Source organism: Pectinophora gossypiella, chromosome 14 (assembly GCF_024362695.1).
Source record: "Pectinophora gossypiella chromosome 14, ilPecGoss1.1, whole genome shotgun sequence".
In the NCBI taxonomy this organism is placed as follows: Eukaryota; Metazoa; Arthropoda; class Insecta; order Lepidoptera; family Gelechiidae; genus Pectinophora; species Pectinophora gossypiella.
This window is the reverse complement of record NC_065417.1, coordinates 7,982,159-8,054,247: the sequence shown is the minus strand read 5'-3', so window position 1 is coordinate 8,054,247 and position 72,089 is coordinate 7,982,159. Positions and strand designations below refer to the sequence as shown.

The 72,089-nt window shown below is 36.1% G+C and overlaps 3 protein-coding genes and 3 long non-coding RNA genes across 6 annotated transcripts; 4 read left to right on the top strand and 2 right to left on the bottom strand.

Annotated features, from left to right (window-relative positions):
- Nucleotides 1-8,304: 8,304 nt before the first annotated feature.
- Nucleotides 8,305-9,172, bottom strand: LOC126372347 (uncharacterized). Its single transcript, XM_050018054.1, has one exon. It carries the CDS (start codon nt 9,165-9,167, stop codon nt 8,355-8,357), a length of 813 nt encoding a protein of 270 aa, XP_049874011.1. The 5' UTR covers nt 9,168-9,172; the 3' UTR covers nt 8,305-8,354.
- A 14,212-nt stretch (nt 9,173-23,384) lies between these two features.
- On the top strand, nt 23,385-24,057 carry LOC126372368 (uncharacterized). Its single transcript, XR_007567157.1, has 2 exons — nt 23,385-23,465; nt 23,787-24,057. It is a non-coding gene; the product is annotated as an uncharacterized LOC126372368 (long non-coding RNA).
- Nucleotides 24,058-31,154: 7,097 nt separating this feature from the next.
- LOC126372674 (cuticle protein 18.6-like) lies at nt 31,155-44,320 on the top strand. Its single transcript, XM_050018522.1, has 6 exons — nt 31,155-31,215; nt 31,636-31,832; nt 37,409-37,529; nt 38,656-38,954; nt 39,637-39,688; nt 44,001-44,320. Exons 1-6 carry the CDS (start codon nt 31,204-31,206, stop codon nt 44,196-44,198), a joined length of 879 nt encoding a protein of 292 aa, XP_049874479.1. The 5' UTR covers nt 31,155-31,203; the 3' UTR covers nt 44,199-44,320.
- Nucleotides 44,321-44,841: 521 nt separating this feature from the next.
- LOC126372352 (calphotin-like) lies at nt 44,842-46,110 on the top strand. The gene is made up of 2 exons (XM_050018061.1): nt 44,842-44,999; nt 45,465-46,110. The coding sequence occupies exons 1-2, from the start codon at nt 44,940-44,942 to the stop codon at nt 45,972-45,974; spliced, it is 570 nt and encodes a 189-aa protein (XP_049874018.1). The 5' UTR covers nt 44,842-44,939; the 3' UTR covers nt 45,975-46,110.
- A 316-nt stretch (nt 46,111-46,426) lies between these two features.
- Nucleotides 46,427-48,771, top strand: LOC126372363 (uncharacterized). Its single transcript, XR_007567152.1, has 2 exons — nt 46,427-46,534; nt 47,969-48,771. It is a non-coding gene; the product is annotated as an uncharacterized LOC126372363 (long non-coding RNA).
- Nucleotides 48,772-55,908: 7,137 nt separating this feature from the next.
- On the bottom strand, nt 55,909-58,188 carry LOC126372361 (uncharacterized). Its single transcript, XR_007567150.1, has 2 exons — nt 58,052-58,188; nt 55,909-56,164 (listed from the first exon to the last, which is right to left on the bottom strand). It is a non-coding gene; the product is annotated as an uncharacterized LOC126372361 (long non-coding RNA).
- Between the last annotated feature and the right edge of the window lie 13,901 nt (nt 58,189-72,089).

The window sequence follows — 72,089 nt, the reverse complement described above, 5'->3', positions numbered from 1 at the left end:
AAGTTTTTAGCCACATCTGCGACTTACGGAACATGTCATGGTAATTGGGTAGTTTCCTAGGTCAAAGATAAATTATGAAATGCTGATTACTAAATAAAGATTATTTTCTTTTCGTCTTTTTATTTCTATTTATGAATTTGAATCAAGAAACACGCAAGAATAAGTGCGACGTTTTGTCATTTTTCTATGATGTCACAGGTTGCTATTTCATACAAATTCCATAGTAATTTCGTGTTTTGACATTTAGTAAAAATAACTGATTTGACTAATTGGATACTCTATTGCTTGGGTAGCAAAGACAACATTTTATCGTGATAATAACTTGCAGGACGATTAGGTAGGTACCTTGGTTTTTATTTTTCGTGCTTTAGTTATAAATTTCTTATCTCTCTAGCATTACGTTCTCTGTTTTTTTTTTAATAAAAGCGACTGCCTGTCGGGTCTTCTAACCATAAGAGAAACCAGCTCAATTACAGTTTACAGAGTGGAAGTACCCGATAAATTTTCGGATATGTGAGACCCACATACCACGATGTTTTCCTTCACACACAGTTTCACAGCTGAACAATTCATAAGCATTTAAGATCCTATCCAAAAGATTCACATAAGACTCCGACAGTACGATTAAAAAAAAACGAATACAAGGTATAATACATTATAGTTCTAAACACTTATTTTTTATTATTCTACTGCTATTTAAAGCCGTATGTTGTACAATAATTATTAATAATTTTATTAGTATTTTTTTATCTTTTACATTTTTAATTCTTTATTTTACGTTTTCTTTTTTTAACTTTAAGTATTTGTAATATAACGTGTCTATGGTACTTATAAAAAAAATATTTTAACATTTTATATTCTTATTCCCACTAATTATGGCAGAAATTTTGAGAATTATTATGAACCTCCGAACTGATTGCGCTAGGATGTCATGTTCACATGCCTCTGCTTGCTCATTTATTTAACTTGCGTTTTCTATAAGACGTTGCCAAACGCTTCTAAGGATATCGATCGTCCCATCGACCAAGTAAGGACAATGGAAGCATCGCTTATTATAGACCAATTTTGATTCTAAGGGCCCTATCTACTACACAATGGCGGCGAGACCGTTGCGCAATTGCATACACAAAACATATGTACTTAGTTGTAAATATAAACGCTACCTAAAACGCTACATGGTTGTTCCAGCTTATATAATGTCTTTAAGATTTAGTTTTACTAAGTGCCTACTTACACTGCATTATAGTTCTGTTTATGAGCCCTACTCTATAAGTACCTACGTGTACTTATTACACAATTAAAGTTGATCCTTACAATTTTGTGCTGCTAATAAGTGAAGGAAATTCTTAACAAAGTTTCGAAATCCTTTGTAATTAAAAACAAGAGGTTCAATTAAAACTATGAATGGACCTTTAAAATTTTTCATCACGTTTTTTTACAGGTGCTAAACTTTTTTCATGACCGACGTAAAGTATTCACACTTAGTCATTTATTTTGACATGACTTATTAGTAGATTTGCTGCAAATGGAATTAACTTCTTCACCGGAACACTACCTAGTCACATATCTCCCCGCATTCGACTAAAAGGGACCTGAAATGTACACAGCAGTTTAGCTTTTCGAGATTTCTGAGGTTATAAAAAAAGTTCAACATTCCAGCCCTTGAAAGTTATATTTGTAAATGATCGCCCATACAAAACCCAACAACGCTTGAAATTGGTTAATTTTCACAATATCCATTACTAGTCTTACCTCGGGCGCTTCTAGACGTTCCAACCCACCAATTAGTTCCAGAGTCGTCGTGGCTTACGTAACATGTCCGAGGACAGGACAGTCTATCGTCACGCCTGCAGCCGACACCTGTGAGGGAAGACCCTCCACTCAGGGTACAGCTATTACGCAACTCTCTTTATCTCCTTATTAATGGAACTCTGCGATTGACACCCCAACACATACTGACTCTAGTTTAGAAGTTCGAAGATACTGTTTTCACCTTTATTCTTGTTTTAGTTATGACTTCATGTGTCTGGTTAACCCCGATACCGACCCCGCCGGCGTGGTCGACGATTTCCCTCAATAAGCGCTTATCGCTATCGACCCACTAGGGTCGATTAATTCTTTCAAATATTTGTCCTCAGACGACGCCCTGAGCCGAGGTTTGCGCCCAACTGGGCACCCTCAGGCCTTTTGTATTAAACGTTGTACCGGGTGAGAGCCTTCAGCGCTCCCCATTTGTCTGGACAAGTAGTTAATGCCATCTGCGGCAAAGCGATTTACAATAAGTCACGTAAAAAAAACATGTGTCTGGGGTTCGATCATTTTTACCATCAGTATGTGCTTCTTTTACGAAATTCACAGTCACCGCCAAATTAACTGAACTAGCGAATTTTGGTAAGTATTTTATATCTACGGTGATACACGTGGCCGCTGATGTCATCTGAGTTCAAGTTTGTATGCATGAGTTCACACAGAAACGTCTATTCGGGGACGGGATGCCAATTGTGGCTTCAAAATGCTAAATAATAGTACCATGAATGGAGTAACTAATAAACAACTTATGTAGATTTATAGGCGCTGGAGGCTACTAAATCTAAAACATATCGAAGAAACCAGGCATGATTAGTGATGGGCAGGGAAAGAAAAAATTGGGTGGGAAAGAAAAAATATCGGGAAAATATGGGAAAATAAAATAAACACCCGAAAAATTCCCGAATCATGGGAAAATATTTTTATTTAATTATTTTTAATCTTATTATTATTTGTATGTCGTTTCCATGTCTCGGGTCGGGTCTGTCATGGAGTCCCGGACTTTTGGAAGGCGTGCGTGGGGCCGAAGCCAACACGTAGAGGCCCCTTAAGACAATTTACTCTAAATGTGTTGTGACACCAACCGGCGATTATCCCTGTATGCACTATGGGAGTGCACCCAAAGACAATCCCTGGTTCGTGTAGGACTATTGCAGATTATGGGAACAAAAGGAACTGGGCTATTGGGTTGGGGGTTAGTGAACCTATATACTGGGGCTATGGGGGACTATGACGCCTGCTCGACCAATGTTAATAACAGAGATACATTGGGCAGGCGGTGACTCGTCACTCACTGGTTGGGCCACCTATCTAGCCGACGCGACTGGACGGCAAGGCAGCAACATGGCTGTGAGCATCTCAGGGTGTCAAGAGGTGTACACCGCTTTCTGCGAGGCGGTTTACCCGCCTTACCAACTCGCGACTTATGCATCTTTCACTTCCACTCTGCGAGCGTATAGCTCTAACGCCCCACTCTGGCTGGCCAATGAAGGCAAGCCAGAGGTGAGAGTCCTGCGGCCCCCGCTAAGGTCCACTCCGGCCAGCCAGTACTGTCACCATCTTTGTTGCTCTTCTTTGGACTCTCTCTAGTAGTGCAATGTCCTTCCGATAGTAAAGTCTCCATATTTGAAACCCATGTTCTAACAGCGGTTTGACGTAAGTAAGTTTTGTAAAGCCTAAGAAACAATTCCGTATCTATATGATAAAAAGCTTTTCTAATTATGTACAAGAGGGAGTTATCCTTCTTAGTGATTCCAATAATGTGTTCGTCCCACTTTAGATTATGTGTTATCGTTATGCCAAGGTCCTTCTGTTTTTTAACACACTCGAGAGGTTTTGAGTCAATGGTGTAACTCAACGTGGAGTGGTTACTGCCAACATGCAACACAGTGCATTTGTCTACGTTTAATGTGATTAGCCAATCTCGGGTCCAAGCAATTACTCTATCAAGATGATCTTGGATTATATTATGGCTAATAAGTGGATTCCCCGTTATTTTCGTGTCATCTGCAAAGAGTGATATATCAGACATGATACCATGTTTAGGATCTGTAAGGTAGATACTGAATAAAATAGGTCCTAACACCGATCCCTGTGGCACACTGCTGAGGACTTTTCTGGGAACAGTGTATGATTCTCCGATGCGCACAGAGAATGTGCGATTTGACAGGAAGTCTTCAATCCACTTCACGACATTGCCTCTGATTCCAAAGGGCTCTAATTTAGCAATCAATGGTGTGACAGGAACTCGATCAAAAGCTTTTTCATAGTCCAAGTAAATAATATCTGTAGGTATTCGTGCCTCCCAATTTCTTGCACAAAACCATGTTGCTCCTCGATGATGACATTCTCTCGTGCCAAAAGCATCCTATATATCCTATAATATGTAGACATCTTTGCATGGAATTATTAAAATCGAACATTCCATTCAAAATATATTACAAAGGAGATCATCGGCTTTCCATACTTCGGCCGGCCCAAATTTGTAAGTGCCGGTCAGAGAAAAAAATGTGTCAAACCTTTCGAGTAGATTGTTCTGAACATTTTTTACTATGACACCAGACGTGTATGCCCATTAGTTTGGCTTTAATTGGATTTTAAAAATCTCGACTTTTCATACATTTTGTAAAAAAATAATATTATGTCCGTTGGGAAAAAGAGGTATACAGGCGTATTACAAAGGACCGTTAGAACATTTATTAGTATGGCACCAAACTTCTATGACCATTATTTGGACTTTCAGTTTTGGTTAATATGTTAAAATGCCGGCCAACGAAAAAAATACGTCGAATCTGTGTAATAGTTGCTTCTCAATATTTTTTAATAACACCAAACATCTATGACCATTATTTTGACTTTTATTGGAATTTACGTTTTAGTTTAAATATGAAAAATGCCGACCAGAAAAATATCATGTTGAGAGTATCGAGTAGATGTCTGTTAACATTTTTTCTATAGCGCCAAACTTGTATGACCATTAGTTTGGCATTTAGTGTATTTTAAAAATCTTGATTTCTTATTTATTTTGTATGAAAATAAAGTGCTTTGGGTAAAAAATGCGGTACGGCGGATTACAAAGGACCTTTAGAACATTTAATAATCTGGCGCAAAACATTTTTGACCGTTATCTTGACCTTTTATTCGTCTCTCTTTCCGTTTTGGTTCAAATGGGAAAATGTCAGCCAGCGAAACAAAATAAGTCAAATCTTTTGGTAAACGACTTGAACGACGTATTTTTACTATACTACCAAATGTCGACTTTGGCTTTTATTGGACTTTTTAAAAAAACTTTTTTTTATACATTTTAACAATGACAACAAGCAGAGCTTTCCCAATGACTAGTTATTAGTCAGATAAATACTTTGTGTTTTTGTTTTGTGTGTTGTTAGGTGAACTTCTATATTAATACTATCTGATTTTAGATATGACGTTGGCTGTAGTTTTTGCATTCGACTCAACGTTACGCCTTAGTTTAGGTTGAATTATGGTATTGATTCACCTTGACTGTAAATGGTTACCACCCTCCAAAGATAAGCTTGCCATCTAGTGACGAAACTCGTATATTGGCATGACGTCTGAAGTATCTGTTAAGAAAAACAGGAGTCGGGTAGTTGTACTTTGCAAGTATGCCTATCACAATGTCCTGGTGCTACTCGGCCGATAACATAGTAGGTACCTCTATCACCCCACTGTTTATTCCTTGTATACACTTTTCTTTTAAAAAAAGTAGTTTCTTAAGCGTCATCAGGTAAGGTAGTGGTGAAACGCAAACCTATTTTTCAAAAGACGACCACCATATTACGCCTTTAGCAAGATAGTTCCATTATCACTAGATAAAACTTTTTTTGATTTTTGGAAAATCGAATTAAGTTCAAAATATTGGTCATAGTCGTTTAATGCCATAGTAATAAACATTCTGACGATCTTTTAAATAACGCGCCTGTTATATTTTATTTTTATACAAAATGAATCAAAAATCAAGTTTTTTTTAAATCCAACAAAAGCCAAACTAATTAATGGTCATACACGTTTTTGTCATAGTGAATAATGTTTACAGGTATTTTCTCGATAGCTTTGACATGTGTTTTTTGCTGACCGGCACTTTTCACACAGAAACTATAACGTAAAGTCCAACAAAAGTCAAAATAATGGTCATAGACGTTTGGTGCCCTAATAATAAATGGTCAAATGGATAAGTTCTAACGGGATATACAAATATTGTTTCATGGCCGGCACTTCACATTTTCACCAAAAATGTATGAAAATTCAGTTTTTTTTTAATTCGAATAAAACCGAAAATATTGACCCTACAGCTTTGGTGCCATAGTAATAAATGCTCAGACGGATAAGTTCTAAGGATATATACCATTATTGTTACTTGGCCGGCACTTTACATTTTCACCAAAAATGTATGAAAAATACAGTTTTTTAAAATCGAATAAAACCGAAGATATTGACCCTACAGCTTTGGTGCCATAGTAATAAATGCTCATATGGATAAGATCTAACGGAATATAGCAAAATTATTTTTTGGCTGGCACTTTGACTTCTGGGCCGAAATACGATGATCTCCTTTAAGTTTTTTAAGAGTTCATACGACACTACGACAGAAGATAAATTGGGCATAAGTAGGCATACATTATATTTAAATGGTCTTTGTTGGAAATCCTTACTTTTAATACAAATATATGCGATAAAAAATATTTTCCCTTGAAATGGGAATTTTTCGGGTTTTTTCCCTCAGAATTGGGAAAATTCCCAAAACGCGGGAATTTTCCGGGTAAGAACCCAACACTAGGCATGATAAAACAGAGACCTTCCGGATACACTTTCCTCACCTAGAAAATAATGTATTCTTTTAGATTCTATTTTCGTACTACACGGGTTACTTTTTCTTTGTTGTTCATCAGTTAACGAAGTTCAAGATTACATTTAGGGCTGGGAATGCACGGACCCTGGACAATTTTGCAGTTCCTATGTAGGTAGGTAAAGTTTTAATTCTAATATTTGGATTGGTTTTTAGGTTGTATCGGACATTTGGGCGGAAGGGAAGAGGAAAATCACTGTCCTATTTTTGCCTAAGAAGTAGCATGAGAATGTTATACATAATGCTATGCATATTTATGTTATGTATTGCCCATATAAAGTTTGTATGAAATTGAGAATTAGAGTTGCATCGTGTGCTAAGAACGAATAACAAAGGAAAGCGTGTATCGGTAAACCTTTGTGTTTTAAAAGGAAATTTTATAAGAAATAGTTTTGCTAAAACGAACGCCACGTGGCGACTAAGTAGCCAATGTGTCGATGAAAACGTGAACATGCTTAGTCTATAATATTATATATGAGTGAATTGAAGTTAAAACAGTTTGTGTAAGGTTTCCGTCGCATTACTAAAGATAGGGAAAAGTATTTACTCAAATGATATTCTTAGACTGTTATATATAAATTCAATTTTAAAGCACGTGCAGCAATTACCTTACCTTCTTTAGAGTTGAGTCCATGTAGGCAAGCAAACCCGTTTGTCTGTCCTGTGTTAGTCTGATTGTTTTATACCCTGTTCTGTGTACAATCAACTGTAAAATAAAAAAAATGTTGTTTCTTCTTTTGGGTGTATGTATGGAAAAAAATGATAGTTAGCGTAATTGGTGTTTCCATGTGAAATTTTCACATTTTGTTACATTACTTTTTTGGTTTAAATGGTTAAAATATTACTCCGATAAGATTATTATATTTTCTTTATCTTTAATTACTGCTTACATATCGATATAATATTTTAGGGGAATTATGGTTTATCTAAAATCTAAGCTCATTCTGTATTTCAACCTTCATACGCCTTTCTGTCCAGGTAAACTTATAAACAGGAGTGTTGGTTTCAGGGGACAAAGCCTGCTTCTGACGCAATAAGCCCGCCTCAGGGCCGCGGGCTGTGGAACAACTTTCAGGGACTGGTAGGCCACACAAATACATATGGCTATAAACATTTCCATTACGTCCGCACCTGTATTGTTAGCCGCAGCCTAACAAAGCCTTCTTCCAATAAGTTAGGTAAACCGCAAGTTCCATTTCTGTATCACTACCATACTGCTGAAATTAAGCTATGTATAAATTCCATTGGTCACATAACCACGTGTTTACGTGTACAATAAGCGACCTTTGATTTATTTCTGTGCGTGTGGTAGATATTCTAATTTCATGATTAATAATTACCTACGTTTTCTGACATTTTGTGCAGGAAAAAGATACATGACTTGCAGTTTTTTTACAACTACGTAGTTGCGTTGCAAATCAGCGTAGTAACACAATTGTAAGTAATATTTTATAAATACTGCATTATTCATTCAATTTGTTCTACATTCCTTCATATTATGCAGCAGGATATAAGTAAGCTTGTGATATCAGCTTACACGTGTGGCGATAATGTAGATCTCTGTAGGTTTCTATGTTGTCGTATCTGGTAAGACGGCGCGGTCGTAATTGGGTTTTAATAAGTACGTGATGTGAATGTGGATATCATTTATTTGTCGTGGTATTCATCTTTAGTACACAAATTAGTATATGTGAGAGATGGGAGTGAACGGACTAGAGTAAAATAAGGGATTGGTGTAGGATGTTATAAGGGGAGCAGAGAGGCGCACGTCGGCTCTGGTTTGATAGGAAGTGGCAGCAGGTGCGATATATGCGGCGGTGGGCAGTAGAGGAGCGGAGCGCTTTTTAATGAAATGAGGAAATCCGAAATGAGGGAAGCCGAAGGGAGAGTACGGATACGGGGCCGGGGCCGGGTAGCTTTTATATATTGGCCGGGTGTGGGTCACGTCGATGCTGGTCCGCTGGGTTAAGGTAGCGGGTCTAATGTACTGACGCGGCGCCAGGAGTGGAGCTGAACGTTTCTTGATAAAGTGGGAATAGGTGAGGGGAACAGGTGCGACGATTGGGGAAACGGGCAGAGCAGCGATGGGTTTGGCGTATGCGATGGGCAGCAGCGGTTGGTAGGGGGTGGAGTACGCCGCCGGCAACGCGAAGCTCACAGAACGCTTCTTGATGTAGTGCGGCCTGGCGTAAGAAATCGGCGACGAGTAGAAGCGCGGCAAGAAGGACGTCACTAAACGAGGCACCGTTCCAAAGAAGCGCGACGTAAGCGACGGGGCTGAACGCTTCTTGATGAAGTGCGGGAAGTATCCCGCGTTGTAGTAGTAGGGGGAGGGGTGTACCACGCTGCTGCTCTGCTGGCTGATGCTGGTGGTGGCGGGCGCCACGACGGCCGCCGAGTACGTGAGCGGCGCCACGAGCGGCGCGGCGAGCAGCGCGCCCGGCTCCGCCCTCACCGCTGCCAGCACTAAGCACAACACCACCAGCTTCATCATTATGGTCTGTGTTGCTGAACGAAGAACGACTGGTGTTCGTCAATAACAACGAATGTATTTATAGAAAGTTTTGACAGAGCTAAGGGCTCTGGAGATCTAGTTTGTAAACCGGTGCAAGTCTGTGCCAGGAAGCTGATATTTACAAGAGCAAGGCCGGTGAGAGGCTCGTTTTGTCTGGTCATCATGAAATGAGAGCAAATCATAAAACGATTAAAATTAAAACTAAACTAGTACTTTTTGTGAATCAAGTTTCCTATAGTTACTCAAATTGTAAACAACTGCAACCGGTTTACTTCTGCCTGTTCAGACAACGACGACAAAGGTTCGATAGAATACATAAATTTAAATAAGGTATTAGGAAATGGATCTCTCTCCTAGAGACCTAGAATATTTCCAGTGTAGGTATTTCCATTTTACCTTAAATATGAATATTTTAGTAACCTAGCTGGGAGACTAAACTCGATTAAGACCCTGTTTCTGTCATTTTAGGCTATTTTTTAGATTGCATTTGTAGCGAGCAGTTAAATATATTCTTTTGTGTTTTTCTGAAAAATTTTGTAGTAACTTTAACTTTACGGAACATTTCTGCTATAAATTCCGTGTAAATTCCTCCATGTCTCATGACATGATTATATATAGGTATATATATATATATATATATATATATATATATATATATATATATTTGTAGGTGACGAGGAGCCCCTCGTCAGCCACTATCAAGGGCAAATTCAGGACAGATGGCCTTAAGGGAGTGATGGGCAATCGCAAAAAACTATAGAACCCTTAACCAGATATTGCTGGAAACTGTTTCGCTTCGGCTCGTGTGTGGGAGCTAAGGTATGAACAAAATTTTGGAAAAGCAAGTAAAATCCCTGTTGATTGATTTGTCTAGTGTAATTATAGTTTAGAGGGTTCATGTTTTATATGATGGTGGTGTTAGGTTTTTTAAAAAAGGTAATATTTTTATTTAATATTATTATTAAAGCACGTCTAAGAAGATGATGTGTCTGTTAAGATGTCTGGTGTCGTGTCTTGATTTTTTGAATGTTTGTATGTGGTCATCTCTACGGAAAGAACAGGAGACATGACCAGCTGCTGCTGTCAATATGTGTGAGGATTAAGAAGTGACTATGTCTAATTGGGAAGGGAAGGAGCTCGGTGGCGCAGCGGTAAACGCGCTCGGTCTGCGATTGTTGAAGTTAAGCAACTTTCGCAAAGGCCGATCATAGGATGGGTGACCACAAAAAAAGTTTTCATCTCGAGCTCTTCCGTGCTTCGGAAGGCACGTTAAGCCGTTGGTCCCGGCTGCATTAGCAGTCGTTAATAACCATCAATCCGCAATGGGCCCGCGTGACGGTTTAAGGCCCGTTCTCCCTATCCATCCATAGGGAAGGCCCGTGCCCCAGCAGGGTGGAAATTAATGGGCTGATGATGATGATGTCTAATTATAAATTTTACAGGTTACTGGGAACAGGAAGAGAAAGTTTAACAGAAAGTTGTCATTCTGTCAAGAGAGTGAAGAAAATTACTACGAAACATTTCTCGTCAAATATTGTTTTCAGTATGCTAGATTTTGGTACAGAAAAAGTGCACTGGAATTAAAGACACGCACTCCAAGAAAACGAAGACTTATAAAGAATAAAAAATAAGATCATAAACTATTGGCAAATCTAGAATTAAGTTATGACCACTCTTACCTTTAATACTATGGCCATCAAACCCGGACACCTCGGGAGAGATGACCAAATGCGTTTTTCTATTTAAAGATTTTTTGTAGATGTTCTCGTGAAATTGATAATTTTGTGTTAAATATCTCAAAGTTAATTAATTATAATTTAAATACAAATAAATGTTTTCGTAGTAACCTGTAAGGTTTTTCTTTAATAACGTCTAAGAAAAACTATGGCCAACTATTCCCGAGTTATCCTAACTAAAATGCATCATATTTGTGGATTTACGGCTAAACCCAATTACAAGTAATTAAAGGCATTTTTACCTCAAATGGAAAGTACTTACTGTGCAAAAATTCAACACAAGGTTTAAATTCTTGTTCTATCTATAAAGCTAACTTGTGTGTCTAACGAGCGCTTTTTTGATCCTGGCATAACATCATAGTCATTGACTCCATTAATCCATTAATTTTCCCTTTTATTCCAAGATTTGGTATTTATTAACTAAAATTCCCTTGAAGACCTAGAAGAACGTACATTAACCAAATTGGAGATGTCTTTAGAAAAGGTTTAAGTAGTACGATCTACCCTCTCCGGTTGATTGAGAGGAAGCCTGTGCCCAGCAGTGGGACGTATATAGGCTATTTATATATTATATAGTACGATCTACACTAAACCGGCGTGCGTGTATGAAACTATAGATGAATGCGGCGGAAGCAAGAGAAGCGTGTCAGGATCAAAGCATAATTTAACGATATTAACATACAATAAGTCATATTACTAACAACTATGGAATTTATATTTTCTGAAATAAATTATTCGAATTTGAAAGCAAATGGAATTCCATAGTCTCTGTTTACCCCGGAGGAAATAGGCGTGAGTTTATGTGTTTGTATGTATTTTCCCTGCTCAAACTCCATCACTACAGAAGAACCCATAATTTCCCCAGTGTATATTCAAATTTAAGTTTCCCCTAACTTGTGTAGTCCGTTATGATTTACCTATTAAATTTCCAATAAAGCCGTACGTATACGAGTATGTGTAGGTGAGTCAATAAGGCCAAGTTCAAAATTAATATAATTATCCTCTCCTTAATACATATTTCATTAGCTCCAATTACAATTATATCAATACTTCTGTGTAGGTATACACAAACTTACAGCTGTGGGCGGAAAACAATTTTGTTACAAAACAATTTACTTAAACAGTCTTTATGTATAAATTCCTCATTGTGTCTCCCAACCAGGAGTTTGAAACCTAATCTACCTCACTAATTAGCTTAAAAACTTCTGATCATACAATTAATGTATCCACTAGGCAATCGCTAACTGAATATTACTATGTTCCGCAGCATGGCAGTGCTGTGCACTCCTGAAAATAACTATTTTTAAGGCTAAGTGTTGCTAAATTTCCTAACGGCGAAGTTTTTGACGACTACTAAGGAGTTTTTTTTTATTTAGGGGCTTTTAACAAAGTTTGTTTATAAATATTTGTCGTTATGTCAAATGCATAACGGAAGGGTGTTTCGGAATCACGCGCAATATAGTAGCATCAAGAGCTCTTTTGTTAGAGAACTTTTTATAGAACTATTTATCACGTTTTTTTATGACGTCATAGATTACGTTTTCATATAAAATACATACGTTGGACTTTTAGCAATATAGTTGATTTCACTAATTGGGAACATTCCTATTGCATTATGGTTCTGCATGAAAGAGAGAAACAAATATTTTTACAAGGTAATAAATTATATTAGCCTCTTAATAGAGAAACTAAAAGACTATTTGAGCCTGCAGGAATTTTAGATATCAATTACCAAAGAATATAAATGTACGCTACGCAAACCTTTAAAACAAAAATAGTCTGAAAATAATTGCCCTCTGTTATCTGCTCTAAGAGATATCGTTGCACGAAAAAAAACTCGCTTTAGATGCAGATGACCTACGGACCCTACGTTACATTAGGATAAGATAAAGAGGCTGTTCCCCTGAACGAGAAGGAACGAGAGAACGAGATAAAATAACATGAATTACAATTAGACGCAAGATTAAAGCCAGTAATATTACTAAAACTGGACCTCTAAACAGAATTTTGTTGTCACTGCTTTCGCAAAACAAAAGAACAAGTTTGCTATTGAATTTGAAACAGCCGGTATGTTCTTGAAAATTCGATTCTACCCTCGCACATAATGTTCGTCTCTCGATTTCCATTAAAATGTTTGGAGTGTGCGTGAAGTCACGTGAAGAAGTCGTCACGTGCGCGCTGTCGTAGGTCCCGTCGTTGTGTCAGGGGACGTATTGACACACCTCGCGACAAACAAAATCCATCTCGGGCGTTCGAACCACGCGAAATCTTCACAATCACATGTAAATTTAACCAAATATATACCATCGCTCGCACCTATTCATCAGGTGAACGTTTTCGTAGGCTATCAAAATAGTCACCCTAACAAATCTTAGGAGTTGGACAAAGTGACGTATTTATTAGCTCACAACAATTAACAATTACGAGAGCCGGCTGTAGGTCCATTCATAATCGCGAATGCTTTATTACTAATATAATTATTTACTTAATAATGGCATAATAACTGATTTTAAATAAGACATCGTACAAGTGTAGGTATACCATTCAGTTTAGGTGGAAACGTTCTCAGTTGACCAGTCTTTGTACTTAAATAAATTATTAATTGAATTTTATAGCACGATTATTATGTTGTATGAAACGTCATTGTGACTCAATAATAGTGAAACGACTGTTCGTAAAGTCGTTGATACTAATTGCTTTATAAGTTAATAAAGCGTTTTAAACTTGTAACTTATTCATTAGGTATTAAAATTAGAGAATTAAAACAATTTTTAAGCACTTAAAATAAATTTAATTAATAATTACTGGAAATAATATTTGGCGTTATCGTGGTACCAGGGCATTGATCATTGATGTATGTTTAGGTTCAGCGCACGTAGTAAGCATACGGGGACGCATACGTATATGCGGAGTATGCGAGGGGGGCGGTGTATGCGCTGTAGCCCGAGTAGACGGGGGAGTAGGCCGCAGCCACCGGGGCCGTGTAAGCAGCTGCTACTGGGTACTCCACCAACAGAGGCTTGGCGGCGGCGAAGGCCAGGAGAGCGGTCAGCAACAGCACCTGGGAATATCGAAGTCAATAATTACAAAAATCGTACGAAATTCCTTTTTTCAATTTGCCATAATTCATTAATATAATTCCATCCTACAGTATTTTTGACTGTTTATTACCGGGCTATTAATTACTAAAACCCCATGTGGAACGTACGTTACTATTGCCTGGTAAAAGGTAAAAAGGAGTAAGTAATTCTTTTCTCATAGGTGGTTGGCGTATAGATAGATATAAAATTGTACATAACATTTGCTGATAGAGATGTTCTAAATACTATGACATTAAGAATCAAAATTAAATCACTGGCAATATAATACTTACTCATCTACTAAGATAAGATAAGATTCTTTGCAGTGTGACAGATGTTACAAAAAATATAGTTTACCGTGCATTTTAATTACATAAGTCATGCAAAATTCATAATATTTAAAATATTAAAGTGTCAATTCATACAAAGGTTCTAAAAAATAATATACTTAAAAACACAAAAAGTTTTACTTAAAATTGTCACCGGCTTCGTAACTTAATATTCTATAAAGTTATTTATCGTAACGATTAAAGTTGTATATCTAGCTATAATTTATTAATACCCACTAATTAATTTATCAGAAATTAAACGGATTAGTTTTTATTACTTTTTTATACCTATAAACTGCTTAGAAAAAGAACATTATAAGTTATAAGATTATATCAAATCATTTATTTATTAGTCACTCACATTTATAGCAAAGTATTTGAACATAACAAATATTCACTTACGTATTTGAACATTTTGTTTGTTGTTTGTTTGTTTGTCGTGATAAGTCACAGGACTCGATGACCACTGATGCGTTGTAAACAGAAACTCTTTATATATTGTAGTTACATGTGCAATGACGGACTACAACCGGATAACTAGGAGAATATCCTCCTCAGCTTATTATGCAGTACGATCACGCACAGCCTTGCATTACCCACTTCAAAAATCATAAGATCAAGGATCCAGCTACCAACCAGTACGAAAACACATGAGTAAGTTTGGACTAGTTTTAATAGAGTCATCTTTTTAACTGGTCTTCGTGTAATACAAACGTCACCGCAATTATCTCAAGGATGTAGCAACACAACGTCATTATATTATGTCTTGGACAAATTCTTACAATTTGTCTTTATTGAGATTGATGTTGACACACCAGAACATTTTATTGATAAACGAGCAATTTTGGGTTTTATTGCTACCTTTCTATAATGTTTAATGTATCACAAATTTCTCTGTAAATGGATGAATTTTTGTTTTATATCGTGAAGTTGTACTGGTATCCTCGGAATTGGTATCATCAGATCGTTGCCTTCTAGTGAAATCTAAGTAATCCAAAATGAATAATCACATTTTGTTTTGTTTTTTCTAACAACTTTCGATTTCTTTCAATAATAGACATTTCGGGTGAAAATTGAGACCATACATTTTTCCCTGAAATGAAACTGGCGTGGCTTTTGCGAGGTTTTGTTAAAAAAGAAAACATTAGAATATGTTTTTTTTTTAATGGCGCTTACGTAATTTTCACATTAGGCGACGAAACTTTATATTTATTTAGGACACACTATCGGTATATACATAAAAATTACATACAAATAAAATGCAACGGACAATGACCGTATGTTATACTATTACCAGGCGTAAACAACATTCACGTTGAAATTTTAAACAAATAATAAAACAACACATCGTGGTTGGGTATCTGTTATAGATACTCGTATTTGCATGTGAATACAGAACAGAAAAGGTCATTGCTCTGTTTTCAAATATTATTATAAGTAAGTAAGTATAGCCATTTTATTTTAATAGGATTTCGACGGGAATCAGCAAATTTTCGCGTATCATCGCATTTGAGGACACAGAAAAAGAAATGTAGGTAATTTAGAATTTTATTTGAAATATGTATTTTATTCAGACTGGTAAAATAGGCATTCAGGATATAATCAATTAATGTTATAATTCGTGTGAAATAATCAATTGGAAAATACAATTGAACCAGTTTTTGCGCTAAGAATTATTTTGTGTTTCGCATGTTGAATCTCGACGTAACCAAAAAGGTAAAGTAAAAGGTAAAGGTAAGGTAAAGGTAAGGTATAGTGACGTAGTTTAAAAAGAATACCAAGTTTTATTCAATCATGCTGAATGTCTACTTTACATTCTGTGTTGATGTCTGGGGCGTCTGTGGACTTGGACTATTCTTCTGTGAGACCTCCGGTGACCTTCCACTCCAGCGGTTAAGGCCATCAGTGCCATGAGGAACCAGAAGAATAACTGGAATCAAATATTAGGGTTAGAAGCTATATGAGTACATCTCGATAAGACTTTGTATGTTACAACAAAAAGTTCCTTGAAATATTGGAATTGGAAAAAGCTAAGTGGCAATTTATTTTGTACGGCACTAACAGCCCACCCATCATCATCAGCCCATTAACGTCCCCACTGTTGGGGCACGGGCCTTCCCTATGGATGGATAGGGAGATCGGGCCTTAAACCATCACGCGGGCCCAGTGCGGATTGATGGTTATTAACGACTGCTAATGCAGACAGGACCAACGGCTTAACGTGCCTTCCGAAGCACGGAGGAGCTCGAGATGAAAACTTTATTTTTGTGGTCACCCATCCTATGACCGGCCTTAGCGAAAGTTGCTTAACTTCAACAACCGCAGACCGAGCGCGTTTACCGCTGCGCCACAGCCCACCCAACCTATTCCAAATTGTATCTAGTTTCCCTTCCTCCGCAATCTTACCGTTCAAGAGTGCACTTCACTCAAACTATGCTCCGGATATTACAACAATATAAAACATACAATATCTTATTTTCACAGAAACAAAGAAAACATTTGTATGCCATACTACTGTATGATACCTAATTCTCTGAAATTTTCTTGTATCGCGTTGATTGTAAGATGATTACCAACCTCAGCAACCCTATGTAACGACTACGTACTACATCAGTAAGTAGTAAGTAGTGTAGTAACCGGGACCAACGCGCAACGACTTAACGACTGAGAAAGTCTGATGTTCTCTAAAATGTTTTTATTAAAATAATAATATATAGTGGGTGTAGGATGGGTGACCACAAAAAAAAGTTTTCATCTCGAACTCCTCCGTGCTTCGGAAGGTACGTTAAGCCGTTGGTCCCGGCTGCATTAGCAGTCGTTAATAACCACCAATCCGCACTGGGCCCACATGGTGGTTTAAGGCCCGATCTCCCTAACCATCCATAGGGAAGGCCTGTGCCCCAGCAGTGGGGACGTTAATGGGCTGGTGATGATGATGATGAATAATAAAGTTTGAAAGTTACTTACAGTTTTCAAAAGCATCCTGACCGCTTACTTGAGGTTCCTTACAATTGCTCTCTTCGTCTTAAATACCGGTTTTAATCTAAACCATGAAGTGTGGTAAACAAGCGTGGATTAATATACCTCGTGTCAATTAATTATGGGACACGATTACTGAATCACACTTGATGATTGATTTGGAAGATTGATTTATCAAACGTAGTAATTAGCACATTCTCTGAATTTGTTTTAATATTTCTTTTTCTATACAGTTATCTTCACGGATTGTTAGTGTAATGTTTAATGATGGTAAGTAGTTAGTTTCTGTGTTGGTTATTAGTGATAATGGTATTTTCTTCACCTTATGGTCGATTATTAGGGCAGAAGGCAAGAGGGAAACCACTGCCCTATTTGTCCCTAAAAAGTTAGGAGAGGAATGCTGCACCGACAAGAGCGTGGCTCATAAATTAGTGATGTGATGGTTAGTTGTCTCGAACCTAGTTAATATTTGTAAATATTTTCTTTTACTTTGTCGGAATAAAATATATTTGGTTGTGATTTTGATTATTTGTAGTTTTAAGGCACGTTTATCCGGCCAAGAAGCAAATACCGCCCGAAGCAAAAACACACAAATAAGTCTCTTTAATTAAATTAAAAAAAAACATTTAATCGATTTTGTGTTTTCTCCCGTCTATTAAAACTTTAAGTAGGCAGAATGTTTCATGAATTTAAACTGTTTTAAATCCTTAGATCTTTAAAAAAATCTCGTAAGTTATTGACATAATGTTATTATTGAACGGTAAATAGTTATGCATCCTACATCCTCCATAGCTTGTCTGACGTAAATAAAGCTGTGTCTAAAAGTGACAACGTAAAAAACAAACTAGAGTTCCGGGGGCGTCGCTCGAAATGGCGACATTACCGCATACAAATATACTTCATAATGGCCACCTGCTTAAACTTCTAGAATGACGATTGTTTTATGACATCCGTACTTATATTTTTTTGAAACGATATTGCAAAATAAGTATTTAACAATTATAATCCACCATTAGGTACCAGAGGTTAGGTTATGGAACTAAGGAACTAATTCAACCTATAGTCTCCGGTGCTTGTTCTTATATGTTCTTAATTTTAAGTAAAATAAATATAAAAATATTTCAACCAATAAAACATAAATTAATAATAGGCTAGATTCAAATTAGTCAAATCGGTTACTTCTTACTAAACGTCAAAACACGAAATGACTATCGAATTTGTATGAAATAGCACATTGTGATGTTATAGAAAAAAATGTAAAATGTCGGACTCATTATTACGTTTTTCTTGATTAAAATTCATAAATAAGTTAAATAGGAAAAAGAAAATGTTTTCCGTTAGTTTTAGATCTGTCTTAATTTAGTAATCAGAATTTCACAATATATCTAGTACACGACCCAATTACTAGCCACTTATATTATATATAATCTATGAAATATATACTATAAGAAAATAAAAATGGTTAAGGCTGATGGTCTATAACGAATTGGTGATGGAAGACGGAATCGAAAAATTACAGAATAGGTCATTTTCTAACCTAATGAATGTGGATTGATATAACCAGCAAAGTTTTTTTATAGTTGCTTATTGCTTATAATGCAGCCAAAGCCATACAAATGAAGGATATCCTAGATAGTTCCTGTGCCTTCAAGAAGAGGACGCTGTCAATAGCTAATTATTCTAACAGAGCCTGTACATCGGTACCGCATTGGTATTCCGCGCAGGCGTCGCAAGGTTGTTTCTTCATAGCGCTCTTGATACCAAACTAAACGTATAAAACAAACCCGAATGCAGGACTCAACATCAATCAGACATTTGTCTCTGTACTCACTCGTTGTATACAACCAAACTTCACCAAAATGTTCAAACTGGTAAGTTTATAACTAGTAAGTTTATAACTGATAAGTTTATAACTGGTAAGTTTATTATTAAATATAAGCTTACGATAAGTCACGTGCCCCATCTTAAATGACTATAAGTACGTCAGTTTATTGCAACTTAGCAGATAAATTTATTCCGTTGAAGACCTTTGAAATATTGTTTGGAAATCAGGTTTTCTCTGTTGTTTTCCTCCTCCGCTAAGTTACATTAAATCGGCTAATAAAAACTGGGACATCGCAATCGGCAATTTCACTTAAGGACTTTGATCCTATTCTTCGCTCTCCAAATATTGGTTTGCACTCGTTCTTAACAATTGTTTGCTATGCTTTTAAATATTTGTGTCAAAAGAATTTGATGTCTATTGTTATCGTGGGAAGTATTATTGAGGGAGATAATTTTAATTATGTCAAAGAGGTATTGGAAATACGTTGTTCTTTATTTAGAAATAAGATTATGTGTCATCGAAGCATGTTTTCATATGAAAATGAAGTGTGAAGCTTTTTGTATTTATTGACATAAAACTAAATTGATGTATTCGATTCCAGATCGTCCTCGCCTGCCTGATGGCCTTCGCCGCCGCCAAGCCCCAAGTGCTCGCCCCGGTGGCATACACAGCGGGATACACCGCCCCCGTGGCCGCCGCATACACCGCCCCTCTCGCGTACTCCGCATACACCGCCCCCGTTGCTGCTTACTCTCCCTACACGTATGCTTCACCTTACGCCGCATACTATCTGCGTCGCTGAGCTACGAAGGACTAGTCAACGATTCAGGCAAATTACTTATAACGATCAATAAAGCAATGTGAACACATAAATATAATATAAGTGATTTTTATTAGTTGGAAAACCAAAATTACGTATTCAATCAGCAGTGAGCTAACTGACATCACGTCTTTTTTTACTGTCATTATAGCCATTGTTGTTTTTAATATACAGGGTGGCCCAGAAGTTCAGGTTCAAAATGAATAATTAGATAGAGGGGCTCATTAGCTACCAGAAACACCCCCATGTATGTTCAGCAACCCATTTTGTACCTTTTTCTAGATTTTCTACCTTACTTCAGAAATAATCATTTTGCTGCTATCCCTTTCTTAATAATTATTTTATTTTACTTCACAACTATGCCTAAGGCTGTGTACCGCTCAATCAAAGATAAATCAAAGTCAAATCAAGTATAAAAAAAGTTATCGGAAGTCAAAGTGAGAATTCGACCAAAATTGTTACAGTTGTTAATACTTCTCCGAAGAATAATAAACACATGAGATTGTCATGGACCCTGAAAGTATTTCTAAAAACTGCTCCATTTAATAGGCTTTTAGAAACATCCAAATAAGTACCCTTAATAAGGGCATAAAACTAAGTAATTTGACCTCAAATATTGCAAGACAAACAGATTTGAAGGAAAATTTGACATTCTCATACAATGTAGCTGCTTCTTTCTAACGTTGTTGAAGGTGCTCAAAGACACATTTTCAGTTAAAAGAAAATAAAAATTACGCTTATAATCGCTAACAGGGTAGACATAGCAACAATCCAAAGACAAAACTTGCAGTCACTTTTGGTATTCGTATTTTAATGAAGGTACATAGATTTCAAGGAAAAAGTTATCCCCAAACACTGTTGGTGATTCATACTATTGGATACTAAAATAAAATCTGTCTTTGAGCACCTTTAACAACGTTAGAAAGAAGCAGCTACATTGTATGAAAATGTCAAATTTTCCTTCAAATCTGTCTGTCTTGCAATCTTTGAGGGCTAATTACTTAGTTTTATGCCCTTATTAAGGGTACTTTTTTTGGATGTTTCTAAAAGCCTATTAAATGGAGCAGTTTTTAAAAAACTGAAAGGGTCCATGACAATCTCATGTGTTTATTATTCTTCGGCGAAGTATTAACAAATGTAACAATTTTGGTCGAATTCTCACTTTGACTTCCGATAACTTTTTTTTTATACTTGATAATAGGCGGGGTGTCAAAATCAGGTAGAAACGGAATTTGGACGATTTTTCACTCTCTTTTTGAGATTTGTATGCTTTTGACATTTGTATGGCAAAGATTTAGCGACGCCTGCCTTGTAACATATTTGTCGTTCTATTCAAAGAGAATTCGCCCTACTCTGTTATGTGATTGGATGATTGACTCTATGCGGTATTATAACCGTACACTGGGATGACTTTAATTTAACAATAGAATATTGTACTTTGAAGTTCGATGAATTTCCCAGATCAGCGTTCTCGAATAAAATTAAATAATAGCACTCAAGTTCTACCAAAGGTATAATATTATACTTACTCCCTGTGGTCGATATGAGTAAATAAGTTTACTTTAAGGTATTTAAGAAAAAGACTACAAAGAGCACAGTGAATAACACCATTTGTATGTATTTGTATTGTAGAGTGGAATAATAAAGTACAAGTATAAGTTGTGATTAATTGTATTTTGTAATCGTTTTGGATACGTGTATGTATAATCAAAGAGCAAAAGTGCAGTCACTGAGCCTAGCGATTTTTTTTTAAACAGTCGTGTAATTATGAGTCATTAGTTGTCATAATTATAAAATGTATGTTTTTGTAGGTGTTTTTAGTCTATTACAGAAACGACATTAACCAGGAGGTCTTAAGTACAATCAGTTAAGTTATTCCTGTGCAAGAAACTGATTGGACTTTTGCACCTTGCACCACTTTGCACCACCATTTACAAATGGATCCTGTAAATCTGCTACTCAAACAATAAAAAAAACGAAACAGTTATTTTCAGCAATACCCGGTAGAAATCCATTTCGAGAATCATCATTGATGAACATGGCAACTAATGGTTTTATTGTTCTAACCATGTTAAAAATTGTTTTAAAATTATCGTATAGATAAACAATTCGCCAGAAAATCACTTAGGTAGGTGTCTCATAGATAAATATTAATCTATATGTATAGATGTACTGACATTAAAATGATATCTTACAATCCATTGCTAATTACACTTTATCATGTTAAAGAGAACAACTACCTTAGTCGACCAGGGTGATAAATAAGTATGTGAATGGCCCTATTCTGCTTTTATTATAATACATAAATAGACAATATGAGGAGGGGATCTGAGCATACCATATCACGCTGCCCCACTACGGGATGGTGGAGATCTTTGTGCTAATAGCCCGGGTTCAACAGCTTAACGTGTTCCGAAGCACGGAATCATCTTACTTTTCCGGACAATCAAGTGATTCGGCTTACAATGTCCTTGCCAAAGAAAAGTCAGTATCACATAGTGATTTTATAAATGTTCCCATCGGGTTAATCCTTACTTTCAAGCTAATATTATTAAATACGACAAAGTGCCAGTTATATTTTCACGCATAAATCGCTTGATAACAAATAGATACGCATTAATACCTCAAAACATTGATGTATGTACTACAGCTTCAAAGGACAGGGACAGATAGACCATATTGAAGACTGAAGACTTGGTCAAAAAGGTAGTTAAAAAATTTTTTGAATTTAAATTTCATGGATCACAAAAAAATGTTCATCTTTTACCCGTGGTCTCACCAACATGTCCCCCTGGTGGTCCACGGGTAAAAGGGGACAATATTGTGTAATTGCATTTGAATACTATTTTGAATTGCACTGTTAGGTCGTGTTAAATAATACGTACTTATCACTTACGAATGTCACGAATTTACAACAGATCTGATAACAAAATTATAGGACAACCCATAAGATTGTCAATCCAGACAAATTAGATACAAGAAAATAATAAATTTATATATATATGAAAACTAGTAATATAAAATCAGCGCAGTTTTCTCAGGGTTACCCAAGTTGCAAACGATTTTGAAAAGCGTAATAAAAATGTACATATCGTATTAAACTCTTGAATTCTCTTCAGCAGAATGTGATCAATCGAAAATCAAAACTAAATTATTTTTTTATTACTGTCGCTGTCGTCTTCCGTAATCGTTTGAAAATTGGTTAACGCCCCAAGACTTGTTTTTTATCAGTTTAGATCTTCTATTTCAAGATTCCACTTTTACAATTTTTCTTTAACTGCAGCAGTCCGAGGCAACTACTTACCCCATTGTCAATGGCAAGTTGTTCTCACTGAGCATCAATGTCTCAGCGTACGATTTGTAACGCATTAGTATTCCACGCAAGCATCGCAAGGTTGTTCCTTAAGCGTATAAAACAGACCCGAATGTTGGACCTAACATCAATCAGACATTCGTCTCTGTACTCACTAGTTGTCCAACAACCTCTCCTTTAAAAATGTTCAAGCTGGTAAGTTATAATAATCTGTTTACGTATCACCCCCCAACTGTGTCCTTCATTTATATGAGAGAAAAGATAAATAAACAAAAAAAAAATATACGTCTCACTGCTGGGCACAGGCGGGAGGCCTCAATCAACCGCAGGTGAAAAAAATACATCTCATATTTCTGTGCCAACAAACTTTTCTATATTTTTCCTGGTTTAATTACTAGTTAATGTTTAAAATTAAGCGTTCACAAAAAATAAAATCAAATCATTAAAATTTAAGTTCATCTGCGTAACAAACTAAGGCCCTTTCTGTATCTTTATGGATCTTATTTTTTATTCCAGATCGTCCTCGCCTGCCTGATGGCCTTCGCCGCCGCCAAGCCCCAAGTGCTCGCCCCGGTGGCGTACACAGCGGGATATACCCCCGTGGCCGCCGCATACACCGCCCCTCTCGCATACTCCGCATACACCGCCCCCGTTGCTGCCTACTCTCCCTACACGTATGCTTCACCTTATGCCGCATACTATCTGCGTCGCTGAGCTACGAAGGACTAGTCAATGATTTAGGCAAATTACTTATGGCGATCAATAAAGCAATGTGAACACAATAATATTACTGAATTTTAATTCTAAAAATCTTCATTTCGCAATCAGCTCTAAGGTCATCACTCTCATGATCTCAATTAAAACTTTTTTCAGCTATCATAAGTGTAACAAAAATATAACAAATGACAAATCTCCTGGTACTTTATAAAGTAAATATGTGTATACAGATTTTGGGACAAATACATAGTAAATCTTTAAATATACTTATTATGCTCATGCCTTTATGGCATTAAACTCCTTTTGGTAAGTACAATAGAAATCGTTGTTCTGATATAGTTAATAAAATAAAACTAATTCTAGAATGGTTTATACAATAGAAATCGTTGTTCTGATATAGTTAATAAAATAAAACTAATTCTAGAATGGTTTACTAACAACAAATGTAACCCAGTTCTTATTGTTGAATGGGGTGAGTGACTTCATGTTAAGGGCGGCATTATTACCATACACTGGGACGTCTTCAATGTCCTATTGAACAGGTCGATGAATTTCTTAACTTTCCTAAAGATCAACTCATAATAACCGATACTAAATTAAATAATAGCATTCAAGTTCAACTAAAGGTGAATATATTATACTCCCTATCGTCGACTTTATACTAAAATAAAATACAACAATCAACATAGTGAATAAATCCATTTATTCAATTGTAACTATTGCTAAACTGTAATAAAGTGATTGTGTTTATTTATTTTATTGTATTTGAAGTAATTGTTATAACGCCTACAGCTGAAAGACATGGGTCACTGTAGGAATTTAGCCAATGAACTTAACTTTAAGGAATTACGTCGATACGTAATCAAAGAACATAGGTCGATACCTTTGTTCATAATTAATATTTATTTATCCTAATGCACTACGATGACATTCGTTTCATTCGCGGGCGCTGTTCAGATTTAACGCGATAATTACCTATTTTCTCATTACTCGGGGTAAATAATGATTCAAAAATATAATATAATGGCAGAGGCACCTACCATTTATCTATCCACCCACTGTGCTGGGTATAGGCCTCCTCTCTTTTACGCCATCCTTTCCGGTCCTGTGCAAATCTCATCCATTGCTTTCCGTCATACCTCGCAATGATATATATATATATAAATAAGTCAAAATAATAATAATTAATTAATTGTTGCTTTGTATCAAATACGTATAGAATTATGTTGCTACCTATATTGCATCTCTTTATTTTAATCAAAATAATAACTGGTGGTAGATGTGTTGTGCCTGAGTGCATTAACAACAACACTAAAAGATATATCTGTTATCCATGAAATTAGAAGATTAAACGAAGGCAAATTTGTACAGCGCTATCTATATTTATTTTGGGGAACGTAACCTGGAAAGTCCTTCATTTGAATTTATACTTACCTATGTAAGTACTTGTTAACTGGCTTAAATACTATTACTAGGTTAATTAGGACCCTTGCTAAAATCAGGACTGTTTGCTTTTTAAAGCTATGTAAAACTTACCTACCCCAACAGAAATTATGAGAGTAATCTCGTGTGTGTGTGGGTGTCAACACACATACAACATTTCAAACCATTGAAATTCAATTAATTAAGTCTGTTATTTATTTTCAGTGTACATTTTCGGAAACCATCAGGGAACTATTTAACTGGCGTGGTGGTCACGTGAGTTTGCAGGTGACTGTGCCTCTTCGAACTGCTTCTCTAGGGATTCATTGACTGACGTCATATTAGAAGTAATTTGAAGTTTCCAAGTACTACCCGGAAGGCGTGTCCTTCTTCGGAAAACGAGTAACTTTTTTTAATTCTAAAGGGTAGGTGAAATACTTACGAGTATTATTTATATACTTTATTTTTATTCATTTATTATTATTAAGGCCTTAAATAACACTGGTATAAATGCAATATCCTGCAAAATTGCATAAGCAATTTGACTGCATTATTTAACGTGTTTGAATATAGTTTACAACTTTATATTATACTTATATTTATGAAATTCCTATCTTTATACCCATTCTCTCAAATATATATTATCAAATCAGCGTGGTAATTATGTAGGTAAATAATAAATATTTATTGAGACCGATCGGAGCTCATTGCCAAAGACGTTTCTCTTTTTAATTATTTGATAAAGGAGATTGACCAAATTTGTATGGAACTTGGTCCAAATATCCACCACTTACGAGACCTATTTTTCGTAATAGGTAATTAAATACTGAGTGATAAATACCAAACCGCGGTCAAAAATATGCTGTCAGTAAAAAGTTATGGCTACTTATATAAAAAATCACGTTTTTTTAACTTTTTATTACCGACTTCAAAAAAGGAGGAGGTTCTCAATTCGACCGTATATTTTTTTTTTTTTTTATGTTTGTTCGGGCATATCTTCGTCGTATATGAACCGATTTTGATAATTCTTTTTTTGTTTGAAAGGAGATATACCCAAGGGGGTCCCATGTCAAGGAAGTCAGGATCTGATGATGGAAGACCAGAGAAATCGAGGGGAATTTTCAAAAATCGTAGGAGCGACTAGTGCGTTTGTAAAGTCATATTGATCGGATCGATCTTTAGGCTTCGGGAAAACTTCCCGGCCTTCGAAAACTGGTCAGCATCAGGGAGATACCCTATGGCCTGGCAAAACTATACAACCTGGAGCAATTTTTCTTTCACGAAACGTATTTAAATTTTGATCAAATCTAATCGCCGGTGCAAAAAAACAAAATGGCGGAAAAAAAAGATGGCCGCCATACAAAATTTTGTCGATTTTGGAAGAAGCCCGTTTGGGTAAAAATAATGTATGGGGCGCTTACTCAAAACGTCATGTAGAGTACGGAAATACTTTCTGATCACCAAAAACTGCTCCGCATCAGAGAGATACTCTACGGCCTGGCAAAACTATCGCACGTGAACCAATATTTCTTTCAGAGCACTTATTTAAATCTTGGTCAAATTCCATAGCGCGTAAAAAAAAAACAAAATGGCGGAAAAACAAGATGGCCGCCATACACAATTTTGTTTTTTCAGAAAATGTCTCGGGATATAAAATATATATCGGGGTTGTGGTCGGATCGTCATGTTAAGTATGGAAATACTTCCCGATTTTCAAAAACTGCTCCGCATCAGGGTGACACCCTACGGCCTGGCGAAACTATCACACCTGAACCAATTTTTCTTTCACGAAACCTATTTAAATCTTGGTCGAATTTAATGGCCGGTGAAAAAAATACAAAATGGCGAAAAAACAAGATGGCCGCCATACAAAATTTTGTTTTTCCAGAAAATGTCTTGGGGGTAAAAATGATGTATAGGCGTGTAATCGGAACGTCATCTTTGAAAACTGCTCCCAATCAGGGAGACATCCTACGGCCTGGCAAACCTATTGCACCTGGATTTTGTTTGTTTCCACGACACCCATTTAAATCTTGGTCAAATTCTGTCGCCGGTGAAAAAGAACAAAGTGGCGGAAAAACAAGATGGCCGCCATACGAAGAGGGACAGTTTCGAATCAACAGGACACGCGAGCTGCTTTAGCAGCGTGCGAACCACGCGAAATCTACTGTATCTATATGTATGCGTGAGTGTGTATGATAGCAGCTTCCACTGACAACCACATGTGTGTATGTACACATACACATGTGTGTGTGTGTGTGTGCGTGTGTGTGCGCGCGTGTGTGTGTGTGTGTGTGCGTGTGTACGTGCGCGTGTGCTCGTGTGCGTTAGCGCGTGTGTGAGTGTGTGTGTGTAAACATGTTCATCAATAATAATTGTGATCACTACTAATAATATATTATATTATTATATATGAATATAAATCAGAAAATCTGTCTGTCTGCATCCTTGCTCGGTCTAACCATCACTTAAAATCGTAAAATAAAATAAAATTTTTAACAAAAAAAAAACCGACTTCAAACGCAAAACTAAAAAGCAATAAATAAATTTACTTCGTACAAAGTAATTAGTACGTATTTTCAATTAGTTAATTATTTTATAATTCTGAAGTCGGTGCCAAGTAAATGCTACAACAACCCTACTACAATATCAAATTACTATGTACACACAATATTGTTTAATACCTATATCAAAGCAATTACAAAACAATGTCAAACAAAAAATTACAAAACAATCAGTATTGAAAAATATATGAATCGGTACTTCGTTGTAGCATTTCCTTGGCACCGGCTTCAGATTTATAAAATAATTAACTAATTGAAAATACGTACTAATTACTTTGTACGAAGTAAATTTATTTATTGCTTTTTAGTTTTGCGTTTGAAGTCGGTTTTTTTTTTTGTTAAAAATTTTTGGGAAAACATTTTTACATCATTGTTCCCATTTCTCATTCGCAATCGTTTTTTTAATAAGTTTTTATTTGTCTTGATAAGCTTTTTAGTGCTAAATGATATCCAGGGTCTGAAGATGGAGCTGAAAGGTGGTCAAAGGAACTCCGCCAATAAAATGATAATTATTTATGATCAAAAAATGAATTTGAAAATGGGATTTGAAACTGCACCCTCACGGTTAGAGTCAAACGTTCTTTCAACTGCGGTCCCTGGTACATGGTTGAAGATATTTCCGTACAAAAATAGTTTTTTCATTTAGCCATAACTTTTCATTGACAGCATATTTTTGAATGCGGTTTTAGTATTAATTACTGAGTATTTAATGAGCTATTCAGTTATATGGGTCTCGTTAGTGGTGGACATTTGGACCACTTTTGGTCAATCTCCTTTATCACATAATTTTGTGTTTTTCGGAACAGCAAATACCATCTGCGCTGGTTGGACCTTCATACAATTTTAAGGGAGAAAGTGACTCGCATTTGTTTCGCAAAAAGTATATCGGCTAGAAATTATAAATCATTGAGACGAAATTCTAAGGCAATATGTGATAATGGCTTTCAACCCACTAAGGTGTAAAGTAATCTGTATTACTTACCTATATATTATGTGTCCAACTATTAGCATAGAATAAACAATACTTCGTAACGTATAGAAGGGACACTCGTACTTATACGAGCTTGAAATGAGCTTGATTTACTTTATCCCCTGATGGCGGCCACTTTAGTCTATTTAAGTTGTAAGTCGTTAAGGAGTAAGGGAGCGCGTGAAGTCTGTTAGTCTCGCTCGCACGCACAAGGTAAGCCAGCACACGGTAAGAACGAGATTTCTGTATGAAGTGTCCAGGCTGTGCTATTAGTTAAAATAGATATGATGAAGGTGAATGTCTAGACGAGAATTTTTTCTTAGTTCGGTGACTTCTGTAAAATAAATATTAGTATATTTATAACCTCCAATTAGTCTGGACCCTCGATATTATAGGTGTATTCAACTGATACTAGAAGAAATGACCTTTGTATGTCGTTCCTTATGTCATTTTTATAATTTATTAGGCATCTCGTAAAAGACGACCTTAGTCATTCGATCACGTACTGTATAATTAAGTATGTCATTACTTACTTATCCCAACTCGATAGGTTGCTAATCAAATCAAAAAATCAAATCAAATATACTTTATTGCACAGAACTAGAATTTCAACAATCAGACATAACACATGAAATACAGTACAATTTGGGCGGCCTTATTGCTCTAGAGCAATTTCTTCCAGGCAACCAACAAAAGGAAACAAACATTTACAACTTGGATGCGGGATGGTGCAACAAAAAATAAATAAATAAATACCTAAAAGTAAAACTAAAGTTAATATAATAAATACTCTATACTATACGTACATATATTAATAAATACTCAATTTAATATAATCCATATATACTAAAAATATACCTAACCATAATCTAAAGAAAACTATACTAATAAATAATAGACTATACACACACATACAGGTATTGAAATAAATAAAATACATCATACATAATAGTAATATCCTAAGAATATCCACATAAGGATTCAAAATGAGCTCGCAACTGGTTTTTGAAGCTCTGAAGAGAGTTAGCGACTCTGATGCTGCTAATCTGTTGCTGTAGTATTAATCACCTTTTTATTATATCAAACAGCCTCCGTAATCTAGTGGTTAGAGCGCTGGGCTCACGATTTGGAGGTCCGGGTTCGATTCCCGATGGGGACATGGTCGAAATCACTTTATGAGACTGTCCTTACATTGCAGGCTTGAATCACCTGACTGTCTGGAAAAGTAAGAAGCCGTTGGTCCTGGGGTACTGGCCCAAATACATCCACCAACCGGCAGTGGAGCTGCGTGGTGGAGTATGCTTCATACCCCCTCCGGTTGATTGCGGGGAGGCCTATGCCCAGCAGTGGGCATATATAGGCTGATTATGTTTATGTTATGTTTTATAATATCACCAGCTACAATAGTAACAAGATTTCTCCTGACGTTTTATCGCTTAGCCTTACCTATAGCGATGGTCTGTGTATGTAATATGTATGTAATTTATTTACACTTTACTTTCGTTTGGCATTTTCTCTTCCACCTGACAAGTATCAACCAGCTCTTCTCTATTACCAACTTACAATTTTTCCCCATATCTACCTCATGGTAGTCTGAAATATATTCGTTTAAGTGCTAGTTGAACTCCCTCACTGATAGGGTGCTGTAAATATGGGTTGAACTCAACTGATAGAGGTAAATATCATCAACTCCATACCATTATCCCGTTTTTCACAGGGTTCGCTTACCTAACCTGAAGATTTGACACGTCCGGTTTTTTACAGAAGCGTCTGCCTGTCTGACCTTCCAACCCGCGAAGGGAAAACCAGCTCAATACAGGTTAGGTCACATACCTCCGAAAATGCATTTCTCGAGAATGTGGGTATTCCTTCACCGCTGAGCACGTGATAATTATTTATGATCCAAACATGAATTTGAAAACAAATTCGACTATCATTGGTTTAAGCCTGTGCTGGATTCGAACCTGCAAACTTAAATTGAGAGGCAAGCGTTCTACCAACTGGCTACCACGGATAGTATGAGTTATATCCGTCTGTATAATTAAAAGTATTTATTCTTTCCTTCTAAGCATTTACATCGATAAGGTTGTGGTACAAAAGGCCCATGGTCCGAGTTAGTCTAATCATCATTCAAGGGACGCGATGACCCGTGGGCATCCTCAAGTTGCATGAGTCGACCTTCGTGTTTTAGTATAAAGTTGCTCACTGACATCAATCCGACATCATTCAGCTTAGCTTTGTGAACCAACCAACCACGAAAATGTTCAAACTGGTAAGTTATAACACCACAAAATTCTTATGTTTAAATTAGAGTGAATAGTGCTTTCTAGGTAAAAGTAGCTAAATACTAAAAGCCTTTTCTTGTTTATATTTGTATTTGTTTCGTATTAGTGAAACAACTCCATTCACACCTATTCTAAAACAAAATAATATTTTTTCAATCATTTATTGCCTTTATTAACAATCATAATATAGTAACCGGAAATTCACTTGTTTCTTATTGAAAGCGGAGACTATACATAGTGTTTCAAGACCAATCTATTGCTTCTCAAATTTCATAGCCACTTTACCGACAATATAATATTTTATGTGATAGGCTGCAATTTTTTCATTACTTTTCGTAAGATACTAGGATAACCGAGCACTTGCTTTATAGCAAGTTTTTTAACTTACACATTTTTCTCATTTACAGTTTTTCTTCGCCTGCCTGCTGGCCTTCGCCGCCGCTAAACCCGGAGTGCTCGCCCCGGTGGCATACACAGCGGCATACACCGCCCCCGTCGCCGCCGCATACACCGCCCCCGTGGCTTACTCCGCATACACCGCCCCCTATGCCGCGTACTCCGCTTACACTTACGCCTCACCTTATGCCGCTTACTACTACCGCTGAACCGCCGAAGATTAGACATATATAAAAGATTATTCCGATTACCACCAATAAATTGTTACTGCAATATTTAAGCTAAAGTTTTCTTTTAATTTATCAATACCTTTTACAATAACTCCCTGTACTTATTAAGATACATATCCGACTATAATATTTGTTTCCAATAAAAAAGGCTTCTTTTATGAATGAGAGGATTCCCCGGCTACGTTCCTCAAAAACAATATAGATGGCGCTGTACAGATTTTCCTTCGTTTAACTTTCTAATTTCATTAATAAAACATTATTCTTTTATCTTTGTTTTTGAGTATAAATGATGACCCTTTTTATAAAACCCAGTCACAATTACATCTTCCACCCATTATTATTCTGATCAAAATAAAGAGAAGTAATATAGGTAGGTAGCAACTTAATTCCATACATAATGTGATCCAAATATCGACCAACAATTATTTTTGTATATGCTTCTGTCATCACTTACATTATATTTTGGAATAATTATGTACCCGAGTAATGAGAAAATAAGTAATTATCACGTTATAGCTGTATAGGGTCATCTATATTGTTTTTGGTGAACGTAGCCTGAAAATTACTTCATTATGAGCCTACAATAGCGTGTTACAATATTGTACTCATACAATTTTGGACCTTTCTATTTACACGTAAATAATCTGTATTACTTACTTAGCCTGTGTTCCGTGAAACTTCTATTTTTGTAACATCCACTTCCTTAGCATTTTGATTATGTAATTAGTCAGTAAAGTGCCTGCTTATAATTTAATATCTAAATATAAACCAAACTCAAATATTATGTGAATATATTACAAGTATTCAAATTCAAATTCAAAAAATATCTTTAATCAGTAGGTAATATAGTTACACTTTGAATCGACATTTTTTACATAACGAACGTCTCATCCGCCTAAAACTACTGCAACTTCTCACAGCCTGCATATCCGGGGAAATGAAGCTGCAAAAACACCTCGCCACTAGACGTTCTTTAAAAAAAAACATATTTTATCATATTTTACGTTAAAACTACTAGGTACCAGCGTTTATGTGATGAATTGTCCTCGTGTAATATTATGTAACGAATATTAAAGGATCCGATTCATACTGGAATAGAGGGGAATTTTCCGTCTTAAAATTCAAGATATCTTTATATTTTTTAAATTATTTAGGGACAATTCCACTTGATATCAACACAGAATCATGGTCTGAATCATCGCTCAAAGTTTACGTGACGATGTCATTAATACCCTGTATATGGGCGATAAATGGTTTCTTGAGAAATGTTATTAAAACTCGTTATACATTGATGCTTAAAATTAAGAGATGATAAAAAAATATCCTTATATATACGTCCTACTGCTGGCCACAGGCCTCCCCTCAATTAACCGGAGGGGATATGGAGCATACTCCACCACGCTGCCCCACTGCGGGTTGACTTTTATGTCACCACGCTATAAAATATGAATCTCGTTCGAACTTCAGAACTACCCCAGAGTCTAGTGTCTACACATTCTGCTTCATAGAGTATGTAAATAAATTATATTATTTATTGCTACGGAAACAAGATGTTATATAACTAGATCATGCACTTGCGCACGTTTAAGACCTACTTACTTGATTTATTCTAAAAGTAATTACCTATATTATTGGCCAGTTAAATAACAAAGTTACTTACTTTACACGTCTTCATAATTTATTTTATTCAAGGAAAATCCACAACATCAATGGACTTATTATCACATAACATAATATTATTGAATCCAATTACAATCATTATCTCAGATATAAATACTGACTTGGTTACTAATGTAGTATAACATTCATTTTAAACAAAATTGTATTTTTTTCTGTAAATTTATAATTATTATCTGATATAGATTCATTTATTATTGTATGACAGTGTATGATAAATGAAAATAAACCTTATCTTCCTGTTTTTTGAGATATAAAGGATATATAAAGGAAAGCAAATTAATAACAGAACTCTAAAGTTCTGTTATTAATTTTATAAGTTGTTAAGAACAACTTAAAAAAAATAAAACCTACTGCTTTCACACTTGGCCGTAGCAACATTATAATTAATAATGATACTGATAATTTTAACGTCCAACAGAGAGCCCTTTCTAACATGATGGTCAATTGTTATGGCCGATAGGCTGATCTCTCTCACCATAAGGTTCTTCATATCCATCTTAGAACTGACTTCGTATCAACAGTGTGTCTTTGGTTACTTGTGTCTCAGTCCACCCCGTTGGGGATCGCGGGCGTGAGTTTATGTATGTGTGCAGTTTAACGTAACTATCTCACTTCTAGTTATGAAAATATAAATTTTAAGTAATATAACTTTTAGGTATTTGAGTTAAACCAAATAACATGGTATTTGAGAACAAATGATAAAAATAGAAAAGCGCTTTCTCTAAATTCAACTAGGTATATTAGATATTACTAAAATAGAACATAATTCTGTACAACAAACAAGTGTGAGACGACAATGGCAAGAACATTGTTAATATGGAGTACCTACTAGAAACAACTTGGAAAGTTCTGTGACAGTTTTCTATTGTAGACAACATTATTGATGAGTCTCGCCGACTGTTACTAAGTGTAAAACATATTTGTCCCAGATATAAGGTCAAATTACTTCCAAAGGTTAAGTTTGGTTAAATACTATTCTTCGGTTTGAATTATTTAAACAATACAATACAAATATACTTTATTGCACACAAAATACAAAACAAGTTTTACATTCAGTTTTTTTTATGCTTATGATCCTTGTAATCCTACCGCAATAGAACTACAAAAGTAAATCATATTATGCAGTTGAATTGCAGTTTTGCGTTACTCTCTGTATGCAATTATTATGACCGCACAAAAACTACACCTCAGCTGCGATGTTACAGCTGTACAAGTGCAGTCTGTCTGTAAAAGCCCTTAATCATTATCTAAATACTTTGACATAAGTATCATGACAATTGCGCATTGTAACACGGCCGAAACTTATTCGTATTATATTTGCTCCGCGTTAATAATTGCGAGGCCTTTTTCATAGTATTCGATCACCCGTTGAGTCGTTGGGAAAGTTGGAATTAAACAATATTTCACGAAATAAGACGCAGAAACGTGTAAAAATCACGAGTAGGTACAATGCTCTAGAAAAAACGAAGAAAGGTATGATGCTCTGTAGCGGGGCCACTTCGTTATTTACTTTCTTATTATAGAACGTACGCATAAAATCTTTTCACGTACACTATGTACGTAGTCCACCAACCCGCAGTGGAGCAGCGTGGCGGAGTATGCTCCACACCTCCTCCGGTTGATTGAGGGGAGGCCTGTGCCCAGCAGTGGGACGTACATAGACTGTTTATGATGATGATGTACGTAGTACGTACATTAAACTATATCGTTTTCAACTCAATTGGAAGTGGTGGCCTCGCGACAGAGCATCACACGAAGAAAGGGACTCGCCTAAATAATGTATATTTACCTTTGGTGTTTACTGTTCACAAACAATTTCTCCTCAGAATATTCCAACAGAAACTGCGGCCTTGGCAACAATAGATAAAGCTTTGTATATAAGAAGCTATACCCGAAACAACTGATACTATCAGACTTCTATAATTAAACATCGAGTCCTTATTCTAGACTTATTAACTTAGTTTATAAGTTTAGATCGAGATTTTAAGACAATCACTATACATCACGAATTTGAATTATTCATATTACCTCGCAAGGCCGATCCACATACAGTCACCAACAAAAATATAATGGTTGTAAGCGTTATTAATAGGTATCTTTTTAATAAAAACCTGACTAGAATATTGACAGGCTGGGTACGTATTTGAATATCTAAAATTGAAATACTTTACGTAAAAATACCTACGTTCAGAATCCCTAAAATCATTATACCTAATGGTTTTTCTAATTAAATTCAAAATACCGCAAGTTTAAAATGTCAAATGGATTATGCTACCTAAGTTCATAAAGCTAAAACTTGAAATATCTACGTTTAAAATCCCTTAAATTGATGTACCTCAAAGTTTATTGACCTAAATTCAAAATACTGTTAGTATGTGAAGATCAAAAGGTATAAGCAAAAAGAAACACGACCTATTACAGTATTAAATTTTAATCAACATAATGGTTATCAAAAATAAAAGTGTAATTTTCTACTTAGTAATACAAAGGTACAGAAATAATAATAACGCTCACGAGTGATGCATCATTTAGGTATTTTGACCACTGGGTATTTTAAACGTTGGTGTTATAACTGTAGATATTTTATTACATTAGACATTTAGTCCATTAGTTTTTTAAAATTTAGGTATTTTATAAGTCGGCGTTATAAGCTAAGGTATTATAAACCATTAGGTATAATGATTTTAGGGATTCTGAACGTAGGTATTTTTACGTTAAGTATTTCAATTTTAGATATTCAAATACGTACCCGACAGGCTACATAGGTATTTTTTTAATTGTTTATCATTCTGATTTTGCACAATATAAATCTATATTTTTTATTTATAATACTTAACATAACATAAACAGCCTATATACGTCCCACTACTAGGCAAAGGTGTCTCCTCAATCAGCCGGAAAGGTATACATACATACTCCACCACGCTGCTGCACTGCAGGTTGCCAGAGGTATTTTACGGCTAATAGCCGTGCCCTCCGAAGCAAGGAATCGTCTTACTTTTCTTTCTCTCTTTTTTTTCTTTATTTTTTATTTGTTATATTATTGTAATATCTATAAATAACTATAAGTAGCAGTAGATCTTATAGAATATCAGCGCCGCGATTCGCGCGTCAATAGCTGAGTGAGGTCCTTTTGTTCGGGACACCACCCACTATACTTGAGGAAGCTGACATAAACATCACATTTGATTTATGTACTTATACTTGTTGTTCTTTTTTATTACACCTGTATGGCTATTACCTATCCTAGTTAGTAATTTACTATCTGTTGTTAGTTTTAGGTCAACTGTGTGTGCTCATAAGTTTTTCTTATAAATGATGATAAATATTTCTCACTTTCTTATTTTCAACGGCCTCCGTGGTCCAGTGGTTTGAGCGTTGGACTCACGATTCCGACGCCCCGGGTTCGCATCCCGGTGGGGACATATCACAAAAATCACTTTGTGATCCTAGTTTGGTTAGGACATTACAGGCTGATCACCTGATTGTCCGAAAGTAAGATGATCCATGCTTCGGAAGGCAAGTTAAGCCGTTGGCCCCGGCTACTATTTACCGATGTAAGTAAGTAGTCCTTACATCAGCCATGTCAGGGGCCTTTAGTGGCTCAATAACAACCCTGACGCGAGGGTTGATGGGGTTGGTAATCCATCTCACAACCTACACGGTAGAAGATTTTGTAAATAAAAAGACCCAAACCGTATCACACATTAGATAAAAAACTTATACATCGCCATAGTATGCTTATGAAGCCGCGCAACGCCCGTGCTCTACATCTCACGTAGGTAACGCATGGACTGTCAAAGGCTTAGACTTTATTTCCAACACTTAAAACGCTTGTTGAAGGACTTGCGACTGCGACTATACTACTCGCCAGTTTACCTGTAAGTCGTCCAGTACTAAGTGGCGCGTTGACCTCCGCTGGTGCAACTACTGCTGATAGTACTCAGGACACGCGCGGTCTGACCTCTGATGCAATACACTGCGGACGCAGAATTGTGAGTGGACCGCAATATACTGTATGAGCTCAGGGGGGTTAAAATGGCCACATTGAAGCAATTCATCTAAGAAAGCAATATTGCAATTTGACATTTGCGCATATTAAAGTAAGTGCGCAATGCAAACAAATGTCAAATAGCAATATTGTTTTCTTACATGAATTGCTTCGATGTGGCCATTTGAACCCCCCGGGAAGACTTTTTATTTTACTTTATGTTTGTCTAAAATTAATCTTTAGACTGAAATTACCATGCCCTCCAAGTATCCAAAAAAACTCGCCGTGTTGAAAAGAAATGAAGTAATTTATTAGTTTATTTATTTGATGTGGCATGTGCAATAAATTAAATGATTCATTGTAAGACCAGGATCCATAGTTTTAGTTCGTTTTTAGATATTTTTTACAACACAGCCACTCTCAGTATCAACACAATACAATAATATAACGCCGAAAATTAAATAATTACAGTCACTGTTTTATCTAAGTATACATGATAATTAGCAGCCTTATAGCTACACTGCTAAACAACAACATAGAAAAAACTGTTTGTACGTTAATCAATGTCGTATAAAAACTGCTTGGTTCCTTATTGCATATTTGTCACAGATGTTTATCTTTAATTCGTGGCAACTCGACGCGTAAGTAACCATCCCGCGTATGTTGGTGAAATAATTCTCCATTGCAACCGAATGTACTCCTATTTAAAGTGATACCATCGACATTAGAAACATCATTCACTGATTGACCCGTGAAAACTACACAACCAACAAAATGTACAAGCTGGTAAATAAACTATTTATTTTTCTAAACAATTACAAAAGCAATCAATTTGAATAAGTATTATTAAAAGAGAACAATAAATAAGTATTAACATAAAAAGTAGGTATCCAAAGCTCGTAAAATCATTCAATCATTATCGAAAAAGCATTTTATTCGATAATGAGAAAGTATTAGAAAACATTGCTCAGTAATTTACCATTAAAGTAAAAAAAATATTACTAAAAATACTGAATTATTCATAACACATTATTATCAAGCAAGTCTACTCTCACGGACAACCCTACAACTTGTACTAAGCCTGCACTTTGATATAATAATTAAATTAAAAAAAACTTCTTTTTCGACAGACGATCCTCGCTGCTCTCTGCGCCATCGCGGTCGCAAAACCCGGCATCCACTCAGTGGCATACCCCGCGGTTGCTGCTTATACCGCCCCCTATGCTGCATACACCGCCCCCGTTGCCGCCGCATACACCGCCCCCGTTGCTGCCGCATACACCGCTCCCGTTGCCGCCGCTTACACTGCCCCCGTAGCCGCAGCTTACACCGCTCCTGTCGTCGCCCCCTATTCTGCTACAGCATATACCGCCGCTTACACTGGCCCAGTAGCCGCTGCGTACACGGCTCCCGTTGCTTTCCTCAAAAAGTAATTCGAGACTGGAATCCTGTGTTGATAATGATAAATAAATAACTAATAAATGGTTAACGACTGTTTACTGATTGAATAAATACCCTTTATATGACATGCTCGAGACGATAAGCAGTATACTTCGTTCCGTCCTTGACCATGCGTGGAACGCAAACCATAATAGACCTTGAATAAATATATTAGAAATAGGTTACATAAATGACAACAATAGGATACTAAAATAGAATCGTTGGCTATATTCGGAGGGATGAGGTACACAATTATAATATTTATGACAAGAGTGATAAAGTATGGTTGCGTTACAAGTATATTATTTTGTTCAGTCAGTACCTGATGGATATTCGCTAATGTCAATATTGAACTAAGCTAGACTTATTAACCTCTCCAAGGGGTGCAATGATCTTGAGTGTCTATAAATATATTTTTGCAATAATATCATGCGTATACAAAATTAATGTTGGAATAACATCTTAACTAACTTTTCTCACTTATACGAAAACAAATCATGTTTTTTTCTTATAATCACTTGATTTGTTTGTATTAAAAACCATTTATTACCTCTAAAGGGGCCAGTAAATTAATTCTTCTGTATCATACGCGCTGTTAGAATTTTAATTTTTATACGTACTTACAGATATAAGTAGGTCGATTTTTCTTTGTTAATTTGTGATTTTTTTAGCTTAATGCGGTGCATTGTAATAAGTGGCCTGGACGAGAATGAAGTACTTATGGTAACTTTGTAGACTTGCATTTGTAGGTTCTCATTCAAAGATGAAACAAAAAAAAGAACATTAGGTACTTAATATTATTATTTTTTATATTTTTTCCACGAAACTTCGCTATTTCGTCTTCTACACAATTAAAACATAATATACCTATATCTAAATACATTTATATCACACATTACCTATATTTAGCGGTGACAGAGGTAGGTATAATATGCAAACCAGGATATATGAAAAACTAACGAAGAAAAAAAATTAATTAGTTCGACGATATCCTTCGATAGGCTGTCGCTTTACTATTTTAATGGACACAAAGTTGAATTATAATAATTAAAAAATATACGTATCCGTCTACTAGTTTGCGTTCTTCATATATAAAATGTAGGTTATTAAATCTTTCACCCTATCTAAAGCTTAAAACACTAGAGAAAACTTAAACAAAACCCGATATCTAAATATTTATATTGAAAAGAAAATTTTAGTTAGTAACTCAAGTATTTAATATATTTTCTCTAGAAAAAACCAACCAACCGTAGATATTGTGGTATAAAAACGGTGAGACATAAATTACCGATTCTTTGGCACTTATTAAAATTATGAATATTAAGTGCACTAATATAGCAAGAACTGTCTGTCTCGAACATCATTATCATCACCATAATTATGACTATTTTATTCATAGGTATACAAAATGAGGTCCAAGTCTCCTACAAAATAACCGACATACGTTTTGTTGCCAAATAACAATAGCTTTTTAGATTATGCAGTTTTTTCAATACTTACCATCGTCACACCTCGTGCAAATGAAATGCAAAAATAGCCTTTTTTTCTGTCTTTACACATTATATCGCTAGCAGTCACCAGCCTTATACATATATTTCTACGTTACATCATTAATCCTCAAAATGTCGATTAATATATAGAAGCCAGCAAAAAAATTAAGTCGATTTCAATAAAGATATTAATTAGGTACTAGTTGTAGTTAAAGAAAATCTTTTGAGAGATAGAGAAACGTTGTTTTTTTACTGATCTACCAATCGCGAATACGACAAAAAGTCCAGCAATAATAATATCTTCATAATTTTATATTTCTCTGGAAGTTTTGATGACTTTATTTCTAACATATAAAAAACAGACTCCTTTCAATTAGTAAATCTAAATTTAAAAAATATTCGCAATAAGCCTAAATCACAGAACTTTAAATTAAATTAAAATTCTGGTAAAATAAACAAATTATGAAGAAATTAAAACTTCAAATGTCTGAAAAAAATGTCGATAAGCATTGAGGATATACAACTTTTTTATAAGTTCAATAACTTGTGAGCCTGGCCGCATAGCAATTTAAACGGGGACAGGTATAGTAATCAAGTTCAAGGTGGTATTTAACGATGACCTTGATCGCCAACCAGCGCAAGCGATGTTATTTAATGTAAGTACCTACCGGGCACATCGAATGTTCTATGACAGTAGATCCTTGCTGGAATCGAATGTTGTGACTGCTGCCAAACAGCCGACATGTACAGGGTGATCTATACTACATTATTGTTTTCATAGTTCCAGTGCATTTCGAAGTCGACTAAAAAACTTCGTTCTGGGTAGATACTTGTTTATAAGTGATAAAATCTTAAAATACCTAAAATGGGTGGAAGTTGTTATAAACATTATGTAAGTACTTCTAAATATTATAAGTAAGTACATAAGTCATAAGATACGCAGAGCAAGAAATCATCCAATGGTTAAACTTGAAGCTAATTATGTAACTATACTTGGGATAATAAGAAGAAAATTTCTCTTCATCGCTAAATATATAGGGAACGAGTCAAGCTACAAACAACAAAATTACTAAAAACAATAAAAAAAACTAATTTTAAAACGCTCCAGTTTTAATAGCCGCGATATCAGTGGGCGTATCTAGCCGATTTGAGGGTTATTAACATTTTAAACTTAAATGTTAGATAATAAAATACCCATATCTATTATATTACCTTCACTGGACATATTCAACTTTTTGGTAGGTGATCTAATTTTACAAAAAATAGATTTATTACGAATTTTGAAACCTTGAATCATTGCGGATATTGAGTTACAAACTATGCAAGAGAATTTGAATTTTAGGATCATCTCTCTTTGTTGTTATCAAATTGTTGAGGAGTTTTAGCTCAACAATTTAATAAAACTTTGATATTACGCGGGAAACATGTCAAATTAAAACTTTTCCCGAGTATGCCATCATGCTTACGTCATTGAGTTTTAGTATTTTTAGTATGGTTTAAAAACTAAGTAATGCACTTGGCTCTAAGCCAAGTACGCTCTACTACAGATGGCTCATAAAAGAAAGAGCTTTAAAGCAAATTCGTTTATAAAATGTCCGTAAACTCCTTAACGTAGTGGCGATGAGACGTCTATTTCATGTCATGGCGTGGCCATAGGCTTCGACAATTAAGAACATTCCAGGCCACGTTCCCAAAAAAATAAAAAAGTAGGTAGCGCTATATACCTACCTTTAACGTGATACCTAATTACCTATCTTGTTACTGATGAAAGTCTGTCTTGGCTAGTTTTTATAAACTTACCAACGAATTATTATGTTCGATCGCTAGTTTCTACCAACAATCCAAATTTTCGGAATTATAAAATAAGAACCGACAAATAATTGTAGATTTCGAACTTGCGAATGCTATAATAAAATAATATACGAAAACTAGCCAAGACAGACCTTAGGCTACAATACATTATCTTATGTTATAAGAAGATATGATATGTTATACTGTTACTTATAAATAAATTTCAGGACTGACCATTGAACTTGGCTGTCATTTCACATTTATGTTTTTGATTGGATTAAAATATACTGTAATGACAGAAGAATAGGTATAAAATATTATAATTGTTGCATGATATTTGGGTCAGATATCTCTATAGAATTATGGGTGTAATATAATATAAATATGTGTTGTGACTGGGTGTTGTAAGAGGGGTCATCATTTATATCCAGAAACCAAGATAAAAGATGCATATGTCTGTTATCCATGAAATCAGAAGGTTAAAGAAAGGCAACTTTCTTTTTGGGGAACGTGGCATGAAATTTTACGCCAAAGGCATAAAGCGTGCGTAATACGTACGTAATGGAGGTATTTAACCAAAAGGGGCAAATTGCTGTCTTTATCTTGTTGCATGAACAAAGCCTTATCAGTTGTGGATAAGGGCTACAAAGGGCTATATACTTATGTACATAAGCTATAAATAGCGGGGCTCCAAAGCACGGAATCATTTTAATTTTTAGGACAATCAGGTGATTCTAGCCTGCAATGTTCTTACCCAATGAAGTACAGTCTCACAACGTGTTTTCGACAATGTCCCCATCGGGAATCGCACCCGGACCTCCAGATCGTGAAACTTATATAATTATGATATATTATTAACAGTATATTCAAAATTAGTGCAATATAAGAACTTTGTAGGAACAACAGCACCCTATGAGTTCCGATAAAGTTATTCAAGTCGCGTCCATGTCCCGATCGCGCACGTCCCAAGGTGCGCGGGGGCCGATGCCAATACAATGGGGTCATCACCGGTCCTTATAAATTAGCCACCAACAATTGAACAGTCAGTCTTCTCTCACATTCCCCTAACTGACAAACAAAATGTACAAACTTGTAAGTAGCTTTTCATATAAATTTATTTTTAATTCTACTCTGGGATTTGGTACAAATTTAAAAAAAAACTTTTACTTTAAATTTTCTTATACAACGTCAATAATAGTTCTGGTTCTGTCTGTGTATGATAAATGACATTTTCTTACATGAATGTCGAATAACCTTAACCAATACTTTTTTGTACTTAATGAAAATAAATAAATTGTCGTGTTTTGAACTTTGTTTCAAAACAAGTAGGTAATACAATGGCATTGTAAACACTAAAACCAAAATTTTACTGAAGTCTCCTAAAATATTAAGTCTTAAATGTAGGCGAAGAACGTTCCTTAATTAACGCGCTCCGATTCACTTCCCGGGAGACTGGGCCCTTAAGTCTGTCAATTAGCACAGTTTCGTTACTTTTTTTGCAGGATTCCAATTACCTATAGACGTAATGTGAGAGAGAAAGAACATTTGTTAGATTGTGCAATGTGATTACAGTGACTGTGAAAAAGTGTTCTTAGCAAATCATAGAAAATAAAGTAATCAAAATTGCTATATTTCTGAAAAGATTATGGACGCTCTTTTCAGAAATGCATTATCCACTACGCATTGGCAAACAGTTGGTTGGTATCTAGGTCAGCCAATATGCTACTTTTTTAACAACAAAAAATCTTTTACAGTTGATCTTCGCCGCTCTCCTGGCTTTCGCCGCCGCCAAGCCCTTGGTGGTGAGCTACGCAGCGCCAGTGGCGGCCGCTTATACCGCCCCCGTTGCCGCCGCTTACACCGCCCCCGTCGCATACTCCGCATACAGTGCATACTCGCCCTACGCCTATTCCGCATACACATACGCTTCACCCTACTCGTACTACATTTAAGAACCAAAGACCACGGCGATTGTAAGTTTATGTATAAGACGAATTTAGAGAAAGTGATGTAATTTATGTGTTAAATTATCGTGATCATAATTATGCCAAAATAAAGTTGATAATTACATTGAGTCGCTGTTTCATAATTACACTCCCGTTTTCCTCTTCGCTATTTTATCTTTATATCTCTATAGGTTTCATATTGGTCAGTAATTTGGAAGTACATTAGTTATGTAAATAAAATGACATTGTGATATACTGCATATTAATGCAGCATAATAATATAATTATATTCGCAATAAAATTAGCACATAGAGTTATGTAGTATTTGAATTCTATCTAGTTAGGTTACAAAAAATCTGTTAGCTGTACTGTTTCAAATGTTCAATATGCATATTTTTATTTATGCACTTCGATTTTAGTATTTGATCGAATGTGATAAATTATGTCTAACAAGAAAACATAAGCTTGTTAATCTTTGCAACTGATATCTGTGACAGGTGAATACAGCTTCCTCATTATTGGATTTTTACACGAAATCGTGATAAAATAGGCAGTTAAATGAACTAGTTTTGTCAACCTTGAATCAAATGTATTACAGTTGAATTTGCCATTAATTTTCTTATTTGATCACATGTTATGTCATTTTCAATCTTCTATGTTTAGCATAAGTATCTTATTAATATTAGATCCAGTCCAATTTAGGATGGAGTCCGGTTTTAAGATACTTGTATAAAAGTAGAGCTGAAGATGAGCAAAGCATCATTCAGTCATCGGCCGTCTGAAACTCACCGCAAAATGTTCAAACTGGTGAGTTTATCACAAAATATAATGTATACACACATATCTATTACATTCACATTACGTATTTCGAGCCATAATATGTGGAAATATTAATATTATATTCGATAAGTAAATTATATGCACTTGTGACAAGTAAACATAAGAAGCCAACAATGGCTAGAAATGTGATGGATTTCCCAAAAAAAATTAAATAAGTACTTATTCTTATTTTTTAACAACATGCTGTCACTAATAGTATTACTAATTGAATGTTTGACACCCCCGACATCTGGCCAATTTTCTTTATATTTACTTTCTTTAAATAACGAATAGTGTATGTATTGACATTTGCGGTCCACTACATAAAAGCAAGTTAAATATTAAGTTTTTACACGTAGAAAAACAAAATAGGCAACAATCACTGTGAATCATGCTATTCTTACCGTCTTACTCATACAAGCATAATAATTTATAATGTTTTTGTCTTTATAGATCCTCGCCCTCGCCCTCGTCGGCATCGCCGCTGCTAAGCCCCAGTGGGCTACTCCAGTAGCATACACCGCCCCTCTGGCCTACCAGGCCCCCGTAGCTTACACTTCCTACACCCCCGTAGCCTACAGCGCCCCTGTCGCTCAGGTCCCCGTCGCCCAGGTCGCTCAAGTAGCACCCGTCGCTCAGGTGGCCGCTGTTCCCCAGTACCAGTACGCTCGCGTTGCTACCCCCGTTGCTCAGGTGGCGACCCCCGTCGCTCAGGTGGCCGCTGTTCCCCAGTACCAGTACGCTCGCGTTGCTACCCCCGTTGCTCAGGTGGCGACCCCCGTCGCTCAGGTGGCCGCTGTTCCCCAGTACCAGTACGCTCGTGTCGCTACCCCTGTAGCCCAAGTCGCTCCCGTTGCCCCCGTCGCGCAAGTCGTCCCCGCCGTCACTGCCTACTCCGCTGCCACCCCCGTGGCCTACGCCAACGCCTACGGATACCCCTCTTACCTCTGGAAGAAGAAGTAAATGAATGATCAACATTCTTAAGTTAGATACGCCTGTTACATCAAAGAATATCTATTCGCTATGATAAACTGGCATGTTTATCACTGTGGATGGATAACTACAACTTTCTCTACTGTTATATTTGTTAGAAATTGGACATGAACAGATTGATGTATGGTAAATAAAGATTTCCTATCCTTCACTTGGTGTTTCCTTTATTTGGCTGCGTAACTGATTATTAGATAATCGAGGAGTATTAAATATTTACATAATGTGTCATTTTTGTGTTCAATACAAATGACAGCATGGAAGGTCAACGGGAACATATTCGGACCGTTTGTTACATTTTTACTGTGATTATACATTCTTTTGTTTCACTGAAGCTATTCAGTGGGACCTTGGCAATACTAGTCAATGACGCGTATTTTTCTCATTATATTCATTCGTCAGACGACGTCTTCTTAAAATGATCCAAATATATAAGGTTGAACAACTTCATATCAGTCAGTGCACTGCAACCGCTGAACTAACCACTTGTACAGAACAATAAATAGTTATTCAAAATGTGTAGAATATTGTTGGTAAGTCCTTAAAATTATGATACATTTATCTAATTATGTAACTCTTCCCTTATTATACTATTTTTTTTTTACTTTATTTGGAACTGATGGACTAATGTTATGGGCGATTGGCTGATCCCTTATCACCATAAGGTTCATCATATCCATCTTTGGAATTCGTATCAACAGTGGCTGCAAGTTGTCTTTGATTACTTGTGGCTCTGCCCACCCCATTAGGGATTACGGGCGTGAGTTTATGTATGTATGTATGTTGGAACTGATCGAGCTAATTGCATCATTTCATAAATAAACAGTCATTTCTTTAATCAGGTTTCAACTGTAATAAATTGTTAGGCCACATGCACAGTGTTATAATCGCACAAAAACTTATCAGAATAGTTATGTAAATATAGTATCTATCTCCTGTGTGAATTAGAATAAAATTTCTGTGTAGCCTGAGCTTTACTAGAGATTCGAGATTATTAGTTATTTGTGGTCTCTAGGACTTTTGGATTCGACATTAAAGTTAATAAATAATTTATATTTTTCTAACGACTTGCCTATTTTTACCATCGAGCAATATTTAATTTAAATACATTGACATTTACTTATTCCCAGTCACGGTGTAATTACGTACACTGGTAGACAAAAAAATCGTCTCAATTTTTGCTACCGGCCATTTGTAAAATACTATGCTCTACGCAAATTATCTGTGATATTGTTTTATTTTAAATATTTTTGGCCATAACACACATTTTTATAACCATAAACAAAACAGTTACTTTCAGAGCTAAAATAGATTTATCAAACAAAATAAAAATTAAATTAAATAAAATTAAACAAATAAACAAAAAAGCCCGTTAAAAAGAAAATCCTTTAAAATGATATATTTTTGTAGACAGAGAAATTGAGTGCAATTTTTAGTCTATCAGTGTAGTTACGATCAATGTCTTTTGGCTATTAGTTATAGTAACTCTTACTTGAATATGTATAAGTATAGAAAAAAGTAACTAGTGGAAAGTAAAGTGTGCAGTTTATCTCTCTACATCTCTCCTTCTTATCGTTGTGTTAAAGTGAAAACCTCGTAAGCGAATCTTTACAAAATCACATTCTGATGTGATTTTCTCCAAAATAAAATTATTGACCTTATAGAGATATGAAAATAAAGTTATTTTATTTAGTGTCTTAGATTGTGTACGTGGATGTAAAAACAACTGACAAACGTATAATTATTATTATAAGATAACAACACTTTACTAACACTTTGTTGCACAAATATTTACAACACATTAAAAGGACAACAAAACAGGATTGTGTAGTTATACAGTCATTTTTTCTGAGCCACGCTCATGTCGGTATAACATTTTATTTTTCTCACTATCTAAAGCTATATCTCTTGTATAACTCTCCGTACTACTTCTACTTCAACACTGTAATTCATTGCGAAATCCACAGATGACAATGGCAATGGTTGTGCTGGCGTCGGCAGCGCCTGATCCAGCGGTATTCTATGGAGTGAACCCGTACTCCGCTGCCCTGATAGCCCCTGGCGTACCCTACCCCTATTCTACCTACTCCACTTACGCTTCATCCTATGTCCAGGATTGGTCAGCAGTATCAGCGCCCCTAGTGGCCGCTGCGTACCCCGCCGCTTATACTGCTGATTGGTTCTACCGTCGGTAGAATACTTTTAAACCAGGGCATATCCAATGTGTTTTCAGTAATGGACAGGATATATATAATATTGACACCAGCCAATCACGGGATATTTCGTTAGCTTACGCAATATTGTCAGATATCTTTAGAGGCCTCTGAACTTTGTCTACGAGCACAAAGCTTGAACGCTATTAGGGCAAGCGTTTAAGGTTACGCTACCGTTTTACGGACCATTATGTAATCGGTACCTACCGTAATTTCATACCGGTATAATAAAAGTAGCATACCCTTTTATACGTTTTAAACCCAGGCATAGAGTAAAATAAAAAATCTTTGTATTCTATTTGAAGAAAGCATTTTGGCAAGACCTGTGCACTCTGTTCAGATGACGTGAAATCCGGGCGCATGAATATTTAATTTTATATTTATCTTATGGATGGAAGTGTGTATATAAAATTACTACTCAGTAGCATCATCTGGACACAGGCATTATTAATATTATTATAAATAATTAATAACGATGAAATGTAATATAAATAACATGTACCCAAAGATATTTATTATTTAAATTGAGACATAAATAAATCTAAATTATTACCCTATTTGTCTTTTTATTACAACCGTACCAACAAATTAAATTTTCCATGCATTAAACACGTTGTTAACTATGTACTTGGGTACATTTTTATTCAAAAAATGTATAAACAAACATAATATTATAAGCTCCTAGGGCTAAGGGCTAGTTCGAAGTACATCCATCGCAAGAAGAACTGAATACCCACGCAACATCGAGCTTTCAATCAATTATGTTTATCACATCCGACAATACTCCATGGATCGCAAAACTTAATTTATGGCTTCCTTTTCTTCACACGATCAGCTACCGAAACCTGATACACTAAAATAATATACAACACGAAGACGTGATAAAAACTAGTAGAAAAAATATTTCGTACCGGTTCTGTATGTTACTGATGATAAACTGTCAATCAATTAACATTTATCTAAATTCAACTAGGTGGCTGTATCTCAAAAAATAATAAAAGAATAAATAAAGAAGTAAAAAGTTTATTTTGTACTTATTTTTAAAACAATCTAGACACTGTACTTGAGTGTAAAAAAGGATATAATTATTGTAAGATATATACTTATAGAGTTGTTAAAGTGACACATCCGTTTGGTAAGTAACTTTTGATATTTTATTCCTCGTATCTTTGCCAAATCTCAATTAATTTAAACGTTATTTCAATAGATAATTACCTGAGTTTTGATGACGCCACGTTATTCTAGATTCCAGATTATATATAGAATCTAAATATATATTCAGATACTTAACTATATTTGTATTAATCAATGTGATTTCAGATTTGATTACAGTTTTATAGCCAAAAATAGCACGATTTTTGTCATGTTTAGTTTCCACTAATTTACGAGGCTGTATCAACTCTATATATTATTGTAGGGTGTAAGGTGGCAACTGGTCGAGTGAGCTAGTTCGTCCCAGCCCACAGCCTGCGTGGAGATAACTCCCGTGCGATTTCAAGGACACACCCGGCTTGGCGGGGTTTATGCACACTATTCTTTATTTTAATCATACCTAGATTAACATCAAGAAAATTGCCATAGGTACATCATCAGGTCTCAAATGTATAAGTGTTTCAAAGTTACTTCGAGATAAGGGAATAGCGAACATGAGTAATCCACGGAATATTCTGAGATTATCGCCCTAGATCATGCATTGGTTAATATTAAAAGTTAGTCGGTACTAAATTTAGTACCTACTTACTGTATTTTTTATTTATACATTTTTTTTATAAAAATCTTTTTTCACGTTTTCACGGGGTCCACTTACCTAACCTAAAGATTTGACATATCCAGTTATTTACAGAAGCGACTGCCTGTCTGGCCTTCCAACCCGAAGGGAAATCCAGCCCAAGCCCTTTAGATTAGACCACATACCTCCGAAACGCATTTCTCGAGAATGTGGGTTTCCTTACCATATGTTCCTTCACCGCTGAGCACGTGATTATACATTTATGATTCAAACATGAATTCGAAAACAAATTCGAAAATCATTGAATTACGCCCGTACCTACTGGGGCTCGAACTTGCGACCTCACAGTGGACTTCCACCCCAATACAAAGAGTGCGCGCGCTGGTACCTGGTACCTATCTAGGTTTATGAAGTTGTCGAAGAAAACTAGATAATCTTGGGCTCCTAGGATATACCAATAATTAAGACATACGAAAGTTTAAGTAAGTACCAATATCCTTTTTTCCCTTACTTCATTTTGCTAATCAAATATTTGACGGCCTTTGAACTTTGTTTAGGAGAACAGAATTTAAAAAATAATGAAACTCTTTTTACAACTTCTCAACCGTTAAAATCATTAGACATTTCCCTAAATTATCGATGCAAAATCTAATTTGATAAATTCTTTCGTCTCGCATAAAGGGGTCCCTTCGAAAGGTCAATGCAATTTCAAGTTGCATAGTTGCTGGAGTATAAAAACTGTGAGAGTCCTTCGTAGGGCATCATTCACCTTGTGGAAGAACTGTGACTATCAACATGTACAAACTGGTGAGTATCCTAGCTTTTACTCTGAGTAATTATTATTTCTAACTAAGTACTTGCATCAAAACTTTGAAAATTTAGTTAAAATAGTTTTAGAATGACATTGCAAAGAAAGTAAATAGTAAGGGCGTCGTCGACCAATCGGTGAACGTCAGGTCCGCCTATGTAGTGTCACATATTTTAATATAATATATGCAGACAGATTGTACGAATTTTCAGCTGAAATATGCTAAGATCCTGACGTCAGGACCGCCGGTGTAGGAGACATACCATTTAGCGCCCAAAGCTTTTAAGTGCAAATCTTCATAATCTTAACACATTTCAGCTCAAAATGCGTACAATCTTCTGCATATTTAGACATGTGATACCACATAGGCGGACCTGACGTTCACGACCGATCGTCATTGGTCTGTAAGCGCACTAAGTGTTATTCGGGAACAACAACCTGTCAAAATAAATTGTGTTTAACCTAAATCGACACTAGGTTACCTTTGAATGCCGCGAAAATGATTGTTTATTTCTTAAACTGTGTGTTGCCCGTGAAATCATTCGCGTGGACCTCGGTTATCGCGGCAAGCACATTTTGATGTCCATCTGTTCATGTTTGTACTCCTGTTTTCTTTATTTTCTGCCCCTTCCAAGTTCTATCGGATTAGATGTCTTTTTCTGAACCTTTGAAGACCTGTATGCAGAAATTTCTAGTGATCGATCGTGTAGTCAAGATGAAAAGCGTAAAAAACCATAATTCCTAGACGATACGTTAAATGGGAACAATTTTTGCTTGTGACCTCTATATTAAAATATTTTCGTACCGGGGATCGACTTTTGAACACAGCTTTAGAATACATTGTTTGAGGTTTACGCGGTTATTAATATAATTAAAACACATAATACCGGGTTCTTACCGCGTTAGAATCATCATCCTGTGATCATGGCACAGTGTTGAAATATCGGAAGTCTAATATCCCTGATTTTAACGCGGTAAGAACCCGGTTATGTGTTAATATTTAAAATGTAAATGCTGTAATTAATTACAGCTTTTAAATATTTGTGGCTTCAAATATGATGTTATTATTGTTATTTTTTTAAGATGTTTTGATTGTACGGCCATCGACCTTCACTAAGGAAAACGGAAAAGCTCTATAACGTGGGCGTGGGAATGTATCGCCTGATATTATAAATACTTAGATTTTTTTATGTTTGTGCTGAGTGCAGACATTTACTCGTTTTTCCAATCCGTAGTTCATTGCTCCTGTGTTAAATATCGGCACATTCGATGGAAAGTTCTAGGTATTTTTTTTATTGATTTATTGCAAGCCTTACAGTGTATACAATTCTTGTAAACAGCTTATTAAATAACATTTTTGTTGGCCAGTTACAATAGGTATATTATTGTGATAAAAAATATTGGTTTAGAATACTTTGACGTCACACTGCTATAACAGAATTAAAGTAAGTTGCCTTAATAACATTGTTTACAAAGCATAATCCACTTCTATACCTGGTCTATAGAATGCCCACACCAATAGAATGAAAAGTACTGATTACTGAGTACTGATTTAGGTTAACTTACAAAGCAATATTTTGTAGCGCTTCTGTTTACCAATATTTTTATTTGGTACAATATTGAAATACTTTACTAAGTAAGTACCTAAATATTTTGTACCTACTAGAAACTCGTGCACTGAAACTTTAAATCGTTTTTTAACTGAGCGTTAAAAATATATGTAATAGCGGTAATGCAGAACGGAAGATGCGAGTCACAGGGACTGTAACCTGAAACCTGATAGAGGGCAGCGGTAACAATCTGTACTATTCACAGGTGGAGGACAGGAGTTCTAGTACGGCTTTGAAATAGACTACTCGGCACCATCACATTTACGTCAAACAGAGTACTGCGGGGTGAAAGGCAAGAAGGAAAACACTGCCCTATTTTTCCCTAAAAAGTAGCAAGGATAATGTAGGTGTAGACAAGAGCGCGGCTCTTAAATTAGTGACGTGATGTTAAAATATATATTTTAACCGTCTTTTAAAAGGAGGAGGTTCGCAATTCGACCGTTATTTTTCTTACTATTAGCAACTGGCTTTGAATTTCCTAAAATCTCTTATTATCATAGTCATAAAAGGAAATCTTGTGCTCGTGTTGCTGGTCTCAACTTTTGAATAGTGCATGTAATTTTTATAATAATCTAAATTACAGCCTCTGTGGTCTAGTTGTTAGCGTTGATCCGGGAATATTGTCGAAATCTCTTTGTGAGACTGCCCTTTGTTTGGTAAGGACATAGCAGATTTGAATCACCTGATCGTCTGAAAAAGTGCCTAAGATGTGAAAAAGTGACTCCACCAACCCGCAGTGGAGCACCGTGGTGGGGTATTCTCCATAGCACTATATGGGGTATGGACCGCCTCCTTATAAATGCGGGGAGGCCCAGCCGTTGGTCCTATATAAGTTGTTTATATTTTATATAAATTATGTGATTAATTCTTTTAAGCGTCTTTCAGCTTGACTGAGTGAACAATAAAACGGTTCTATGATTACTTTCGCAGATTACTTTATAACTTTTAAGGAACAACACAACAAATATTTCATAGAAAGTCCTTCTGTAAACAACACGTTAATTTTGCAAATTGGTTTAATTCTGAGAAATTTTTTGCCTGACAATTTACTCTTCCACAATTATTTTATTAAATTATTATAAATACTTACCAAGAGCTTTTTGCAAGTTATTTATAACTAGGCTTACTTCATAATTTATCAATATTTAGTGGGAAAATAGCCCGATTCCTGCAGACACCTCCGAATTTTATTTAAGTTATACACGTCATTATCTTATCCGCCGAAAAGGAAAGGGACGGATGATTGTCAACAAGTCAATTTTTATAACGAATGAGTACACACACCGCGCGACTAAAATAGGCATCTCGCTTGTTTGCAATCCGTTTGACGTGCTGTCTACTTAACTCTGTCGGATTATAAAGACCGATGTAATAATTTTTTTAGACGGTTGTTTTAGATTTCTGCTTAAAATTTACGTGTGTTCCATAAATTTTATGCCTGTCGATTACACGTCCCTTTCTTTTTCAATAGATAAGAAAATGAAAGGTATAACTTAAAATAAAATTAGATGGCGTCTGCAGGAATTAGCACCAATAAGTCATTTAAATAGGTAACACACAGGCTTATTACTATATACGGAGTAGTTTCAAGTAATCCTTTATCTTTAGGCATAATACCTAGAAAGCTATTAAGTACTTACTTGTATTATACGGCGCTGAAAGGATTTTATTGTTCCACGAACTTAACTAAGTATATTTTTATTTTCTTCTAACCTGATTTGGTGCGTATTAGAACGAGCATAAAATGTGACCTTTACGTCGTAAATCACATTTCATCGGAATTAATAAGTTTATCGGTAAAACACCCACTTGCTTTATGACTACAATGAAATTAAGCGTATTGTGTCCCACGCCAATGAGGGACTGTTCAGGGGCCTGTTTAATAAAACTTACAATTGTAAATTACAATGACAATTTGATGTACATTGCGAAGTGTGTGATCACAAATATTTTGCAGCTTCAAATTAGCTACGTAATGAACACCAAATTGTCGTTGTAATTTACAATTGTAAGTTTTATTAAACAGGCCCCAGGCCTTCCCTAATAAAAATATAGATGGCCCCGTATAACGCTGCCTTCGTTTAACATTCTTAGCATAGACATATTATGCATATCTTTGTTTTTGAGTATAAAATCTCCTACGACCCTACGGACCGGGATAATTAATGTTGGAGGTCGAGTAAGATTCGTCTCCTGAGGAATTACGGAGGTTACTAACTTCCTGTCCTACACTACATTAGGTATTTTAATATTTTAGCAGGTATTTTAAATCTCCAGGTTAGGTAAGCGGACGTTGTAAAAACGGGATATAGCTAGGCAGATGTTATTGTGATGTAAAATTACACTTTATTTTGACAGCTGGCATTCCTGATGTTCCTCGCCGTGGCGTTCGCGGCGCCGGCTCCAGAGCCCGCCCCGGGCACACTCCTGGCCCCAGCTGTCTACAAGGCCCCGTACTCGCCCCTCTACCCCGCACCACTAGGCTACCCAGCCTACCCCGCAGCGCCCATAGCGTACGGCGCGCCCATCGCAGCCTACCCTTATCCCGCACCCGGCCTCGCCTACAGCAAGATCTACTGAGACGATGAAGCTACAAGTATCTTGAGAATGAAACATTTTTGGCAGTGATATTCGAGTTGTAACTACTTATTGAAAAGACGCAATAAATTACGTTCCGCCTAATTTTTGAGTTTCCTTCTTTTATGTTTGTCGCTTAATGCGAGTATTACAATAATAAGACGTCATAGACATGCACGCGATGATAAGCAAAATGGAATGGGTATTTCTAAGTGTTTTGTTTCAAAAAACAAAACAAAACACAGTACCGAAACGAATTTCTGTGAATGACAGTAACGAGTACCTATATCTATAACAAAATTATACTCACTGGTCCCGATCTCTAGACAAAAGAATTCACACATATATTGTTGTCCTTATGAAGTGGCAATAAGGTCCATAACAAAATAAAAATATGTGTAGGTAAAGTTTTTATTATTATATTTAAATATACTTACAGTTCCATTAAAAAGCCTTAAGCTGAAAGCACAGATTATTTTCTAATCGAACGAATTTTTAGTTTTGTAATAATGAACACTATTAGACAGCACTGAAAAAATAATTACCTAGTATTTTTTTATAAATTCGGATGTCACTCAGTTTGCGGTGTTTGACATTACGCAACCATACAAAACTGAAAATGTTGACAGCGCGTACGATTCGGAAGAATATATCTGCTTTAAGCTTATTTCTATTTTGAATTTGAATTTAAATAAAGTTGCCGATTGCTAGACTGTAATGTATTAAATTGAATTTAATAAACTGTACATTTTCCCACACAACAAAGCACCAATTGACATGTTTATATTACAATGACTTTATGAATGATTAATGATACGATTATTAATTCCTCGCAACAATCTGTCGCACAATAATAAAGTCTCGGTAAGTACAGTATGATTCACTTCCGCGTAGCGATATTAACCCGATAACATATGTATGTGGGCCGACAGGTAAACCTGTTATAGATTTATAAATCAAACAAAAAACATATGCAGTATGAACTATATTATCGAGAACGTTTTGGTACATCGGAGTCATTAGCAATGTGTCGTTGTTTGAATCACTTGTTAGCGGACGTAGTATCCGTTGTAAGCGTAGGGGAGTGCAGCGTAGCCAGCAGTGTAGCCGTATGGGTAGCCAGAGTAGCCGAACCCAGAGTACACGCCGGGGGCTCCGTAAGTGAGCACCTGAGGCTCAGGCTTGGGGCTGGCGAAAGCCAAAGCCACCAGGGCGAACAGGAGGAACTGGAAACAAAAGACAGAATACTCAAATATACGTTACTAGCGACCAGACTTACTTCGTCTAAGTACAATTACCCCATCTTACCCCATCATTTTTACCCCATCTTGTTCTTAGAGAAATACACTCACACAAGTGGTTCTCGAGATTATTCTGAATATAAACTTCCTTTTAAACAATGTAATGATAACCCTTTCCAAAACAGAACGCCTGATCAATTCTTCGGCAATTCACGTCGCATAGTTTTAAATATTAAACATGCGTCAGGCGCCTTGAAATTGTTTAAAACAGCAGTTTCACTTTACTACTTCGCAGAACAGTTAGAAATAAATTATTTATGAAATTATTATAGATTTTACACACTTGTAATCTCATGCATTATGCACAAAACTGATACTGAACTTTTATGAGGTAATTACTACAATCGTAATAAATGCTGGAGTTTTAAGTTATTAAGCGTTTGGCATTTATCTGAATGCTAAACGGCTTAATGAAATATGAAGTAAAAGGGTAATGAAGTGCTAGGCAACAGTAACGCTAATAAAGCGATATACGATCCTGCAATAGGTCAGGTAATTGCGACATTTTCAGTGCCTGAACCTTTTTACGCGTGAGGAAAGAAAAGGGTCGGTTAGCCAGTCTGTGGCGTGAATAACTGGAGGCTAAATGCCGCCGACAATCGTCACTGAAGTGTTAAAAGGCTGTGACGCGGTTCACCCTTATTATAACATCAAAAGACCTACACACATCCCTCACGTCACCATTATTACGGCTTAGTGGCTACCGAGACACGTAAAATCAAATTTGTGCACCGTAATATAGTGCAGACCCATAAACTTAAAAGGAACAAACTACTTATGTCTATTAATAACTCCCGCCCAAAATAGATCGCTAGGGGCCGCGCGGCCGTACGAAATAGTCGAATAATTATAAAACATTTAACCGTTCATGAGCTGTTTTAAAAATAATTCGGAAACTTCACATTGTTTACGATTTTAGAAGGCAACATGAAAAGTTTCCTGACATTTTGGATTATAAAGAGTTACATTTGAGTAATGTGGCAGTAGTTAGCAAGTGCTATTCCAACTAATTAGTAAAGCCTAAGCCTAAATCCGTCATGTAATGTCACCAACGCCACAAATGACCACTTAGTTTTAGCTAGCTTTTAATTTCTAGGTGATTGGTTCTAAGTTACGCAATGTTAAACATAGTACGTCAACTGGGACTTGGGTGAAAATCTTTCTTATAATCGATAAGTTTATCATAACACAAATAAAGAAACTATATTAGGCAGCCACTGTATTACTTCAGTTTTTATGAACATCAGGGCCCTGTGCCGAGGTTTTTCTTGCAGATTCTTTTCCTCGGATATAGGTATATAGAAGGCAGTTCTGCCTAGTTTTAGGTAGATGAGATGTTCGACAAAAATATTATATATTTAAAAGGAATATTGTTATCGACTGAATAAAGATATGTTGAATTAAATGTAAATTAAAAGTAATAGTAGACGGGATCTTTAAGTAGACTTTAATACAATTGCCAGGGATGATAAGCAGCATGGAAGAGATTAAGTATGTTTAGTCTGTAAGGATGTGAGGATTGCGCTCTATTTGTGTGGACTGGAACAGACGATGAAGACCATGTTAGAGACCTTTTTTGTACTTAGTTTTTTTTTGCTTTGTCACCCGTGCTTAGGGAAACTCACAAAGAGATAAATTCTGACTCGGACGGGACCGAAAATTAAATCGAAAATTTCGCAGGGCAGGACAAGAATCCGGTGTGTAATATGTGAGTTCAAGTCCCGCCCGAATCAGATTTTTCCTTTTCAATATTCTCTTTGATTATTGTGATGATGAAGAAAGACCTACGAGCTAAATTATAAAGGTACTTACTACTCTGAAGAACATTGTTGAGGTTTGTGTTGCTCGTGTTATCACAAGTGATGCCTGTATAGAGGCGACCGTGTCTTTTATACTACATAGGACAACCACGCCCGGTCTACTTGTCTCGTACTTAGATAAAAAGCGTCCTTGATCTTAGAACTAATATTATTCAACGTAACACAAGTATCATATCCGTGTTTTATCGCGGCATCGATCAATAGGAGCAAGTTATTGTAAAATTATAGGGCACAGTTTTTTCTTTCTGATGTGTAATGACAACATAGGGAGAAAAAACGTTTTTTTAATCATCAATCTTCAGATCAAAACAAAAAGTTTGTCTATAACGACAATTAACTGATTATAAATTTTAAACGTTGCGAGCTTTACGACTTCGCAGAAGGTTTTAGATCATCGTTATTTTCTTTTGGCCGTTACATAAAAAAACAGCGTTATGGTTTAAACAAAGATGTTCAGATTTTTTTTGATTAGTTGCACTTATATCTAATGGTTGGAATAGTTCAGAATCTTTAAGAAACTTGAAAAAGTTTTTTTTTGGCGTGGCTTACACCCGGTACAAAATTGAAGACAACAGGCCTGAGAGTGCCCAGTTAGGAGCGAACCTGGGCTTAGGGTGTCGTCTAAGAGGATTTTGGAATAATTAATCGACCCTAGTGGGCCGATAGCGATAAAAGTTGTTTGAGGGAAATCGTCGACCACGCCGCTGTGATCGGTATCGGCGTCCTGAAGTGTTTGTTGTTGGGAGCTGATTGCCCCCTTCTATGCCGAAACAAATAAACTCCATGAAAAAGGATAGTAAACTTAATCGCTGGAATGCCTTCAAGGGCTCAGGAAGCTCTATATTTAATTATTAGACATAATTATTATAGTAAAATGTCAAAGTGAAATCGACGGTGTTTGTTCAAAATCTTTTTTAGGAACTTTAAGTCTTTCTAACGGAAACAATGATTTTGTAGGTAGGTATATTTAAGTGTTTACGTACAATTTAAACTAATTGAAAAAAAATATCTATTAAGTCTAACTTTCAAATACTGGTAAACACGTTGCTAGAACAAAGAGCTCAAGTTTGACTGGTAGTGGGTTTTTGAGTATGCAAATACAATACTTACCAAACCAAATGGGTCTGTAACTTTTGGAAATTACTCCATAAAGCTATTACAATAATGTCATCTGAAGGTGATAAGTAAATCTTGTGTTTATTTAAATAAGAATGCGACTTGAAATGAAACTGGTTATTGAAACACCTATTACATTGCAGACGTAATTATCATTTGTATTGAACTATATAGATCCCGCGATTTTGACTACATTACATATTCATTGGATCGAGTAAATAACTAATATCTACACTGGCCTGCAAATCTAAGTACGGCAATTTTCAATTATTTCTTAGTTTAAAAATAAAATGATTTTTATAGATAATTATATCTCCATAAACCAATGCAGTCCCTTCGGGTTCGAAAAAGCTGTTGCTGAACTTCAACTGCATTTAGGTGGCGATTTCTCGGATCAACACATTAGAAACAATATAACGATCTTCTTGGCACAACGCACAGTTATCAAACATTTATTTTTATTTTGTGAATTATTTCCGTAATTTTGTATTGTTATGTTTATTATTATTTATTTGTATATTTTTGTCCTAACTGTTTGTCTGGATCGACAATTTTTCACATTTATAATACCTATTAGTAGGATTGCACTTATGATATAGAAGTCAATATTATAATGTAACGTAATCTCGCAATATATATTAACCACAACATTCAGGGTAGGGTAGGTACCCCGATATTCATTCATAACAGTGATAGGTATCCCGACCACTGATCTCGTTGATCGGTACCCCTGTACGAGTGATAGGTACCCCTATCCCGATCACTGTATATAACATAACATAATGAATTCCCATTGTATTCATCATAGGACTTCAGTACCAATTGTCACGGTAATACTATGATAGTATTACCGTGCAATTGTTGCCGCAAGTTGTATTTTGAAGTATTCAAAATTCAAATTCAAAATTATAGTCTTTTAACATATTTTTTTTTTTATATTTCTTCTTTTCTGTTAACGTTTTGTATCTTTGTTTTGTGTTTTTTTTTTTGCTTACTTACGTCTTTTTCTTGTTAAGTATTTGTTTTTCATTCATTTAGTAATACAGTTCACATTATATAAATCAGCTATTACCGTAGCTCACAGTATAACTACAACAGAATTGCATACAACTTTATATTATGCATTTATAAATACATTAACTTCGTGCAATTATTAAAGCATACTGGTTATTGATCATTATAAATTCAATGGAATAGGTCTACTTAATTGCGCAAATACCATTCATTTCTTAGATCTTTGTAAGTATTTTATTGTTTCCGCGAGTACAGGCACAATAATTCACTAGGAGATTTCCTTTTATAGTTGGTAGCGAAATTTATTTAGAGAACATTTCCAGTTATTTAGGTACTTACGCATTTTTGCTCTGCCCACTGAGAGCCTTCAGCGCTCCCCATTTGTCCGGCCAAGTAGTTAATGCCATCTGCGGCAAATCTACAATAAATCACGTCAAAAAAAAAAAATCTGCCCATAGTCTTAATTATAGCGAACAGAAAGATGTACCTAATAATTAAATTATAATAGAAATTTTCTTAATATAACAACCAAAAAGATTTACGTATTTACCTACATTCTACCTGAAGTTCAGTGAAACATGCAAGAGAGGGTATGAGGCTGCTCATTAACTAACCACGTAGAATGTTCCCATTATATTTCATAAACACACATAAACAGCCTATATACGTCCCACTGCTGGGCACAGGCCTCCCCACAATCAACCGGAGAGGGTATGGAACATACTCCACCACGCTGCTCCATTGCGGGTTGGTGGAGGTGTTAATAGCCGGGACCAACGGCTTAACGTGCCCTCCGAAGCACAGAATCATCTTACTTTTTCGAACAAGCAGGTGATTCAAGCCTGAAAAGAGCCTGAAAGCCTGAGTGTTTAATTCAACAAAATAAAACACATTTTTACAGAACTTAAAACAGTATATTCAACCGTATAATTAAACAAAACAATATTGTTAGGCGATGGAAACAAAAAACGTTATGTAATACAATTACTGCCCACATGCTAGTACAATGTTACGAGCTAAACCAGTTTAAGAGATCATATTACACGCGTCAATAGTAGCCATAACCGTAGTTGTATGGGGAGGAACCATATGAGCCCCAGCTGCTGTATCCAGGGTTGGAATATCCAGAATATCCGTACCCTGAATATCCAGGGTATCCGCCGTATCCACCGTAACCGTAGCCAGAGTACCACTGCGGCTTGGCCATAGCCACGGCAAGGATGGCAAACAACAAAACCTGCAACAAGGAATCATGCTAAGAAAGTCCTGTTTAATACACAAAAAGAAGTAACCCTGTTCAGATTTTTCGTTTTACTTCACATTGAACAGAAGTTTATTCATGTTCAGAATGTATACGAACACCATTCATACTTAGTTACATACATATTGTGTGTAGTTATCTTAATATATTTTATAATATTAGCACATTACATAACTTACAACCCCGTAAATTACTAAATTCAAATTCAATATCTATAATATAATATCTTTACTCAGTACTACTCAGTAGGTAACATAGTTAGTTACATTTTGAATCGTCATTTTTTTACATAACGACCATCTCATCCGCATAAAACTACTACAGCTTCTCACAACCTGTACAGCCGAAGAAAAGAGGGGGACTAACGTTATAATAACCTTTTTTACAAAATTTCTGTTTAATTATTATCTTAAAACTGTACAAAGGTAAACTCTGAATGTCAATGGGAATCGTATTGTAAACACGTATACATTGCCCCATAAAAGATTTTGTGATCTTATGCAATCGACTAAACATGTAAAGCAAGTTTATTTTTATTCCGGGTATTAACAATGTGCCGATCACTATTTTTTTCCAAACAATCCTACTATGTTTCTATGTTTTTTACATTTAAGTATTAAGCTTTCATAGATATATGTATTGTGATGCCAAAGTTTAAGTGACGTTTTGGGTCCCAATTTGTAAATCTCCCGAATGGCTCGCTTTTGCAGAACAAAAATGCTGTTGACGTCTGCAGCATGACCCCACAGCAAGATGATACCATTGGTATTAGGCTGTGGAAGTAGGCAAAATAAACCTAAAGGCAAATATGTAACGGTCTAAACTAAACAGTGATAATTGATACAGGCTTAGGGGAATAAGGGCGTTCACCTTTGCAACCAAATGGCACAAAAAAGAAAAACACTATTTTGAGCAATTGCCAAGACTAATAAGACGTTAGTTTTGTGTAAAGAACGAAAAAAATGTTTCCACCAGTATCAGAAGTCAGTTGAAAGTCGAACCCTTCCGCAAGAGCGTCTGGTCACGGCTTATACCTACAGCCCCGAGGTTTTCCCGGAAAATCGTCTTATTTACGATACCTAGTAACAAAAACGTCCCGGAACATGAAATACCTTTTGATACAGAAATAGATTCCCACTCTGTTGAACGAACAATCGCATTTCCTTTGTTTGTGTGTAATTAATTCTCCGCACTATATTTATTTTCTTTCCTATAGGAAATACAGGTTATTCTAGCTCCGACTGCAATTATTATAATTTACCCGACTTCCATATCTACATAAACAGCCAATGATATTTACATGCTACTATAGAGCTCTATTATAAACTGTGTCATTTAAATAAAGTCTATGATAGTGACGTCGTTCTAGGCCAACTGAATTAAATTGAATACTCAGCAGAGATTAGGCACTTAGCAAATAAAGTGAGTGAGAATTCTATTTCCTGTACCCTCCAGTCAACGAAAATAGATGCGTCTTCTTAATTTCCGCCGTTGCACGTTAAATGTCGTACCTACGTCCACTGTATTACGACTAGGTTACTTGTACCAACGTCACCCAAAGCAGTGGGCTCTAACGTGGGGTGAATCCCTGTTATGTTACGTTGTTTACACCAATACATTCGCGTCGGTTGCCCTTTATGCAAATGCGGATAATACTGTCCATGACATAATACTTGCACAGGCTAATACAAGTACTTCTCCCGTAATGAATGAAATGCCGCCTGTCGGATTTCGGACCGTCCGGAAGCTGGAAGGGATTCATTCAACTAAAATTGAATAGGAGCTCCACATTTATACGTATCACAAATAGATTCCATATAATAACGTTATAACGTTAACTCGACGTATGTTTTAGACGGCCTCTTGTCCTTTATTCAGTTTTAAATTACCTTCTAGAGTTTAATTTAAAAACATAATGATATATTAATGTTATTTCCTAGCCCTTGGAAAGCGAACAAGTAGACATAATTTTCTTTAGAATAAGCAATATGAATAAGACTAATCAAATTACTCACCAGTTTAGCAATCATGTTATTTATATAATCACTCAATGTTCGGATCAATGTTCCTGGTTATCCCTGTTTACTTAGTTTCGAATTCAGACTGATCTGTTTTTTTATGTCTCGGTACATTTATACAAGAGCCATGTCCTTGAGGTGCCCAATAACGGAAAAACAAAGAGTCTCGCCGGGAATTCATGTAAATTATGAATACAAAACGCATTCGAGACGAGCACTACATGTACAATTAGATCCTTTGTTTATACTTTAAAAACTTTAGTAGTCCAAACGTATAAAGTTATTAGTCGTTTATGTTTATTGTGCTTACGTATACCTGGCGAGGCTGAAACAGGACATTTGGCTGCTTAGTTTTGCATACATTAAACAATAGGTTTTCATAACGACAGTTGAGTACAACTCTTTGTAAATATTACCTGGTCGTAACATGATCTCCTTATTAGGTAAGTCCGGATGTAAGTAAGCTTCTAATAACAGAGGATCATCGAACTCTAAGCTCGCCCTTGCGCCGCTTTGTCATCTGATGATCAACGTGAAGTAAGTACTGTAAAGATCAAGGTCAATTTTCGATATAAAAGCAGCGTCTTCCGTCCAACAGACATGATTCAGTAACTCTCTGCATCTCTACAAACATGTTCGCCAAAATCGTAAGTGCAACATTATATACGTATAGAGCTATTTTATACCAAATAAATTACCCACTTTAACAACTCTCCTAAATTGTATTTACTTAACACAATTTTATCGTCCTCTCCACACACAGACGTAAAGGAACATACTTACTTAAGTAAATAAGTTAAATAGATGCGCGTGTTATTCTAACCTAGTTTTTGCCCTACACAAAAATGCTTTAATTTTCAGTTTGTATTATTATGTTCCCTTTAGATTTTAAGGACTTCTTGTTTACTGTACATTTCGCATACTCTACTACACTAAAACTTTTTCAGTAATTTAATTATATACAGTGGAAGAAAATTTAGTGAGCTAGTTGCCGGTACCACACCCACGTTTAATACGTAGAACTTATAATATAACATAAGCTCACTACTATATCCCAATGGAATAGTCATAGGTACATCCATCGCAAGATGAAGTAAGTACCCACACCTCGCCGAGGTTTCTGTTAGACCAACGTGATAGGTGGTGGAGCCGTATCGCCGTCTATAATGGTCGGGCCAACACAACGTAGAACAAGGCAATAAAGCCGCCTTTTGTACTCATTCTATTCTATTTCTCTTTTGTTTTGTATTTTGTTTTTTCCTGTTTGTGCAATAAAGTATTTGTTATGTTATGTTATGTTATGTAGAACTTATGGATAAATGAAATAAAGTAAACATATCTTTCGTTCACAGTTCGCCCTCTTCGCTCTATTCGCGGTGGCGCTCGCTGCGCCGAGCCCGAACCCGAACCCCAAACCCGAACCCCAGGTGCTAGCCTATACCGCCGGTCTCGACTACGCTTACCCCGCGGTCGCGGCCCCCTACGCCGCCGTCTCTCCCTACGCCGCCGCCCCCGTCGCCTACTCTGCATACGCTGCCTACCCCGGAGCGTACTTTGTCCGTTAACAACATAAATCTTGCACTTAACTGACCCCAACGACCTACGCAATGAGTGGCAAAATGTTTGCTTTTAATTTCAGCAATAAAAAATAAAAAGTAAGATTTATTTTTATTTTGAATATTTTATCAAAAACGTGTCTTAAATGTGTAAAGCAAATAAATGAAAACCGTATTTCATAATATCTGCCTACCCCAACGGGATACAGGCGTGATCTCGTGATGTATGTATGTGAAAATGAATTACTATTCGCAGATTAAAGTAGAACTTAAGAAGAATTCAAACATGCATAAACTCTCGCATGTAAGTAATTAGTATTGAAAGTAAAAAATACTTCGTGAGCCACAAAACGTATGGAGCTTACGTTAAAAATGTGGTGCCCGCGTCAGAAAACTTACAAAACCGAGACTTTAAGCTCCAGCCAGATTTAGCAATAATAACTGTCAACCAATTTCCCACAGAGGGACTTAATACATAAGCTAATTATTTCGTTATGCTCAACTTATATAACCATCATCAAATGAGAGCCACGCTATTGTAGCCCTTAATAAAATAGTCATATAACTCTGGACTACAGAATGATATTGAAACTCGTAACAAGTATTATGTTATGTTCGTCACTGCTCTAAAACATTCTATTATAAAGATGTTATCTTTAATGTTTACTACGTAGATAGAGTTTTATAATTCACAGTAGAACACCTACACGCAGTCAGCATGTTAAGTTCGTTTTTTACTTTAACAATCTCATAACAGTAGGTACCAACTTGGCAAAATATTCGCTTTGTTTCGGACGAAGATATTTTAAATTAAAATATTTTGTTTTTTAAAGTTTAACAAAAATATTTCAGATAAAATATTTAATGTTGAAAAATATTAATCGTGGAAGCAATTTTAGTTGCCAGTTGACAAAGAAGTTTTGTTTTATGTAAAACAAATTTTATTTTTATTTTGTAATCTTCCGTATAAAATATCCTTTGATTTTTTTATCTATTTACATAATAAAAACCATTAAAAGTATAATTAACCTCATTGATAAAAAACATTTTATTGTTCAAAATGTGTAGGTCGCACTGGTTCGCAAGGTTGGATTAGTTCTGACCTAAATCTGAAACGTAAAACATTATTGTTACTTACGGAATATTTATTTCCTTATTTTAATACAAGTTTGTAAACTAAAACCCGACTACGGAAAAAACCGACTTCAAACTCAAAACTAAAAAGCATTAAATAAATTTACTTCGCACAAAGTAATAATTACGTATTTTCAATTAGTTAATTAATTTCATAATTCAAAACTCGGTGCCAAGTAAATGCTACAACGAGGTACCGATTCATATACGTATTTTTCAAATACTGATTGTTTTGTGGTTTTTGGTTTGACATTGTTTTGTAATTGCTTTGATATAGGTATTTAACAATATTGTGTGGACATAGTAATTTGATATTGTAGTAGGGTTGTTGTACACTAGATTTCGCGTGGTTCGAAAAAGCAGTTCTGCTAAAGCAGCTCGCGTGTCCTGTTTGATCGAAACTATCCCACCTACCTCTTCGTATGGCGGCCATCTTATTTTTTCGACATTTTGTTTTTTTTTTCACCGGCGAATGAATTTGACCAAGATTTAAATAGGTGTCGTGGAAACAAAAAAAATAATCCAGGTGCAATAGGTTTGCCAGGCCGTAGGATGTCTCCCTCATACGGAGCAGTTTTCAAAGATGACGTTCCGATCTCACCCCTATACATCATTTTTACCCCCGAGCCGTTTTCTGGAAAAACAAAATTTTGTATGGCGGCCATCTTGTTTTTTCGCCATTTTGTTTTTTTTTGACCAAGATTTAAATAGGTGTTATGAAAGAAAAATTGGTTCACGTGCGATAGTTTTGCCAGGCCGTAGGGTGTTTCTCTGATGCGGAGCAGTTTTTGGTGACTAGAAAGTAATTCCGTACTCTACATGACGTTTTGAGCAAGCGCCCCACACATTATGTTTACCCAAAGGGGCTTCTTCCAAAAAAAAAAACATAATTTTGTATGCATTTTGTTTTTTTTGACCGGCGATTAGATTTGATCAAGATTTAAATACGTTTCGTGAAAGAAAAATTGCTCCAGGTTGTATAGTTTTGCCAGGCCACAGGGTGTCTCCCTGATGCTGACCAGTTTCCGAAGGTCTTAAAGTTTTCTTGGACTCTAGACACCTTCGTTTTTTTTCCTTATTGTAGATTTGCCGCAGATGGCATTAACTACTTGACCGGACAAATGGGGAGCGCCGAAGCCTCTCACCCGGTACAACGTTTAAGACAACAGGCCTGAGGGTGCCCAGTTGGGCGCGAACCTCGGCTCAGGGCGTCGTCTGAGAGGAAAAATATTTGAAAGAATTAATCGACCCTAGGGGGTCGATAGCGATAAGCGCCGAATGAGGGAAATCGTCGACCACGCCGGCGGGGTCGGTATCGGGGTCCTGAAGTGTTTGGTGTCGCGAGCTGATTGGCTGCCTCTATGGCTAGAGTAATCGGGTCGTCGGGATCATATATTACGTCCTTCGGATGCCGATACTTTTCAGTACCGTCCCTAAGCGGGATGTATTTGGAAGCCGCAACTTCCAGGGGATTTGGGTGGTGCGGAGCAGAATCGAAAAAACGTTTGGAAGCTAATTTGAGCCATTGGGCAATGGTTGGCAGACCTAGGTCAATGTGCAGATTTTCATTACGAAGGAACCACGGAGCTCCCGTGGCTTTCCGCATGAAACGATTACTCTAGACACCGAACCGACTAATTTGATCTTACAAACGCAGTAGTCGCCCCTACGATTTTTGAAAATTCCCCTCGATTTCTCTGGTCTGCCATTATCAGACCCGGACTTCCTTAACATGGGACCACCTTGGGTATATCTTCTTTCGATCAAAAAAAGAATTATCAAAATCGGTTTATACACGACAAAGTTATCCCCGAACAAACATTAAAAAAAATATACGGTCGAATTGAGAACCTCTTCCTTTTTTGAAGTCGGTAAAAATCATGGCTATCTTCGGAAAAATTTCAAAGTATAGAAGTGAATATTATCTTGTTTCATACTTTTTAGAGCGTGATTTTTTCCGTAGTCGCGTTCTAATTTTCAAACTTATATTTTTTAATATTACTTTGGCGTCTTTATTAAGATAACGTGTAACGTACGGTCACGAGCATTAATATGTATACACTTTGGTACCATGTCACATTAACCTTTTTGACAAATTGAACTGTAAGTCTCACTAAATGTCAAATATGTTAGTGCGACAGAGTCCTAAAGTGGGTACATTATATTGCTCATGACTGAATATATAAATATTTATGTAAGATTTGGAGATTATACCTATCCGGATCATATCTGTGCAGTTGTCCACCCACCCACATTTAGCGTGACACCACATAGCTTATAACCACCGGACATTTAAGACGCTTCTAGTGACACCTTATTTTTCAAATTCTGACAATTGGTTCAGAAGTTACGTGGTAAGATGTGCATATTATACATACATAGCGGTCAAACACATAACCCTCCTTTAAGCTTCGCTGCAATGTAGGTATCATAAACAAAAAATCTTATCTACTTATAGAATTTTGAAATCCGTTTTCCAAGAATATGTCTAGAATTAACTTTTGTGTTGTACATTATTTTAAGTATACGCGGTTATTATCATAATTAAAGCACATAAAAACCATAAAAACACACGCAATATTATTGTGTTATGATTATGTCCCCGCACTTATTCAATCAAACCTTCATTAGAGGCGAAAGCTGTCGTGTTACATCATAGGATAATGATATAGAATTTCAATGTACTTAGGGATTAAGTTTTGGTATAGTTTGCATTTAGACTGAAGCTGGTATTATATAATACCGTTCATAACTTTATAAGCCTTTGCACGTACCATCAGCGTTATGTATCCAATGTTTAAAATAATCGTACACTGTAGAAAGCGCTGAAAATGTATTATGACATTGTTGATGTAAGCTGAAAACTGCTGGTGAGCTAAAAAATCGAGTCATATGTTGGGGAAATAACTCGGTCTACAAAAATGCGATTAAGTATACCAACATGATATTGTTTTCGAATTGTAGCGTGGACAGCGATTCCCGGAACGGCGACTGCTTGACATCACATCTATGATGAATGTTGTGTTCACTTGTAATTGGCTAACACATTAGTACTGTTTTAAACGACTTCAAAAAAGGAAGAAGTTCTCAATTCGACCGTAAGTGTTTTTTTTTTATGTTTGTTCGGGCTTAACTTCGTCGTATATGAACCGATTTTGATAATTCTTTTTTTGATCCAAAGAAGATATACCCAAGGTGGTCCCATCTTAAGGAAGTCAGGGTCTGATGATGGCAGACCAGAGAAATCGAGGGGAATTTTCAAAAATCGTAGGGGTGACTAGTGCGTTTGTAAGGTCAAATTGATCGGATTGGTCTCTAGGCCCTACGTCCTGGCGAAAATATCGCACCTGAACCAATTTTTCTTTCACGAAATCTATTTAAATCTTGGTCGAATTTAATGGCTGGTGAAAAAAAAAAATTTTTTTTTTTTTTTTTTTTTCAGAAAATGTCTCGGGGTAAAAATTATGTATATGGGTGTGATCGGTACGTCATCTTTGAAAACTGCTCCGCATCAGGGAGACATCCTACGGCCTGGCAAACCTATTGCACCTGGATTTTTTTTCCACAACACCTATTTAAATCTTGGTCAAATTCTGTCGCCTGTGAAAAAAACAAAATGGCGGAAAAACAAGATGGCCGCCATACGAAGAGGGACAGTTCCGAATAAACAGGACACCCAAGAAAGAACCATGCGAAATCTAGTGTACCTCTATGTGTGCATGAGTGTGTATGACAGCAGCTTCCACTGACTACCACATGTGTGTGTGTGTGTGTGTGTGTATGTGTCACTTAAAATCGTATGGGCATTTCTACGGGAAGAGCCGATTGAGTGATTCCAGTGAAAAAAGTACCTGTAGCATCTAATTACGTACTTGGAAAAAATACTCACGTATTTATAGGACTCTTGGCTTCGTGGAGAGTAATTTAGAAGACCGTAAAGTTTTATAAAAGCGTCAAAAAAAAATCCCGAAGTTTGAAAACGGGCAGAATTTGGCTTAAAATGACGTGAAGCCATTCCAGAATTGACTCGTTATTGCTTCATAACTTCTAAACTACTAGTTTCCAAAACATAATTCCAACGTTCACAGAACAAGGGATAGTTAATAAAGCTAAATACGTAATTGTGTTTATTGTGAACCTTTTAGTTTTAGTACAATAACATATTTTAATTTTGAAGCCAGCATGTGTCTCAATTCGGTGAAATTAAGTTTTGTCAACTTACATCACTAACTACGCGCAGTACTATCACCACTACCCGGTTCCCGTGGAGAGCCAGGTGCGCCCGAGTGCCCGAGATGTGTGGATGGGCGGACTGCTGCATAGAGGAGAGTTTTTCGAAGGGTCGAAATCGTTGGTTTTTTTTGGGGTAGGGTCAATTCTAAAATCGGTGGAAGATATTAATTTTGTTTATGAAGTATTTAATAATATATGTGCTAAATTAATTAAGTATTTAGGTGATATTTGACTGTATGTTTTGTATTAATTGATTTAATTGATAACTTTACTAGATAATTGATGAAATGTGATATTTTCTCAATTCGATGGGTCTCAATTCCCTAGACAATGGGGCACCGAATTGAGAATTACTTGCACCGAATTGAGATTTGATAATGTTTACATAACAAATGGCATTACCCCGAAGGAGTAGGTTAGGGAGAGGGTTAGTTTATTATTATTCTGAGAACATTATTAGTATTAGATGTAATAATTCAATCAAAATTTAAAGCGAATAAAGCAGTTGGCCAGAATGATGGCTCCAGTGGAAAGTCATTCCTCACACGAGACAAGACCTCTTAGGCCCAAACTTGGACCCGCTTGTTCTGAACACAATTAGATTCGCTCTCCCGACAGTCGAGCTTGCAAGAGCATATTGCTCAGAATGTACATCTCTCCTGGAGAAGACCCACCGGGATATGAAAATTAAAATACCCTTTTGTGTAGGTCTCATAATTGGCACACCTTAAATCAGTTCAAGGATCAGAGGATCAGCTGTTCTAAATGAGCTGATAGTGGCTTCACTCGCTGAATTAAAACCACTGCTTTTAAGCCGTAAGGATGCGTCTAAGGAGCTAGCAGATAGTGAAGATACAGACGATCTATCTACAGTTCGGTCCTCATCATCGAAGTCAAAGAAATTGTCCAGGGTCGATAAATTAGAACAGAACTTTAGTGAGATGAAGGACATGCTTTCCAACAACTCAAAGAGGCTCGATAATACTTCAGACGATGAATGTCGTTCGCACGAAGGATGTCTTGAGGAGGATACAACGAAATCATTCACCTGAAAAGTTCTGGATCTATTACCTGAAGAAGATGTAGAAGATTTTGATTTCGCTTCCATGACTAAGGAACAAGATCCTTGAGGGAATCAAGTGCTTGAGGTTGGGTGAACTAGCATAAAAGCAGATACGTTATTCGTCTTTCACGTCTTTTGAGTTAACCCTTGCTTAAAGAAGTTTAACTCGTCAAACGCCGCAGCTGATTTTTTGATAAAGCAGGAAACCAGTTTCGGGACGACTTTACACGGCTTGTTATTGCAACGAGAAACGCTTGGCAATACTATGAAGGAACTTTGAACCAAACATCCTACTCTGAAACAGGATCTTAAGGATACATTTTTGGGATCAAACTCAGGTTTCAAAAATATATCGGATGATGTCCTACAATATGTATGCGGTCGCAAGGTAGAAGCTATTGAGCAGAGAAGAAATGCTATCTTGCCACAAGATGAATACCATGCTACATTAAAATAGATATAAAGTTATAAAGACAGGTCATAGAAAATTCTTGACAATAGTACACAACAAAGAAAACTTCAGTTTACTTGCCTACCTTTCGGCCTATCGACTGCACCGTTCACATTTGCAAGGGTATCAAACTGGATCGCGATCCAGTATCGATCCAGTATAAGGGGATAACAGTGATAGTTTA

Bases quoted from the DNA above. Each gene is read 5' to 3' on its own strand.
- LOC126372352 (XM_050018061.1), top strand. From the start codon at position 44,940: ATGAGCAAAGCATCATTCAGTCATCGGCCGTCTGAAACTCACCGCAAA. The intron at 45,000-45,464 runs GTGAGTTTATCA...TTGTCTTTATAG, and splicing joins ACCGCAAAATGTTCAAACTG to ATCCTCGCCCTCGCCCTCGT.
- LOC126372674 (XM_050018522.1), top strand. The intron at 37,530-38,655 runs GTGAGTGGACCG...CTTTTTCGACAG, and splicing joins TACACTGCGGACGCAGAATT to ACGATCCTCGCTGCTCTCTG. The intron at 38,955-39,636 runs GTAATTCGAGAC...TGATTTTTTTAG, and splicing joins CCCGTTGCTTTCCTCAAAAA to CTTAATGCGGTGCATTGTAA.
- LOC126372347 (XM_050018054.1), bottom strand. From the start codon at position 9,167: ATGATGAAGCTGGTGGTGTTGTGCTTAGTGCTGGCAGCGGTGAGGGCG.